General features: G+C 37.7%; 1 protein-coding gene across 1 annotated transcript; it reads right to left on the reverse strand.

The window, feature by feature from the left end:
- Window positions 1-40,772: 40,772 nt before the first annotated feature.
- Window positions 40,773-43,834, reverse strand: LOC143630266 (NAC domain-containing protein 37-like). Its single transcript, XM_077099326.1, has 3 exons — window positions 43,483-43,834; window positions 42,824-43,095; window positions 40,773-41,582 (listed from the first exon to the last, which is right to left on the reverse strand). The coding sequence occupies exons 1-3, from the start codon at window positions 43,649-43,651 to the stop codon at window positions 40,965-40,967; spliced, it is 1,059 nt and encodes a 352-aa protein (XP_076955441.1). The 5' UTR covers window positions 43,652-43,834; the 3' UTR covers window positions 40,773-40,964.
- Window positions 43,835-72,089: the final 28,255 nt, after the last annotated feature.

Below are 72,089 nucleotides of genomic sequence, written 5' to 3' on the forward strand. Positions count from 1 at the left end.
AAATGCCAGGGCGTGGACTGATTGTCACAGCTCGCAAGGTTACTATCACGCACAATTATAAATTTAAATATCTATTTATTTAATTCAAATAACACCATTATTCATTACAAAAGAAATCCAAGTAAATAAAACATCAAATAATTCAAATGAACATTTAAAGTTTCAAAATAAGCTCTTCTATCATAAGTCCTTAAACAATTCTTCTAAGTCCACACTTCACATCAAACGGTAACCTACATATGCGTGAAAATAATATAGTTTGTCAACACAAGGTTGAGTGAGCAACACACCAGTTCAGTTTACATATATAATAAAATACATAGCTGCAACGAGTCAAATGAGATTAACAAATCAACCAATGAGCAAATAAAATGAGGTGTCGAAAAGCACAAAGCTAAATCGACTAGCGTATGATCATACTATTTTATGAGATTATGTTGGACCTCTCCGAATGCGGTTCACATTGAGCACATAAACATATAGCAAGTATGGCATGAGATTAGTTAACACATAAGACAAACGATTGCAGTTTTGTGTATAGATAAATGTGAAAATATACTAAGTTACGCATATGTCCCAAAAACATTATGAAAACGAGTAAAAAGGGGGAATGTGGTACTCACCTCAAAGATGAACGAGGATGACTAAGATGACGAGAATCAGAAAAGAGGATCATGCGCGAACGTTAACGCCTAAAAGAGTAAATGATGTGATTAAAATAAGGATCTTATTTACGACGCTAGTTAATAAGATAACCAATATTATATTTATTTAGGGATTTAATATTTAAACTATTACTTTGATTTAAGAAAATATAAAATACTATTTTTAGTTTTCATGAATAAAGTTACTTGATTTATATATATATATATATATATATATATATATTAAAATGTTAGTTTTTGAGTATCTTTATATATACATATATATATTAAATGAAAACGAGTCTTAGAAAATATATATATGTGAACGAAAAACGAACATTAAAAAGTCGGTTTTTAGTGAAACAACATTGTTTAATTATTATTAAAATGAGTTATTTATAAAAAGGAATAAAAAGAAAATGTTTTTCAAAAATATGGGGTGGGGGAGGGTCGAACCCGAGACCTCCACCCCACACATCTACGTTTTACCAGCAGACCAGATTACACAAGTGCAAATATAACCAGATTCAAAAATATAAATAACTCGGCTGTTCTTCCCCAAATTGAATATACAAACCCTAGAATCGGGTTTGATAGATTTAGGTGAAATTGGTCAAATCATTTATGGGGTTAATGACGAACAGAGTATCGCGAATTAAACCAAACCTTTAATTACCTTCAATGGTGAACAGAAGAGGTAGAAAGACGAAGAACAGGGCCGGCTATTAAGGGTGATGAACGAGCAATTATGGGTCGAATGAATTCAATTATATATAGGGGTATTGTTGGCGATCGAACAAGGAATGAGTCCACGTAATTAATTGCAATATTATCAACGTTTACGCAGTCAATGGCTGTCAATGAGTGTCGGCTAGGTTTAAAAAGGAAAAAACGAGTCAAGATGGTGAAATTAACATAATTAATTCGTCAGTGAGGCCGCGCCTAACATATATAACCGATTCCCTGATTCATAACTTGATTACAAACAGATTTGGACAGTCAATTAATTGATTGATTGAATTCGGGTCACAAAGATCTTGAATATGGGTCGGGTTTTGGTGATGAATATCCATCTAGTAACATGGGTTAAAACATAATTTACAAACAGAACCTTCAAGTTTGGAGATGGACACAAAATGGTTGGAAGTTTATGTTTTGGGTTAAAAGCGTCAAAATTAAATAGTTTAAATATAATAATAATTTATAACTTGATAAATGCGGATATTGTTAATGATAAAACCCGGACCCGAAAGTGGGTCGGGTAACGGTTACAAATGATAAAGTGGAAAACTCGAAATGTTACAGTATCCCCTACTTTTGGGAATCTCGTCCCGAAATTAGAGAATCAGCAACGAAAAGATGAGGATACTTGAGTTTCATATGGTCCTCACGCTCCCACGTAAACTCGGTGCCTTGCTTAGAATTCCAACGAACTTTAACCAAAGGAATGCGGTTTCGCTTAGTAACTTTATCCATATGATCCATAATCTCAACAGGTTACTCAACGAAATGCATAGTCTCATCAATACTAACTTCATCGAGAGGGATGTGGAGATTACCCTCGGCAAGACACTTCTTGAGGTTAGAAACATGAAACAACCGGTGAATATTAGAGAGTTCAACAGGAAGTTTGAGACGATACGCAACAGGACCAACTCTATCGACAATCTCAAAAGGACCAACGAAACGAGGAGCTAGTTTCCCTTTCTTTCCAAAACGAACAACTCCCTTCCAAGGTGAAGCTTTGAGTAAAACAAAATCACCAACACTGAACTCTAGGGCTTTACGTCTCGTATCAGCATAACTCTTCTGACGACTACGAGCAGCAAGGAGATTTTGACAGATTTGAGCAATACGATCAATCGTTTCTTGGACTAGTTCAGGACCAGTGATTTGAGATCCACCAACTTCGTTCCAACAGATCGGAGATCGACATTTACGACCATAAAGCGCTTTAAAAGGTGCCATACCAATACTAGAGTGAAAACTATTATTATAAGAGAACTCGATAAGCGGTAGATGAATATCCCAATTTCCTCCAAAATCGAGGACACAAGAACGGAGCATATCCTCTAAGGTCTGAATCGTTCGCTCGGATTGACCGTCAGATTGCGGGTGATAAGCAGTGCTAAGATCCAATCGAGTACCCAAAGCGGATTGAAGCGACTTCCAGAAACGAGAAGTAAATCGACCATCGCGATCAGATATAATGGATAACGGAGTTCCATGATGACAAACAATCTTCTCAACGTAGATATACGCCAATTGATCAACAGAATAAGTTTCTTTGATGGGAATGAAATGAGCAGACTTGGTCAGACGATCAACAATTACCCAAATACTATCATGTTGCTTGCGGGTAGAAGGAAGCTTAGTGATAAAGTCCATGGCAATACCTTCCCATTTCCACTCGGGGACGGGAGGTTGCTCGAGTAGACCAAAAGGTCGATGATGCTTGCCTTTCACTTTGGAACAAGTGAGGCATTTAGAAATATACAAAGTGATATCTTTCTTCATACCAGGCCACCAATAGACATAACGAAGGTCGGCGTACATCTTATCCACACCAGGATGTATGGAATATCGTGACTTGTGAGCTTCGTCCATAATAAATGTGCGAAGATCATCACGATTGGGGATACATAAGCGGTTAAGAAAGTAAAGCAGACCATTGGGTTTAGTTCAAGTTGGGTTTCTGTAAGACCCTAACTCATTAAACAATGTATTTAAGCATAAACATACGCTTAATAGGACCCAAAAAAATAGAGGTAATTAAAACTTTACAATTAACGAACATTACACACTAATACTAAATTCAGTTATCAATTTATTTTGCAGAAGCTTGCTCGGTTCGGTTGTGTTCGGCTCTTCGGCAGCTTGATCTTCAATCCGCGACCCTTATTTAATTAAAAACCTGTCATGGGAAGAATCATAACAATTAGTCACATTTCACTTGACCTTTACTTATTCGATTAACACGAATGTATCCAACTCATTTGTTAATACTTCTATTATACTTTAATATCATTCAAGTAACTATATCTAATTCAAGACCTTTTTGTCATGGCCCGATCTTCATCCGGGGTCTAAAGTGCATAATTACATATCATACAATTTCATTCAAACGATTAGAAATCAAAGCATTTGAACATATATATATATATATATATATATATATATATATATATATATATATATATATATATAATTTATTTGTTTATTTACTTTTCTTTTTCTTCCTGACCCGGCCGTGTCAGTTTTCAACCCGGCCGGGTCAGCTGGGCATGCTTTCTCTCAAAACCTTTACCCGGCCGTGTCAGTTTTCAACCCGGCCGGGTCACCTGAGCATGCTTTCTTTTCACCCAGTTTGCATCCAAATCTATCCAAAACTCATCCAAACTCAATTTAATCACTAGAAAATAGTGTCTAACATATCTAAACCACAATCCATTAACCGGATTCAAATTTCTTAGTTTTTTTTACGCTCCCGTTACCCGGTTTGCGTTTGCGTTTATTTAACACGTTTTGACATTTAAGCATTATAACTTAAAGTGTCCGCAATCTTTTTATAGGTTTATTTCTCTACATTTACAACCCATTACTCGGGCTTATTAATCTCGTGTTCCACGCTTCCGTTACCCGGTTTGCGTTTACACTAATTGACCCGGTTTAAGTTCAAGTACTTAAACTTGATTCATTCATATTCTTTTAAAGAAACTATTTTTTTTCCAACTATAACCCATTATCCAGGTTAATTATTTTATGACCCACGCTCCCGTTACCCGGTTTGCGTTTATATTAATTACAACCAATTATCCGGGCTCATCGTCCTTATTAATCACGCTTCCGTTACCCGGTTTGCGTGCACATCTCAACTATAACCCATTATCCAAGTTAATTATTTTATGACCCACGCTCCCGTTACCCGGGTTGCGTTTATATGAATTACAACCCATTATCCGGGCTCATCGTTCTTATTAATCACGCTTCCGTTACCCGGTTTGCGTGTACATATCTTTGACTCGTTTGGTTTGCTTTTGGTGAATATTATCACTTATGAGCAAACCATTCACACTTATAAACATTTTTACGAAAAATCCTTTGAATTAACAAGATTAAATACTTGAAATAAATAACGAAGCATATAGCCACGTACCTTAATCGCTGACCTTGCGTGACTCCTTACCAGTTCCGCTTCCCGACGATTCATGTGATCTGTCTAAACATTTTCACATGGTTATTAGCATACATAGCATTCATGGCTCATATTTCATACAAAATTAAGAGCCACTAGTATGCCATCTTTTAACTAGGATTTTCATCAATTAACGAACCAACGTTCGTTTAAACACTAACTTAAACAATTTATGGGTATTACTCGCATAACTTATTATTGCTCGTTATACCCATGGTTACCAAACCATTTTGAATCACACAAGTTCATAACACTCACCTAGTCTAGCAATAATCTTACATTTAAAGCTAAACTAATCATTATTCACATGAGGATTGGACATGAGTTCTTCTCTCATGTCACCACCTACACCCCACATATGGGTTTTGTCTCTAAACATCAATTTCACTTCAATTCCTTCACAATTCATGTTCTAAATGGTGATTCTAACTCATTATCATCTTCAATTTCATGTTTCTATCATATACCCTTTTAACCCTAACTTTATAATATTAAGATTCGACACAAACCTCATGTTTAGATGGTGTTAGGAGCTAGGACATGCTTATTCCGTAGCCGGGACACCTTGATTGTGCCTTGATCCTTCCCAATTTGAAGACTTAGGGTTAGGGAGGGTTTCTCCCTTTCTCTTTCTCTGGCATCGACATACATACACACATACACTATGTGTGTGTGTTTTATTTATTTTCTTTTTATTATTTTAACTTTGGGTTTGCCCGGGTTTAGCCCCTATTGTTTCGTTACTTGACACTTGGCTCCAAACTTCTATACACAAGTATGTGTTTGTAAATAATAATGGTTAACTAACCAGGTTAAACCTTAGCCTAGATACTTATTTCGGGTTTAATATCCCAAAACCAAAATATTACATTTTAATATTTTTGGGGTGTTACAAGTCTACCCTCCTTAATAGGGTTTCGTCCCCGAAACTTGTTTTACGTAGTTCTTCGGGAAAAACTTTCGTTTCCCATACTCGATTGAGCGTTGCTCAACATTTAATCACTTGATCAGCTTAACCTTAGAAATGTGATACATCATTTTACAACATCTACCCTTCCAATTCGCTAGTTTTAGGTTAGTTTGACTTCCTAGAGTCAAACTTTTCATACTTACTCTCGACATCATTTACTTTTGGTCAATTTGACCTTTTAAGTCAAACTGTTTATTCAAACTTATCACAACCTTAGTCTAGTTTCAGTTTGACTTTCTATGTCAAACTGTTTATGCAAACTCATCACATCATTAGTATAGTGTCAGTTTGACTTTCTAAGTCAAACTGTTTATAACACGTTTATTTATTCGTTTTTATCTTTCTTTACATATCATAATACACATTTGACCATCTTCATTAACAAGTGCTTGATCTCGATTCTCGAGATTAACCCGGCTTGTTAACTCGGTTGTATTCCCGTCCCTTGGATCCCATTCCCGATCCCATTCTTATTTATTTTATGTTTGTTAAAATGTTATTAACAAACTCTCCTTTACATTCATATTTCTCTTTCTAGGTTTCATTAACTCTATTGTATTAAATTGACAAATGAAATGGTTTCTTTTACCATTTTCTTTTAAGAGAAGACTCATACCCGACTCTCGCTCCTTTTCGATTTATTTCATTATTTCCCTTTTATGTTGCCTGATGAATCATTAGGCAAAACTTTGAAATTTTATCGATATGTGGTATGAACCCATAGGTTCATCCTCTCTTATCTATGTCGCATGGGCCCCACTAGTCATATAGACCCTTATATTCGAAGGTTTTTGATGACCTCTATTGTCATCTTGTTTTCTATCTGTCTCGTTTTAGCATGTATGGTGTCATCGCACCCATGACATACCTTTAAATCAAATCATTTCCTTTTTATTTTCAAAGGTGTCTTTTACGATTTCGTGACCCATTCCTTTCTATTCCGCCTATTAGTGCATAAACGTGTTTCTTTTATAAAACACTTTCTGATTTATCGTTTTACTCCTTTTGTTTATCAAAATGTTAGTATTAATTAAAACCACGTTTTAATTAAACTTTTTCTCTTTAACTTACCTCAATTCCTTTCACTAAGTAATTGGCAATAAACAATTTGTTTTTTTTAGGTTCATTTCAATTAACCAACACACTTGTCTTAAGTCAGTTAGACTTCTGAAAGTCAAATGGCTCAAGTTAGGTATATATATCCATCTGCTTCCTTCTTTATTATACATGACCCGTGCTCATGTAAATTCTCCCGTTGTTTATACATCTGATGACCGTCGTTTGAGTCAATCAAAAACCTAATTATTCTAAATAGTTAGAGAAAGTAGGGTATCGTGTCACAAGGAGTATGTGGTCAATGCTATTCGTGTAACAGATTCAATATTATGAAGTACTGGTTTTAGTGCTGATCACACAAGCAATAGTTTAAATTAAGAGAACTAAGCAACAAACGAACAAGCGAGTTGTAAACATTTAAATTAACAAATCACACCCGGGAATTCAAGTAAGCAACCAAACAGTATCTCATGTAACCTACCTAATTATTCTAAATAGTTAGAGCAAGTAGGGTATCGTATCACAAGGAGTATGTGGTCAATGCTGTTCGTGTAACAGATTCAACATTATGAAGTACTGGTTTTAGTGCTGATCACACAAGCAATAGTTTAAATTAAGAGAACTAAGCAACAAACGAACAAGCGAGTTGTAAACAGTTAACAAAGCAAATCACACCCGGGAATTCAAGTAAGCAACCAAACAGTATCTCATGTAACCTAACAAATTGATTATCAACGATTAACTGAAAACTGATCAACCAGACAAAACCTTAGACTTCAACAATTACTTTACACACGACACTGGTTATCAAACGGTCCTTGCCAGTGTGACTCAGTTAAGGGTAATTGTACGTTTTATTGTATTCAATCTAACCAAACAGTTATATGACTAATTATCTACCGACTGGTAACAGATCGTTCAGACCAACGTAAACCTAAACCGACCAAACACACAGAAATACTAAACATCAATAATCATATATCAATCAACAATAATCAAAACATAAGTATTCTTAACCACAAGAGAAAAACTGTAAAGAGTTACAAACTATACATCCCGGGTGCGATTCTAGGCGATTAGCCGAGCCTAGACATAATCGAATCTTCAATATAGATGATATGGATCATATGTATGATCTTCACACGAGCTAGGATGGTGGAAATCGCCTATATGAACTGCTGGAATCGCCTCTTGGTCGTCAAAAACGAAGTTAGGGTTTCATGTTGATGAAAAACAAGTTATAAACTCAAAATCCCGCCTGCAGTCCCGTCACGGTACGCGACGGGTCTTCTATGGCCCATCGCGTACCGGGATTGACCAAAGTCAATAATTAATTTATCACCCATCGCGTGGAACAGCAAACTTCATTCTTTTCCTCGTTTTGCGTGCTGGACATCCCGGTTCTTCATTCCGTGTCACAACAGATCCATATTGAGTACTTTAACGCCTGTGACCTGAAATCCAATAACACACGTATGAAGCATCGATAGTTCTAGAATAAACAGTTAAAACTAAATAATAAACGAACTAAAGCATATACAAAATAACCGACCATCACATCCCCACACTTATCTTTTGCTTGCCCTCAAGCAAAACTCTAAAGCAAACATCGACCTCCATCATAGGTATGTTGATTATCGACATTAATACTAGTAAGGTTTAAGGTCATACCCAGTTTTCCAGACTGACACTTTTTTTAGATTGACATCTCACAAATATGATTAAATGCTATGATAAAAACAATAGAGCCGCCCAGACAGGTGTACTTTGTTTCTGCTTAAGGAACACATGCCCATAGCACTTGTAATATAACATCTCTCATCTCGGTTTAATATATGGACTAGCAAAAGATGTGCTAGTATCACTCAGCTCTCAATAGCACTCATAAGTACATATTAATCCATCAAGCTGCTTTGGCACAAATGCAAATCAAGAGACCTTTAAAAGGGTTGTAACGGGGCCAGGTGTAAGGGTATGTGTAACACCCCGTAACCGCAGCGGAAACATAAACGGGATGCAACAGACACATCTGATATCAACAGCATTGCTTATAAAGAAAACACCACTACATTAATTTACATCATATTACATTGTTCCCAAGTTTAGTTCCCGTCTAGGCGATAGCACATAAGTTTTACCAACATTACATTAACATATTTAATACAAAATGAACACTAAGCTTCCACTAAAAGCACGCATCAACAAGCATGTAGCAATTATTCCAGCTTGGGAGTACCTAGAAAGCACGCAAAGAAAACGGGTCAACTACGAATAGTTGGTGAGTTTCACTAATTTAAACAACAGTGACAAATCATTATAATAATCATATATTAGCGATGTAATTATGCTAAGCCCACAAGTGAAACCTCTGACTATCACACACAACCCCCGTGGCATATCCCCCGCCCACGGACCCGTGGCATATCCCTCGCCCACGGAACTGCCCCAAACCGCTATGTCTAACATTACATAGCAAAATAAATAACAACAAAATAGACATGTGCAACTGGCTGGGAAACATCAGCAAATCCATGCCTGACCAGTTGGGTTTGTCAGACCAATAGTACTATCCACACTCTACCGGCTTTCAGTTAATCACTCGTGTTCCGGGGCCTTAGAATGTTAGCAACTCAGACAATTACCATCTTAGTACATTTCCGTACGATTCCCGTACAATAAAATAAATATAAATCCACGCAAATCCATGCGTTCAGTATGTACTTAAACATTTCAGTAATAGCATGCTTTCCGCCCCGGGAAAATATTTAAAAACAATTCAGAAAAAGGGGCTCGTGAAACTCACCTTATCGCAAGCAGTTACACAGTACGTGAGCTATTAATCCGGATCTGTAATACGATCCCTAAATTCGTTACTATACATTCACTATTTATATAATTTTAATCGTGTTAACCGGTACATCTGGGGACACTGTTAACCCAGTACTGTACCCGTTCCGGGGGCAATGTTAACCCAGAAACACTTCTCAGGACTCAGATTATGATATCGTTTAGAGTTCACTAGTCAAAATTACTACTAGTCGTTTTCCCGTTTTGCGTGCCTAGCACGGTTATCCGTTTTTACGTTTCAAAAATGAGTTTGGTCACACACGACCCGAAAATAGTTGTTGATTGATAATTTAAGTAAAGTTGTGAATTCAGAGCTCGGTTTAGACGCCCCGATTGGCCGCGGGGCCCGTTTCCGTCTTTGGCGTACCGGAAACTGTTAAATCGTTTAAGATTACCCAAATCATCCGAATTATTTTCGGATGATTCATTTTTACTTGTTTAACGCAATTATATGAAAATGGTTCATTTTTAGGGTTTTTATACACCAGTCAGCTCGCTTAGGCGAACTTTACCAGTTTACGCGTTTTAAGCTTTAAAAGTTTGTTTTTATCTTCTTTTTAGCACAAATAAATATCCGTTTAATCTCGGATCTTGAAATTTTGTACAAATCACTTTTTGACAGTGGGGAATTTTATAAAAATATTTCCAGAATTAATTTTTATGTTTAAAATTTATTTATCTATTTTTAACACCATTTAAACACTAAATATGTCGTAAATACCAAACGATCTTAGAAAAATCCCAAATTTTTCCTGGATGACCCCTGTCATCTCCATAGTCCCCTGTAATTTTTCCAGAACCAAAATCTCATTTTACATGCCATTTTCACTAAAACTGAGCTAGAAAACCCTAGAACTCGATTAACCGAAAAGCCTACTTAGACTTCTCCAACTGACCTCAAATTTTGTGTGTGACTTTTACATGTTATAAAAAGCTTATCTGGAATTTTCCAGAATTTTTGATGATATTTAACTATTTTTCACTATTTTTGGCCAAAACCGAGCATTAAATTCACCAAATATTCATCTTTTGTCCAATAATTACCAAAAATTCACAGAACTCATATTTTCATATATCTAACACCTCTGTAAAATTTCATGACCTAACTCTACACGTATCATAATCTGTCCCAAAACACAACAACATACAAAAACCGAACTACCTTGAGTTTCTAGCTTCAAATCGCAAGAATCTCGCTTTCTAGCCTTTGCTATCAACTAGATATAACACCTACAAGCACAATAACACCACACCAAGCAAGTTACACCCACAATCAAGCCATTTCTTTCATGGTTTCGGTTATGCTTTAAAAATAAAGATTTAACCGTAAAAATTCGTTTTTGGTTCGTTTAACTCCTTTCTTGGACCAAGATCCCTTGTATAACCCGTATACATCACTTGATCATGCAAGAATTTGTTTTCATCTTTGAAACCTCATTTTCTTGCAAACAAACTCAAGAAACGAAGATGAACACGTATATAATACGATTTTTACCTCGGTTTTCTTGCTCAATTTCCGGTTTTTTGGATGTTAAAGTGGGAAGAATTGAAGGATGTTGAGGGATTTGATGAGAAAAAAGAAAATAAGGATGGAAATGAGACATTAAGTCCGATCGGCACTAAGGGAGGGGTGGGGTGGGACCCACCTCTCCATTTTTAACCACATATTCAGATTTCTGTAATCTGGATAATGTTTTGGATAATCTGGTTCAGTTCGTTTTTTGGTTAAACGTTTAATTCGGCTTAAAACGAGGCTAAAACGGTCGTTTTTCGGCTTAAAAATGAAGTTTATATAAAACCGATTTAAAAACTTTAAAAACTTAAACCATGACTTTCATGGACTTAAAACATCATATTATTAATAATTGCGCATCTTTTTCGGCTTGATCGATCGTCTCTTGCTCGGTTTGGTATTAAAGTTTTCGTTTAACGTACCGACGTACCATTAAATCGAAATTCTTTTCCTGTGCTTTAATTCACTTATCCCGAAGCTTTAATACTTCGTAAACATCACTAAATATCATATATCCCGTCTATAACGTAATCCTCGATTCGTTCGGGCTTCAATAACCGTTAATCGGTTAATCGTATTTCCAATGCGATTAACTGTATAATCGAGTATAATTCGTACTATGAATCATACATACTCGTATAAACGCATTATAATTCACATATTCATTATTAAATAACACATAAATAGTATATACCGGTTAGGGTATACCTGATTTCGCCGGAATCGTTACAGTATGGAAGGGAAATATTTAAGTAGCTCAAACGATTTGACCCGGCCTATTACAAAACATCTAAAAAATAAAAAAGAAACTAATGTACCACTAACTGACTGATTATATACATCTAAATAAACAAACTATCAACATACTGATTTCACATTTTTTTTAATAAACGAACATCAACGAACTACAGAATATATAACTGAATATAAACAGGCATCTTTTTGTCTTTTTCTCAATTTTGTTTTTTAAGTATAATAACGTGATGCTTAACAATGGAACAAATACAAAAACAAAAACAATTACAATTACAATTACAAATAAACCTAGTAAGCCAGATCGTCTCGTAACATAATGTCGGGGTTAAACAAACGAAAAAAATAAGCCCAAGAAATGTTTTCTAAGGAACCCAACCCCCCGCCCTTCACATTACCCACGCTCATATGTATAACGTATGAGGCCCAACCCACCAGTACCCACACTCTCGCTCATCCAGACGAGGCTTAACCTAATTGCCTCTATCACTTTTGCATTTTGCCAACTGCGATCCCGTAATCCAAGAACATCAGTGAAAGCACTCAAATGACGTGTGTGTACTATATAATATATGTGTATTATATATATTTGGGTCAACTCACACACGTACCGGAGGAATAGGGTTGATGACATAAACATGTGTACCTGTCCCCATGACTCGTTATCCCCGCCTAAACAACCCCATTTTCAACTTCTCGTAATAAAAACATTTGCGAGTAAGACTAATGAGACGCTGAGAAACCAACCATGACCAGAAACCTATGACTTGGCATTAATAGCAATAATTAACAATTAACAACTTTGGTTCCTGAACACTCTTCGAGGTACTATCGGGCTAAAATTTTTCAAATTTCCCCCTTCCCCACACTTGAGGTTTACATTGTCCTCAATGTTAAAATAGATATAATGATTAATAAACATTTAAGAGACAGGGTTGAAATTTAGTTTTTTGATTATTAAGAAATTTTAAAAATTCGGAGCTCATGTGACTGGAATTATACAATTATACAATTACACTTTTAACGTGTAAAATAATAAAACAATATTAAATTATGAAACTGAAATCACCTGATATCAACGTGACTGGAGAAGGACCAGTCGACTCGTGAACTCTCAAAAACACTCGTGTACTCTCGTCTCATCCAATTACCAAACTGACAATCGAACCTGAAAAATCTCGAGATGTGTAGAAGCAAGCTTCTCACAAGTGTAAGACATAGGTCTTTTAAGAGTTATGAAATGAATAATTGTTAATTTTATTATAACAATTACCGAGCCAAATTAATTCGTTTCATAATAAATTCTGTTAAATTAGTTAAAAACGTTAAAAGACCTAACTCACTTTCGTAGGAATCACGATTGCATTTAGCGTATGCAACAAGCCCTGTAAACCCCCGGTAGCCCGGGAGGACGAGTGGGGTCTCATGAGGGTTGATAGTGAACAACACCCACAAAGTTCGGTTACAACAAAATATACACGTACCTGGATTAACCAAAGCAAAAGGAACATGAAAACACTCTAGGTAGCTAAACGGACGCATCAAAATCCCAACTTTTCTCGTGGTGCGGTATCCCCACACTTAGCTTTTGCTATGATGGTACGCTTGAAATAAAATTAGTAAAAAAAAAAATTCAAAATTTAAACTAAAAATATACAAAATGTACAATTACCACCCTTTTGAAACTTTTATGGCATTCAAGGTGGGCGTCTGGCCCCCTCCCGTGCGACCTTCTCATTATAAGCACGCTTTTCTTCAATCATTTGTTGCCAGTCTTCCGATAGGCCATGATTTGGCCCGAACATCCTCAATCTCCACTCTCGATCATTTTGGTTGGATGGATGTCTAACCTTCTTCTTCCTTGGTCGGTTACCTTTCTCTTCACCTTCTCACTCTGTAGTTTCTCAAATCCCTTCTTATCTATCCTGTCAATCACAAAACATTCCTCTTTTCTACGATCCTTTTCCAAGGATACACTCTTGTCAACAAGAGGGTTAGTAGAATTTTCAAACAATAATAACCGTTTATCACGGTCTCCACACTTGATTCCCAAAACCCCCTTAGCACAATCAATTACCGCATGTGCTATGGCGAGGAATGGCCTACCCAATATGACTTGTGGTTGTGTATTATTCCCACGTTTAGCATAGTCAAGTACAAGAAAGTCAACTAGGTAGAAAAATTCCTCCACCTGAACCATTACATTAGTCACCATGCCCCGGGGAAGTGTATGAGTTTGGTCCGCCAACACCACGGTGGTGTTTACCATTTCTAATGGGCCAAATTCATACTGATCATATAAACTACCGGGCATGATACTAACACATGCTCCAAGATCTAGAAGTGCCCGATCAGTTTTAAATTTCCCGATTTGAATTGATAAAAGCGGCACTCCTGGGTCTTGGAGTTTACTTGAGGTGGTATTATTCTCCACCTCCTCATCTCTCATGTTGGTCAATTTACCAGTTAAACATTTTTCACATGTGCAATTTTCACAAAAAAGACATTTCATATGTTTTTGGTTCTGATTCATTTTGGAAAATTGATTCATTTTGACTGACATAATCACTCTCACCACTAATATATTCCACCACCTCCTCAACAAACTGTGGTGGTGAATCCACTTCAACACTAGAAATTTCAAAATGAGGTAAAAGACTTACAGTATTAATGTGCACATTGTTTCCCTTCTTGGAGCTTGAGCAGTAATGGTTCGGGTTGACTGTAGTATCACCTGGGAGTTGACTTGCACTCTTTTGCAACTTTGCCATATCTGCTGCGAGCTGACCAATTTGCTTTGACATTGCCCCTGCTGACTTATCATGTAACTCAAACTGTTTCTTCGTTTCAGCCTTATGATCTGTCATAAACTTCATCAATGCATCCAACTTTGAGTGCACCGACTCATCCGCATTTACCGAGGAACCCCTCTGCTGGTCCTGATTACCCGATGAATTTCCACCCCGGTTAACGTCTCTGTTATACCCCCGATTCTAATCAGACGAACCTTGTTGCTGCTGATAACCGCCCTGGCGGTAATTACCCTGCGACCTGTTCTGGCTCGATCCCTGAAAGTTCGGGTCAACTGTGTAGACGCGTTCCCGTAAGGAAAGTTCGGGTGATTCCTCATGCCCAGGTGATAGGTGTTTGAATTCAATCCTTGACCATTGGAATCCCCGAAAGTATAATTAACTTCCTCGGTGTCATCCTCCTCATCATCATAATACTCGGGGCAATTTTCTGCCTTATGCCCGAGTTCACCACAATCTTCACAAACCGGGAATTTAACACCAACTTTCCCGACCTCTCTTTTCTTACCCTTTTTCAATTCAGCCAATTCGCGTTCCAACTCAGTAATTCTTTCAGATTCACTCGTGACTGACTTAACTGACCTGGAGGAATTACCACGTCTTCGTCTTTCAGCTGTTGCTTCTGCCTTGAAATCTTCACACATAAATTCCAAAAAATCCCAATCATCTTCCTCAGCTGATTCAGCAACAGACCATTACACGAGGCCTTAAGATGCTTTCGGTCCTCGTATGTCAAACCATCAACAAAGCATTTAACCAGTTCCCATAGTTCTATCTGGTGATGTGGGCATTTCCTGATCATGTTTTTATACCGAGTAAAGGCTTCGTGAAATAACTCACCAGGTAACTGTGAAAAGTGACGAATGTCAGAACGGGCCTCGGTAGTCTTTGACTGCGAATAAAACTCGTTTAGAAACACCTGCTGCATCTCGGCCCAATTTCTGATACTGTGCATCGGCAGTGAATTAAACCAAAGTTTTGCTCTATCTTTTAGAGAAAACTGGAATAATTGCAACCGAACTTCATCCTGATCGAATGTACCATCACCAATAGACCCGCAAATAGCCGAGAAATCGGTCAAGTGTGAATACGGGTCTTCCGAAGCTAACCCGTTGAAATGAGGAACGATGTTAATGTAAGATGGCCGGGACTTAAAAGTTTGTTGTCCCAACACTCGTTCCTGTGGGACCAACGGGGATGCTCCGTCTGAGATAGCCGGTCTGAACCCGAATGTTAACACCATGAGCCGGGGCTATGTAATTTCTCCTCTGCCCCCCGGGGTTTCCCATACCGCCTCGGTTAACTGGAATACCACGAACTCTTTCGAGCCATTCCGCCCGATTAACCCTTTCTCGATCCTCTCCGTTTCTGTTAACGAGTTCAGCCCGTCTTCGATTTACCGGCTCTTCCACCTCATCTTGATAATTATTGTCACCCTCAATCTCTGGTTCACCAACCTCATTCTCGGGCTCAACCGCCCGATTCCTTCTAACCCATCGATCTACCTCATCATCAGCTGCCCGAAAACCTTCGTTTCTATTATTATCTTCCCCCTCATCCTCATCTTCAGTCGGAACACTCGATCGAACATCGTCAATATTTATCCGAACTCGGCGGTTGGGATTATTGTTTGGAGCAGATGGTCCGGCTTGGTCAAAGTTGAGGTTTAAGTTTCGGTTAAGGTTTCGGTTTCGGTTTTGATTTCGGGTTCTGGAGGCACGAGCTGAATTGTTTTGGTTATTTTGGTTATTGAAGTTTGGTGGGTCAGGTATGTTGTCTGGGTGAAACTTGTTGGTTTGTGGAAGTGGATCTTGGTTTTGGTTGTTCTGGTTTCTGTTTTGGTTTTGGTTTTGGTTTTGGTTTTGGTTTTGGTTTTGGTTTTGGTTCTGGTTCTGGTCTTCCATCTCAGAATTTCTGTTTTGTACTCGGTTCTGCCGAGCTAACCTCTCGATTTCGGGCTCGTAAATTAACGGAGACTGTCGGCCCGAATGGCGGGTGTGCATAAACCTGTAATCTGCACAACTAACACAACCAGCGTAAAATAAAGATAAATAAAATTTAAATTAAAATTTAAAAACAAAATTAAAACTACAATTAAAATTAAAAATAAACACAAAAATCAAATAACACGAAAAACACTAAGCGCACTAACTCCCCGGCAACGGCGCCATTTTGATGACCATCGTTTGAGTCAATCAAAAACCTAATTATTCTAAATAGTTAGAGCAAGTAGGGTATCGTATCACAAGGAGTATGTGGTCAATGCTATTCGTGTAACAGATTCAATATTATGAAGTACTGGTTTTAGTGCTGATCACACAAGCAATAGTTTAAATTAAGAGAACTAAGCAACAAACGAACAAGCGAGTTGTAAACAGTTAACAAAGCAAATCACACCCGGGAATTCAAGTAAACAACCAAATAGTATCTCATGTAACCTAACAAATTTATTATCAACGATTAACTGAAAACTGATCAACCAGACAAAACCTTAGACGTCAACAATTACTTTACACACGACACTGGTTATCAAACGGTCCTTGCCAGTGTGACTCAGTTAAGGGTAATTGTACGTTTTATTATATTCAATCTAACCATACAGTTATATGACTAATTATCTACCAACTGGTAACAGATCGTTCAGACCAACGTAAACCTAAACCGACCGAACACACAGAAATACTAAACATCAATAATCATATATCAATCAACAATAATCAAAACATAAGTATTCTTAACCACAAGAGAAAAACTGTAAAGAGTTACAAACTATACATCCCGGGTGCGATTCTAGGCGATTATCCGAGCCTGGACATAATCGAATCTTCAATATAGATGATATGGATCATATGTATGATCTTCACACGAGCTAGGATGGTGGAAATCGCCTATATGAACTGCTGGAATCGCCTCTTGGTCGCCAAAAACGAAGTTATGGTTTCATGTTGATGAAAAACAAGTTATAAACTCAAAATCCCGCCTGCAGTCCCGTCGCGGTATGCGACGGGGTCTTCTATTGCCCATCGCGTACCGCGATTGACCAAAGTCAGTAATTAATTTATCACCCATCGCGGTACGCGATGGGGACTTCATCAAACCCATCGCGTACCGCGATGGGACTCTTGTTGGTGCATAAATGTCAGTAGTTCATATGTCTAGTGTCTGTAATCGAGTCTGTAATATTGTTTATGTATTTGTTTGTTTAAAGCGAAGTTGTTGACAAGTTCGCTTAGGTGAACTTGTTAACCAAGCGAAGTTGTTAACAAGTTCGCCTAGGCGAAGTTGTTGAACGAGCGACGTTATGGAGGCGAAGTTGTCGTGTATTTATATAGGTTACGGATTATCGTTTTAGTGTTGGTTTTTAATGAGTTTTAAGTACGTGTAATTCAGTGAGTCAAGTGACGTGAGGTCGAGAGTCTGTAACTGTGATTATATCACGTGTTGAGTTATTAATATAACGTGAGTTATGTTCGTATAGTATTCGTGTGTTTGTGTGTTTGTGTTCTACGTCCGTAACGATCTACACAGGGATTCCGCACCTGTGTATATCGGGATATCTCGTGTGATCCGTCCAGGGAACCTACAATTGGTATCAGAGCTTTTGCTCGATTGTGTGGTTTGGGATATTCACGCGGGTGTAGAATTTGTCCCGTTTCGACTATTCACGGGACGAGTTTTTGGTGTTTTTGCTCATTCTAGCCTCCTACCAGTGTGTTCAAGCCCTTAAACCGTCAAAAACTTCGTTAAAATCCGATTTTCAGATCTGCAGAAAGTTTGAGTTCGTCAGGCGAAGTTGCTGTTCATCAGGCGAAGTTGCCGTCAGGATACGTAGGGTTTCGGCGAAGATATAAGGAGAAGCGAAGTTATTTACAACTTCGCCTACCTCCTCAACTTCGCCTAACTCAGTGAAGTTCTCATCAAGTTCGCTTAGTTCAGCGAATTTGTCTTCAAGTTCGCTTACTTTCTAAGTTCGCTTACCCTAAGCGAAGTTATTCTCAACTTCGCCCAGTCACGCGAATTTAAGAAAGATCCAGCGAAGTTATTACTTAAGCGAAGTTATCCTTAACTTCGCCTACAGTACTGTTCAGAGAAAATTTTTTAACTTCGCCTACTCAGAATTTTTCGGGTTTCTTAGTCTTCAAGAAGAATGTCGTCGATCAACATTTCGGAGCTTGTAAAGATGGAAGTTGAAGCGGGGTCAGCTACAAAGGCCCCAAGGTTGCTGAAGGGAACCGATTTTGTCGCGTGGAAGGATCGGTTCATACAATACGTTAAGTACCAGGATGCGAAAATGTGGGTATGCATCCAAGATGGATATATTCCACCAGTCATGGAGTATGAGGGTCGAGACCAAATCAAGAAATACAGTAAAATGGAAGAGGAGGAGAAAAAGATGTATGAAGCCGAAAGCAAGGCTCATGCTGCAATCACAATGGCTCTTCCACATGAGATCCTCCATACGTTCAGAAAGTATACATCAGCTAGAGAGCTTTGGGAAGCTCTTGAGAACAGATTTGAAGGGAATGTAGGTATTCGGGCTTCAAAGATAAAGTTGCTCAAAACTCAATTTTCAGTCTTTAAGTACTTGAAGAACGAATCTCTTGATGACATTATCACTCGATATTATCATCTAATGACTTAATTGAGTAACTACTCCATTTCCTACCGAGAAGAAGAGATTGTGGAAAAGCTTCTCGATGCCCTCCCACCAAAATGGGAGATGTATACTGTGCTGATGAGGGAAGACAAGGACTTTCCTACTTATGATCTTGAAACCACTGTCAACAAGCTCAGAACTTTTGAGCTTAATATGGTAAGAAAAGAAACATCTATGGATCAGGTTCAAGATCCAGGCATGTACGGTGCTAAAGTAAACTCCAATTCAAGTTCAAAGACTGATTCTGCCGCCTACTACTCGAAGGGCGAGTCGGGTGCCAAGTCTTCACAGGAGGGGTATGTGTCAGTAAACTCAAATGGGGATGTTTGCTTTGTTGCGGGTGGATCAAGTGGTACTCAACAGACAGCAAGCAAGAGTAGTGGATCTTCAAGTTCCTCAAGCAATAATTATTCTAAGATGCCAATGAGCGTCAAATCTGCTGAAGAGCAATTTGGCCTCTATGCTTCGTTTATTGCTTCATATGAAAACTATATTCAAGGAAAGGTTGTTGATCCAGCGATGCTGGATGAAGACTATGACCAGATCGATGCTGATGATCTGGAGGAAATGGATTTACAATGGCAGATGGCCATGATAGTGAGGAGAGTGAAGAAGTTTATGAGAAAGACGGGGAGAAAGTTTGTTGGTGGCAGGCCAGGGTTCGACAAGTCTAAGGTGAGGTGCTATAACTGTCAACAAAACGGGCACTTTGCCAAAGAGTGCAGAAACGAGCGAGTTGAACGTGGTCATGGCCGGTCTGCACAGCACACTGGGAGTAGTAAAGAAGTCAATGCCATGATGTCCAGAGAAGCAGGTGAATACAACTGGAACCTACACTCGAATGAAACTAGTGAGCAGGCAAATATGGCTAAGGTTGAGAATGAAGATTGTGAGAAGATTAACGGAGAAGAGAAAGCTACTGGTAAGGAAAAAGCTTTCATGGCAGATAACAATGATCAACTCTCCGAGGTAAGTTCTAAATCTATTTGTACTAAATGTGAGAATTTGTCTGAGCAACTTGCTACCATAACTGATCAGTATGTTCGTTTAGATGCTGAATTTAAAACTCTTAAAGAAGATCATCACTTTATGAAAGCAAGAGAAAACAGTTACAAAGTTAAAATAAAAGCGTGTGAAAAAGATGTTAAAAGCTTAAAAACAAAACTTGCTGAAAAAATTGAAGTAATTGATCTAAGTTATGAGGTTTTAGAAGAAAAGACTAAACTGATTGCTGAACGAGAAAAGCAGATTGCTGACCCCCAGGTGAAAGTGGTGGAACTGAATCGAAAACTTGAGCAGTTCAGAAATTCCTCAGCTATTCTTGATCACCTTGTTAGTGGTCAAGATTCCTCTGCGAAGAGGGGAGGAATTGGTTATCACGAGGTTCCACCACCTTATAACCACAATTACACTTTTAACCCTAGTGTTCAGAAATCTGTTGATTTTGAAGTTCCTCAGACAGTTCCAATCAAGGTTACGAGTAAAGAACCAAGTGTTAGTAGTGGCGAAACGAGTTCGCCTGTTTCAAGTGTGAAAATTTCTGTTACGAGTCCAGTCTCATCAGATTCGGATAAGTTGTCCGAATCGGGTAAGACAAAAGAGAAGGTAGTGTTACCCACTGGTGGAGAAAAAGATAAAACTTATAAAAAGAGTACTCCACTCAACCCGTACGTCCCACCTTATGTGAGACGAACGGCCGGTAACACAGCCTCTACATCCAAAACAACCTTTGAAAAGAAAATGGAGCATAGGTGTTGTTTTAGGTGTAATAAGTTAGGACATCTTGTTGCAGATTGCCCTCTGACGCCGAAATTCAGAGGTGTGAGGCCTATTAAAACTGAGCGTAAGCCTAATGGTAATTTTAATACTGCTAAAAATGAAAACCCTTCAAAGTTCCGAAATGTAACTAATTCAGGTTTTCACAGAAACAAACCTCAGTTTAACAATGCTAATAACCAAACCACAAGATATAATACTTTCAATATACATAGGTTTGGAAGGCCTCACACTCAATTTCCAAGGAGATTTCCTAATAGGACTGACAGGAATTATCCAGATGCTAACTTTGGAAAGCAGAAGTACGGGATGTATAGATCCAAGACCAATTGGTCTTGGGTCCCTAGATTCTAATCCTTTGCTTTATTGTACAGGAACAGTTGAACAGGGCTGCCCACAGTCTTTGGATTGTAGATAGCGGCTGTTCCCGGCACATGACGGGTAACAAATACTTGTTGAACAACTTAAAACCTGTTCAAGGAGCGAGAGTTAGCTTTGCCGGTGAAAGTGGAGGAAGAATTACTGGAAGAGGAACGGTGTCAAATGGAAAAATGACTCTTGAGAATGTGAACTTTGTAGAAGAGTTGAAGCACAATCTGCTGAGTGTGTCGCAGATTTGTGATAAGGAGTACACTGTTCATTTCACGAAGAATGAGGCGATCGTGTTGAAGCCTGGTTTTCAGATACCAGACGAGTGGATAGTGATGAAAGCTCCTCGTGATACAAATACTTATGTAATGGATATGAGGTCTACTGAAATGGCCACGGAAGAATCATGTTTAATAACGAAAGCAAGCGAATCGGAATCCGAACTGTGGCACAGGAGGATGGGGCACATTCATCTTCGGAAGATGAACCACATTGTCAGGAATGGACTTGTGATGGGCGTTCCCTTGAAAAGTTTTAACTTTGAAGACAAAATGTATTGCTTGCAAGAAGGGAAAGCAACACAAGAAATCCCATCTCACCAAGAAGGTCAACTCTATTGCCAGTACTCTAGAACTGCTTCACATGGATCTCTTCGGTCCCGTGAATGTAAAAAGTCTAGGATGTACCTCTTACTGCTTGGTGATCACTGATGACTACTCGCGATATTCGTGGGTATATTTTCTAAAATCGAAAGATGAGACGGCTCAAATGGTGAAGAATTTGATTACCAAAGTTGAGAACGTCATGGGTAAAACAGTGAAGTTCATCAGGAGTGACAATGGAACGGAGTTCAAGAATTTTGAAATGGAGATCTTCTGTCTTCAGAAAGGAATTGAACACCAATACAGCGCTCCGTATACTCCGCAACAGAATGGAGTGGCTGAAAGGAAGAACCGAACTTTAATTGAAGGATCCAGAACTATGCTGGCAGATTCGAAGCTTCCTGTGATGTTCTGGGCTGAAGCAGTTGCTACAGCCTGCTATGTTCCGAATAGAGTGTTAACCGTTAAGAGACTTGGTAAAACGTGTTACGAGCTTATGCATGGAAGGAAGCCCAACTTGAGTGGTCTTGAACCATTAGGGTCCCCTTGTTCGATCTTGAAGAAAAATTCTAAATTTGGCGAAGTAGCCGATGAAGGAATCTTAGTCGGTTATGTTGTTGGTACTCCCAACAGACGTGTCTTCAATACTTCGACCTGCAAGGTGGAGGTGGTGTGTAACACCGACATCACAGGTTACCAACCGCCAAAACCAAGCAATGGACCTGCTGAGCTTTTCGACTATGTTAAGCTTTTTAAGTCTTTTAACATACCGGAGTTGGAAATTTCTGAAGAAGAAGAAAGAGTTGCGACGAAGATGATACTCGATGAGGAAGAAAATCTATTGCAAAGACAGCTGATTGATAAATTTCAACCTTCCTCATCAAACACTATCGGTACCCCTGCTGCCTCAGCTGAAGAAGAATTTATCAATCCATTTCACTCTCAGCCAGAAACAACCATTGACGAGATCTCTTCTAATTTGGAAGATAATTTGCGTGTCGGTTCTGTTCCGACCACGAAAATTCATAAAGATCACCCTTTGGATAATGTGATTGGTGATGTGTCATCAGGTGTACAAACGAGAAGTAGCTTGAATGAGCACACCTGTGTTTATACAAGCATTAAGGAGACATGAATAATCAATGAATGCCTGTACACCTGCTTTATAAGCCAGATTGAACCGAAGAATTATCAAATGGCTTTAAAGGACAGCTCGTGGGTCGAAGCCATGCAAGAAGAGTTGGCTCAATTCGAGAAGATGGAAGTTTGGACTTTGGTTGAAAAACCAAAGAATGTGCATGCGATAGGCACAAAATGGGTGTTTAAGTGCAAGAGAGATGATAAGGGGATTATTATAAGAAACAAGGCGAGGCTAGTAGTTAAAGGTTTTAATCAACAAGAGGGGATTGATTATAACGAAGTGTTCGCTCCTGTCGCCAGGTTGGAAGCCATAAGATTGTTTTTAGCGTTTGCTGCTTATGAAAAGATGAAGGTGTTTCAGCTAGATGTGAAGAGTGCGTTTTTGAATGGGAAAGTTGATGAGGTTGTGTATGTTGAGCAACCTCCGGGTTTTCCTGACCCAGACTTTCCAGATCACGTGTACAGGTTGAGCAAGGCGTTGTATGGATTACATCAGGCACCTCGTGCCTGGTATTCAACTTTATCGGATTACTTGCTCGAGAATGGTTTTGAAAGAGGGAAAATTGATAGCACGTTGTTCTTCAAAAGAGATGGAAGCGACTTCCTGCTGGTACAAGTCTACGTGGATGACATTATATTTGCTGCGTCAAAAGTCTCCATGTGTCAGGAGTTTGAAGCCGTCATGAAGAAAAGGTTTGAAATGAGTGCTATGGGTGAACTAACTTTCTTTCTAGGATTGCAGGTTGATCAGAAGAAGGACGGGATGTTCATTCATCAGACGAAGTATGTTCATGATGTGCTCAAGCGCTTCAAAATGGAGGACAGTTCTCCATATGATACTCCAATCTGCGTCAATCATAAATTGGGTGCTGAAGTAGACGGTGATGCAGATGTGGACCCCAACTCAATATCGGGCAATAATAGGTTCTTTAATGTACTTAACTGCATCTAGGCCTGATATAATGTTTGCTGTTTGTCTTTGTGCACGTTTTCAGGCAAATCCAAAAGAATCTCATTTGAAAGGTGCAAAGAGGATACTGCGGTATCTCAAGGGCAAGCCGAAGCTGGGGTTGTGGTACCCTAGAGGAGGAGACTTGGAGCTGGTCGCTTACACAGATTCTGATTATGGAGGGTGCAATCAGAGTCGGAAGTCAACAACTGGAGGATGTCAGTTTCTTGGTGGCAGATTGGTGTCGTGGCAATGCAAGAAGCAGACTTCAGTCGCAATTTCAACCTGTGAGGCAGAATACATGGCAGCATCCAACTGCTGCTCTCAGGTTCTTTGGATTCAACAACAGTTGCGCGACTATGGTCTGAATTTCTTACTTACTCCTATTTGCATTGATAACACAGCTGCTATCTCAGTAACTAACAATCCCTTGAAACATAGTAAAACTAAACATATTGACATACGTCATCATTTTATACGGGATTGTGCTGAGAAGAAACTGATTGTGCTTGAAAAGGTGGATACGCTTGATAATTTCGCTGATTTATATACTAAAGCGTTTGACAAATCCAGATTTCAAAACCTTATTGAACTGAATGGGATGATCAATCCCGAGTAACCATGCTTTTCTTGTGATATTTAAAAAAAAAAAAAAAAACGTCACTAATCGCTTAAAAATATGTCGGTTACATCAGTTTGAAGGACTTGTCTTCGGATATGTTTTGGTCCTCATTTTCTACTTGTAGATTTTGAGGATAGCCATTAACCAGATTACTGATAGTGACCGGGGGCGGTTTATGATGAGTTTTTCATTCTTTTGCTTAAAATTAGTCGATCCTACTTAGTTAAAAGGACACATACTAGTATGTGGTCGGTCCAGCTGATTCATTGGATCTTCGGGATAGCCGTTTACCTGAAGACTTTGTTTTGGTCGGGGCGATTAATGTTAAAATTTTGAAAGAAATGGGAAATGAAATTATTTTTCAAGTCTGTTACTTCGTAAGAAGTTCGTTAGCTATGTTTAACAGAAAATTGATCCAACCTTGGAAAATGATAGATATACTAATTCTGTGTGCTTAACTAGTGAAGTTATTAGGCTTAAAAGGCTTTAGGACAGTCATTGTATGTCATGGTAACTTTTTATGGTGCGTAAAAGTAGACGTGATACAAACTAAATTTACTTGATTTTACGTGGAAACTCCTTAAGAGTTTTGCATGTCTTCATATATATCTTTCCGAATGATAGGCAGAAAAGCGATTACCCAGTCATACACGAGCCCGTAAGTGTTCTGATTCCCGAGAAGATAGAGTCTCAAGATACTGCAGTGATCCAGATTCGGGACTTGCAGTTAATTTCTATTTTGAAGTCTATGTTAGTTCATAAAAAGAAAATATATATATATATATATATATATATATATATATATATATATATATATATTTGGAGTTATTGAAACATATTAGAGATGACAAAATCAAGACTTCACAATCATTGAGTAAGAGAGAAGAACGGGAAGCAGATCAAGAATACTTACAACTTAATCAGACACTATGGGTCGAGGTCAATTCGGGGTGACTTGGGGAAAGCCAAATACGCTTTGAGGATAGATAGGAGGCATCAAAATCTCTGAGTTGTTACGCACTTAAATTTTGAGGCTTAATCGAACCTAACTCGTATCACAGAAACGATGAAAACCACTTTAAGTTATACCTGATTACAACCTGTCTCTATATGTCATAATACAGCTAAACACGGATCTATGTGACAGTCACGTCATTAGTATGATTTCTGTTCGTTTTTTTTTTCGACGTAACGTGGTAGTCCCTAACTAGACTGAAATTTGATCCCTTATACTTTAATTTTTTTTAAGTTTTTGTACTTAGATAGTTTTATAATTTTTTAACTGGTTACTTAGAATTGATCATGTCATTTATTTCTTAACGAGAAGTTTTAAAGAGTAAATTGAAAAATGTTCAAATTATAAGGGTTGATTTTGTAAATATAGGCGATGTTGTGAAACAGGCGAAGTTGTGAATAACTTCGCCTAGGCGAAGTTATCCGTAACTTCGCCTGTATAACCCAGACCCTATATAAGGATGTTCAACAGTCAAAACTGTTCATCACTTTTCAAAAACCAGCGAACTTATCCGGCGAACTTACTGTTTTTCCGGCGAACTTGTTGTTTATTTCGATTCCGTGTTATTTTTCCCAGATTTCATTAAGTTCAAGGTTCGAGATGTCGATTTATCATATATTCTATGTTCATTCATGCTTATGAGGGGTCGTTTGGAATGATTTCGAAACCTCGGATCATCGGATTTAAAAATCGTTTTTCAAATCTTGTTTTTACGTGTTAAGATCTACTTTGATCGTCTAGATAACCTTAAAACCATGTTTTTCGGGGTCCTTGATCTTCAAACTTAACAAAATCCGAGATTTTTCCGATGTTTGATTAACCTTACTGTCGCCGTTTCAGATTCAGGCGAAGTTAGGGTTTAGGTGAAGTTATCCGTAACTTCGCCTGAAGCTTAAGTTCGCCTGAGGCGAAGTTATCCGTAACTTCACCTGAAACTTAAATTCGCCTGAGGCGATGTTGTGTTGAGGCGAAGTTAACATTAACTTCGCCTAGATCATTTTTACTTAATATTAATTAGACGAACTTAAAGCTGAAGCGAAGTTGTTCCCAACTTCGCCTCATCTTTAACTTCGCCTATACAGAGTTTATCACAACTTCGCTCATGGTAACAAAGCAAACTTGTGCTATGTCTTTATGTTGTTCTAACTTGGTTCATTTGTTGCAGATATGGCTGCAGTAGCTGGTGCTGGAGGTGCAGGAGGAGACGATGGTGACAATCAGAGACAATTTTTCCCGGGTCACAATATGTACATCACTTTAGACCTGGAGGCGAGCGGTGTGGACGATTACCGCGAGATCATAACTTTCCTCCTACGCTCGAGGATTTTTCATGCTATCACGAACACTCTGCCGATATCCTTACCAAATATCGAAGACTTTTGGCAAACGGTAGAATACGATTGTCGTGTTGAGCCCCCGGTCATGCGAGCGACTGTGAACAATCAACAGGTTCAGTTCAATTCTGAACAGATTCGGGTGGCGTTACGGTTTGGAGAAGAGACAAGGGACGACCCAACTGAGTTTGTGGCTCCGTTTCGTGATGGAGCGTTTATCCGAATGGGCTATTCTGGTCCATTAGGCGATTCACAGAGAAGGAAGGGCTTTCTACTTGGTCAATGGCGCTTCCTTATGCACGTCATGATAGTTTGCATGTCAGGAAGGAAGGCGGGCACTGACGGTATGGGTGCGACCATGCAGTCCGCAATGACTGCACTGACTTACAATAAACGCTATAGTTTTAGTCAGATGGTCTTTTACGAGATTGACAGACAGAGAAGGGCAATGGCTCGGGAGCGGTTCATTATGTATCCACGTTTCATCCAGATGATATTGAACCATGTGGCTCCGAATCTACCTCCGAGACGACCGATCAGATACGTGGAATCTGTGAGCAAACGTATCTTTGCTCAATGCCGCACTTCGAGTGCGATGAGTAACCCTGAACGTCGTCCAAGGCATACTCCACTGTTTGGGTTTTTAATCAACCCAGAGTATGTTCCTGCTGGTGGGGACGAGTTCAGAGATCCTCAACCGCAACAGGCAAGAGCAACTCAAGCTGCATCTGCTGTGCCTGTTGTGTCGGCTGCAGAGGATATAGATCTTGATGCTGTCTTTGGAGGTCAATGTTATTTCAATATGGATCAAGTTGATACACATGTAGAGGTGCAGGTCTCTGCTGCACAGGGTTCGGGTGTGAGTGCTACTAGAGCAGCTACGTCGATGGCTGACTCAGATTTGGATGAGATCATGAATGAGGGGACACGGTTGATGGTGTCTCGAGAGAGAACGTTTGGGAAGAGAAAGAGAACGGAGGATGATGATGAGTCAGAAGAGGAAGAAGATATACATAAGCTGATACGACGTTCAAGACGGGAAAGGACAGGTGCAGGTATGGGAGCTGGAGAGACTTCAAGGATGGTACGTTTTGCTCCGGCCGCACTGTCTGGTATGTCTATCGTTCCTACTTCTGTACAGGTTACAAGTATAAGCGCTGCGGATGTTCCCGTGGTGGCTACATCATCTGCTAGCATTCCATCTACCACTACTATCCAGACGTCGACTCCGGAGATCGTGTCTCTACCACCTCCAACGTTTACTCAGTCGGTGGTAGCTGCATGATTTGTAGAGTCAACGGTCGTCACTACTGCAGGGTTATCAGGTATGGTACCACCTGCGGTTACGCCTGCTTCTGATGTCTCGCCTACGCCTATGTCAGACTCAGAGAGAATAGCTTCACTAGAGCGGATCGTGGCAGAGCAATCGAAGACTATTCAACGCCTAGTAGAAGCAAATCAACTACAGTCATCCCTCCTGGTTGAGCATGGGAAAATTATAGATGCCTTGAAGGAGTTCTTGGCATCTCAGGGGGAGATGAGCTGTAAGGGCGACGAGCTAAGGACGAAAAGAAGAAATGACCGAGACGATGATCCCAATGCATCGAAAGATGCAGGTGGTGAGCTGCCAAGAACTTCTCAAGCTCTTGGTACTTCCACAGCTGAGGGGGAGTCTACCGACGCGGCTGGTGGTGATGATGTGGTGTTGGTGGATGATGACGTGATTGATGCGTTGAGGGAACTTGACGATGATATGTTCAGCGATGATGTGTTGTTTGATGAGGATGTGCTGCCGAGTGATGTGATTGAGAAGATCGGTGAGCAGATTGAGATTGAGAATGAGATTGAGGAAGGAGAGATAGTAGAGGAAAATGTCGAACATGACATTCCAGAGGTTGAGAAGGCCGATATGGGTGATCAGACGGCAGTTGAAGATACTGAATGGGAAGAGCAGCCGAGGTGGAAGGAAGGATATGCTCAATGGTTCGTCAAAACAAAGAAACCGGCAGTCCCTACAATGTTCAAAAAGAGTTACAACATTAAGGGCTATGCTGAAGCAAAGAAAGGGATTATATGCTGGATTTATGATGAGCAGTTGCGGCTCTTCGTGATTAAACGATATGATGGAGTTCAGTACCTCAGAAGAATGTTGAGATCGTTAAACACACTGCCTGAGTGCGAGGTTAAAGACTTAACCAGATTGGGGTTGATCAATCGAAGTGACGATAATATGGCTAGAGTCATAGGGAAAATCGTATGGAAAGAGAGCATAAAGGAAAAGAAGTTTGAGCTGCTGAAACCACAGAAAGGGAAACTTGTTGAAGACAAGGATAGAGGTTTGAGAGCTGATGGAAAGCCTTGGATGGTTATGAAGTATAAACCAATCCGGTGCCTTAAAGAAGTACCGATGAAGCTTATGCCCAAGGATGTGCTCAAAGACCTAAAGTGGTGGTTCGTTGATTGTGAGACAGCTGAGGCAGTGATGGAAGATGAGGATGAACAAGAGATTCTTAGAGTTTACGATCCGATGCATCTTGTAAACTTATCGCAAGCTGATCTGAAGGTGCTTAACGAGAAGAAAATCTTTTATATTCCAGCTTGGAAGGACGAAGCAAGAAAGTATCAACGAGTTGTGTCGGTGTGTGTTAGAGAAGGAGTGCACGCGTGAAGATACAGGATTACGAGACAAGAGCTGAAAGATCAAGATATGAAGCTACTGCCAAGGGGGAGTCTGTTGGTGCATAAATGTCAGTAGTTCATATGTCTAGTGTCTGTAATCGAGTCTGTAATATTGTTTATGTATTTGTTTGTTTAAAGCGAAGTTGTTGACAAGTTCGCTTAGGCGAACTTGTTAACCAAGCGAAGTTGTTAACAAGTTCGCCTAGGCGAACTTGTTGAACGAGCGAAGTTATGGACAACTTCGCCTGAGGCGAAGTTGTCGTGTATTTATATAGGTTACGGATTATCGTTTTAGTGTTGGTTTTTAATGAGTTTTAAGTACGTGTAATTCAGTGAGTCAAGTGACGTGAGGTCGAGAGTCTGTAACTGTGATTATATCACGTGTTGAGTTATTAATATAACGTGAGTTTTGTTCGTATCGTATTCGTGTGTTTGTGTGTTTGTGTTCTACGTCCGTAACGATCTACACAGGGATTCCGCACCTGTGTATATCGGGATATCTCGTGTGATCCGTCCAGGGAACCTACAACTCTGGAACAGCAAACTTCATTATTTTCCTCGTTTTGCATGCTGGACATCCCGGGTCTTCATTCCGGGTCACAACAGGTTCATATTGAGTACTTTAGTGCCTGTGACCTGAAATCCAATAACACACGTATGAAGCAACGATAGTTCTAGAATAAACAGTTAAAACTAAATAATAAACGAACTAAAGCATATACAAAATAACCGACCATCAACATCCTTTCGTTTTATCTATTTTGATTATTGCGGGAATCATAACCGATTCCCGCACACTAGCCAATTCGTTGGTTAGCTACTTCTTTCACGTGTTTTTATCTTAAGGCGAGAACCTTAGGGTTCAACCCCTTTTTAAAAACCTCACATAATTGTGTTTTTGGTTTTATTTCCCCCTTTTTATTTCAAAATAGTGTCGTTTGTCATTAAAACCAAACCGAATAGTCTCATAACATTGAGTATTACCAGACTCATACCACCCAATTCCTTTGTTGTCTATTTTCACCTTAGGGGTTATCTCCCATTTTCCTCCAACCTCAACTTAAGTTAAGATTGGACATTTTTATTTCTTTCTTTTCTTTTACTTTTTCTCGGTGTCGTTTAGGGTAATTACCCAACTTGACCCGTTATTAATGAATTGAGTTTTATTACCCAATTCCCTTTAATATTATGTCAACTTTTCTCCGTGTTATCCAACCACAACCACAGTTCTGGTTGATATTATGGATGAAAGAGTCTAGGTCCATTAACCTAGTACTATCCTTCCAGCACGTCGTTCACACGTTAATTCATTTATTATATGGGAGGGTCTAATTTCAACAACTTAGTACTATCCTCCCTCACGTCCACATTTACGTTACTAACCCGCAGATCATAATGACCCATCAATTTCCAACAGCCCATGTCTGTTGTTCTTTCAACCACCAAACATGACCCAATTAGATCATGAATGACATTCATCTTTCCATTTATTTGGCAATACCTCCGCTTCTATGACCCTGCGGGTCATTTATACTTTGGTTTTACATGCCTTCTCTTCAATCATGGCCCTCTAGACCATTATGACTAACCTTTTACTTTCTTGGATCATTTATCCTTACGCGCGTCACACATCGTTCCTATGATTCCCACAAGAACCATTGTACGAGTGTGCCCGTAAGGTTTATGACTCAAAATATCTTTTTTTTACCCCATCTTTTCCATTTATTCGGCAATACCTCCGCTTCTATGACCCCGCGGGTCATTTATACTTTGGTTTTACATGCCTTCTCGTCAATCATGGCCCTCTAGACCATTATGACTAACCTTTTACTTTCTTGGATCATTTATCCTTACGCGCGTCACACATCATTCCTATGATTCCCACAAGAACCATTGTACGAGTGTGTCCGTAAGGTTTATGACTCCAAATATCTTTTTTTTTTACCCCCACTCACTTACTACTCGTTACATAGGATGTATATGTACTAGTTATTATCAACCCATCGTATCATATGCTGAACACTTACTTGGCCAGGGTAAGTAATCCGCACATGGTACACACGGACTTATTATAAGCAATACATTACCTCCTACGTAAACAGATGTTAAGTTCGTGTCCATTCCTTTTTATTTTATTTAGTAAATACCTTATCTTGTTATCTTTAACATTATTAGATCTTTCATCGTTTAAGAAGAACTATCCGTTTTCGTTTCATAGAACTCTTATGTAGTCACATTCGCTGACGTGGTCATTTTATACCCTTACATTCTTTTCTTTTAGGACATTACTTGGATAATTACCCATGCCACCGTTTCTGAGTTCCATTCTTTCTTTTTACATTTTCTATTAACTATTGTGACTAATGTACGTTATTAACATATTTTCTTTTGGAAATATCAACCTGAATGCTTATCTCATTCAGGATTTCCAAGCCTTATTTATTCGCAAGCAATTATCAATTGCCATGTGAATATCACATACAACTAACTATCACATAATTAGAACGCATACCAAGTCAATACTCGTTCCGGTTAACCTTATATTTGCTTTATCAGTGCCTTAAATCGTCACTTGGTTTAGATTTTCGTGAGCATGTTTTTTGTCTTGCGCCAGAATCGTCCACCATCTCATTAGGTGGGTCATTTATTCCCCTTCATCTTAGATATGGTAATAATATTACTGAAACATATCTCATGTAGTTAGTAACATTTCAATATATTGCAAGCTTGTCTTATAAAACAAGTCATTCTATAACACTAGTTAACACAAGTTACTTCTTTTCTAAACATATCTTTGGTTAAGCCTTTAGGCTACCATAACCATCTTTTACCAAACAGTTTGGGGCAATGTGTTTTCCATAATAGCCCCAATCATCCTTTAGAACAATCATGCCTCTATTTAAATTGCTCAATACAAATACTACTTACCGGATTCCACGATCAAGCCTCGAACCGAACATCCAACCGTTAACCTTTAGCTCTGATTACCACTTGTAAGACCCTAACTCATTAAACAATGTATTTAAGCATAAACATACGCTTAATAGGACCCAAAAAAACAGAGGTAATTAAAACTTTACAATTAACGAACATTACACACTAATACTAAATTCAGTTATCAATTTATTTTGCAGAAGCTTGATCGGTTCGGTTGTGTTCGGCTCTTCGGCAGCTTGATCTTCAATTCGCGACCCTTATTTAATTAAAAACTTGTCATGGGAAGAACCATAACAATTAGTCACATTTCACTTGACCTTTACTTATTCGATTAACACGAATGTATCCAACTCATTTGTTAATACTTCTGTTATCCTTTAATATCATTTAAGTAACTATATCTAATTCAAGACCTTCTTGTCATGGCCCGATCTTCATCCGGGTTCTAAAGTGCATAATTACATATCATACAATTTCATTCAAACGATTAGAAAACAAAGCATTTGAACAAATATATATATATATATAATTTATTTGTTTATTTACTTTTCTTTTTCTTCCTGACCCGGCCGTGTGAGTTTTCAACCCTTCCGGGTCACCTGGGCATGCTTTCTCTCAGAACCTTTACCCGGCCGTGCCAGTTTTCAACCCGGCCGGGTCACCTGAGCATGCTTTCTTTTCACCCAGTTTGCATCCAAATCTATCCTAAACTAATCCAAACTCAATTTGATCACTAGAAAATAGTGTCTAACATATCTAAACCATAATCCATTAACCGGATTCAAATTTCTTAGGTTTTTTTACGCTCCCGTTACCCGGTTTGTGTTTGCATCTCTTTGACCCCTTTGGTTTGCTTTTGGTGAATATTATCACTTATGAGCAAACCATTCACACTTATAAACATTTTTACAACAGATCCTTTGAATTAACAAGATTAAATACTTGAAATAAATAACGAAGCATATAGCCACGTACCTTAATCGCCGACCTTTGCGTGACTCCTTACCAGTTCCGCTTCCCGACGATTCATGTGATCTGTCTAAACATTTTCACATGGTTATTAGCATACATAGCATTCATGGCTCATATTTCATACAAAATTAAGAGCCACTAGTATGCCATCTTTTAACTAGGATTTTCATCAATTAACGAACCAAAGTTCGTTTAAACACTAACTTAAACAATTTATGGGTATTACTCGCATAACTTATTATTGCTCGTTATACCCATGGTTACCAAACCATTTTGAATCACACAAGTTCATAACACTCAGTTCACCTAGTCTAGCAATAATCTTACATTTAAAGCTAAACTAATCATTATTCACATGAGGATTGGACATGAGTTCTTCACTCATGTCACCACCCACACCCCACATATGGGTTTTGTCTCTAAACATCAATTTCACTCCAATTCCTTCACAATTCATGTTCTAAATGGTGATTCTAACTCATTATCATCTTCAATTTCATGTTTCTATCATATACCCTTTTAACCCCAACTTTATGATATTAAGATTCAACACAAACCTCATGTTTAGATGGTGTTAGGAGCTAGGACATGCTTATTCCGTAGCCGGGACACCTTGATTGTGCCTTGATCCTTCCCTATTTGAAGACTTAGGGTTAGGGAGGGTTTCTCCCTTTCTCTTTCTCTGGCATCGACATACATACACACATACACTATGTGTGTGTGTTTTATTTATTTTCTTTTTATTATTTTAACTTTGGGTTTGCCCGGGTTTAGCCCCTATTGTTTCGTTACTTGACACTTGGCTCCAAACTTCTATACACAAGTATGTGTTTGTAAATAATAATGGTTAACTAACCAGGTTAAACCTTAGCCTAGATACTTATTTCGGGTTTAATATCCCAAAACCGAAATATTACATTTTAATATTTTTGGGGTGTTACAGTTTCGGCACCACACGACATCTCGTCATACATATTGCCTTCGGTGACGGATTCGTGTTGAGCATCGAGAACACGCTTTTCGAGATCATTTTTAACAAGAACACAAGTAAGAAGTAAACATTTGAATGGTTTCTTATGACTGAGAGTGTCGGCCACGACATTCGCCTTTCCAGGATCATAGCGAATTTCGCATTCGTAGTCGCTAAGCAACTCGGCCCATCGACGTTGTCTCATATTGAGTTCTTTTTGGTCAAAAATGTGTTGGTGACTCTTGTGATCGGTAAACACCGCACACTTCGTACCATAGAGATAATGTCTCCAATTTTTCAAGGCAAATACGACAGCACCAAGTTCGAGATCATGCGTCGTATAATTTTTCTCGTGAACCTTTAGTTGTCTCGAAGCGTAAGCGATAACCTTGCGTCGTTGCATAAGAACGCAACCAAGACCTTGGTTAGAAGCGTCGCAGAAAACGATAAAATCTTCATTTCCTTCCGGAAGAGCAAGAATAGGAGCATTGCAAAGCATGTCCTTAAGAGTTTCAATGGCTTCTTCTTGCTTTGACCCCCACACAAAGGTTTTACATTTGTGCATTAAAGCGGTGAGGGGCAATGCGATCTTGGAAAAGTTATGAATGAAATGACGGTAATAACCCGCCAAACCGAGAAAAGAACAAACTTCAGTGGCAGTCGTAGGCGGCTTCCAATTCTTAACAGCTTCGATCTTTGCAGGATCAACATGAATACCCTTTTCGTTAACAATGTGACCCAAAAACTAAACTTCTTTCAACCAAAACTCGCACTTAGAAAACTTGGCATAAAAATGCTCCTTTCGAAGCAGATCAAGAATGGTATGGAGATGATTCTTGTGGTCGTTCTCGGATTTCGAATATATCAAAATGTCATCGATGAAAACAATAACGAACTTGTCCAAATAAGGTTTACAAACACGGTTCATGAGGTCCATAAACACCGCGGGTGCGTTTGTCAACCCAAAAGGCATAACACAGAACTCGTAATGACCGTAACGAGTTCGAAAGGCGGTCTTGGGGATGTGATCATCACTAACTAGGAGTTGATGATAACCCGAATGGAGATCTATCTTCGAGAAGCATGCGGCTCATTGAAGTTGATCGAAAAGGTCGTCGATTCGAGGGAGCGGATAACGATTCTTGACGGTAAGCTTGTTGAGTTCACGGTAGTCAATGCACATGCGGAATGAACCATCTTTTTGCTTAACAAATAGCACAGGTGCGCCCCAAGGAGAAGAACTCGAGCGAATAAAACCCTTGTCCGAAAGTTCTTGGAGTTGGCTCAGGATTTCTTTCATCTCGGAGGGTGCAAGACGGTAAGGGGCTTTAGCTACGGGGTTAGCTCCGGGTAGAAGATCAATTCGGAATTCGACTTGATGAACCGGAGGAAGACCAGTGACATCATCGGGAAAAACATCGGGAAAATCACGAACAACCGGGATATCAGATAACTTCTTCTCTTTTCGTTCTTTCTCCACCACGAGTGCTAGGAAGGTGACACATTTCTTGCGCAAATAACGTTGAGCTTGAAAGCACGACATGAGATTAATCTTAGACGTTGGAGTATCACCGAAAACCTTAAGAATACGACAGTTTTTGAGAGGTATACGAATGAACTTTTCGAAACAAACAACTTCCGCATGATTAAGAGTTAACCAATCCATCCCTACGATTACATCGAAACTACCCATTTGCATCGGAATGAGGTCAATTAAAAACTCGACTTTTTTAAGGACTATGACGCAATCCCTGACTACCGAGTCAATCATAATAGAATTTCCGTCGGCTACTTCTATGGAAAAAGGTCTAGACAACTTATCCCGAGGCTTATCAATAATATACGCAAAATCCAAAGATATGAAACTCTTATCGGCACCCGTATCAAACAAAACCGAAGCATGATGATTATCAATGAGGAACGTAGCATTCACCACATCGTTAGACCTCTGAGCTTGATTCACATTCATCATAAATGCACGACCATTGGACCCTTAAGGGGTTTGAGCAACTTGGTTCAAAGGAGGACCTTGAATATCGGGAGCTTGTGTTGATGCTGATAGAGGAGCCATGAGCTGAGGCACAGGAGGTGCATGGGTTTGGGGTGCATAGGCTTGGGGTTGGTAGGTTTGCACTTGGTAGGCTTGAGCAGTATAGTATGGTGCATGGTATACTTGGGCTTGTGGTGGATGGGTAACATAAGGAGGTGCTGGCATGACATGGGCTTGGTTAGCATGGGTGAGTAGTGGGCAGGCGTTACGGAAATGATTAGGGTCTCCGCAGTGGTAGCAAGCTCGGGTATTAGGAACACCGGGCTGAGCAGGGTTAGCAGCAGATCTAGCGGTAGGGGGTGTAGACCGGGTTTGGAAAACTTGAGAACCAGGCGGTGCATGACAAGTACTGGCAAGGTGGCCGTGACGGTTGCATTGAGTGCACAGCCGACAACGAGATTGAACTGGGTGGTGGCGGTTACACCTGGCACAAAGGGGATGTGGGCCAAAGTAAGCTTTCTTGTTGGGGGCATTAGGGTCATTTGGGGCTTGGTTGTTGGATTGGTTGACGGAGTAGTTTTGGTAGTTGGGCTTACGTTTTTGGTGGTTCTTGTTGAAGCGGTTGTTATTGTTGGATGGTTTGGCCTCAGCTTTGGCATCGGTAGAGGAGTCGGTCTTTGTCTTGTCGGGTGTGGGCTTGGAATCCTTGCAGGACAAGGCTCCATCCCCAACGTGACTATCAGTGAGGGAGGAAGCCAGGTCCATCGCCTCGCCGATTGTTAATGGGTTATGACTCATTACGGCATCACGGAAAACGAGTGGGAGACCGCGAATGTACTTCTGAATGCCGCAGGTCTCGGGAGTCACCAGATGTGGCACAATACGGCTCAGCTCGCGAAATCGGCTAGAATAAGTGGAGTTATCGCCACCGATTTGCTTAAGATCACAAAACTCCGCTTCCAACCTTTGCATTTCATGTTCTGGGCAAAATTCCTTTTTCATCGCCTCCTTCAGTTCCTCCCAAGGCATAGCCACGACCAAATCCGACCCTTGGTCGTTTCTCAGGGCATTCCACCATACTACAGCTCGATCGATAAAGCAGCTTGAAGCAAATTAGGTCCGTTTGACATACGAACATTCACAGTGGATAAAATGTTCTCCATTTCTTCAAACCAATGGAGCAAGGTTGTGGCATTTTCCTCCCCACGGAAACACGGAGGTTTGGTGGCTAAGAAGTTACGAAAATCATAGTTATTGGGTGCAGCCGAGGTGGCTGAACCATTAGAGTTGAGGCTCTGGATTTGGGCGACAATTTCAGGCATAGCAGCAGTAAACTCTTTCGCTATTCTAGCAGCCAGGCGGCGGACGCGTGAGCCAGATAAACGTTGATGACGACGGTGATTTCTGAGTGACGACATTCTACGGGAAAATAAGAGTAAAGGTTTATGAGTTGGGGGATCATATGTGTAAATATTTATGGGAAAAACAAAGTTAGTTGAAAACCTTAAGTTTCTGTTATGTTAGTTTCACAAAAATATAACGAAATGCATCTACGGACGTTGGCCTCCCATGAGCTTTCCATGGCAATTTGAATAGCCCAACAATAATTAACGAATAAACATTTGAGTTGGACAGCCCATGAGCGTTACATGGCAATTTGGTTGTCCCAACTAATTAACAAATTATCAATGCAATATAGTTTTTCAGCCCGATGAGCGTCTTTGGCCGACCAAACTAAATAGCGAACTATCGAAACAAGATATGGGTAGTCGGAGTATCCAACAAAATACGAAACAAGTTAACAGATGGATAGTCGGGATTCCCGACTAACCACTTGAAATAACGTAAAACCATAATCGGAAGGTTACCGAATTTAAGCCACGATCCACCGTGAATTCGGTTTTATAAGTATTATAAGGAATGCAACCACTAATGTGGTCACGGTTGACAGCTTAGGGTGTCGGTCATACGGCATTCATGGGTCTCGCTCGGGTCCATAGGGTTGAGTACTGTGGTCAGGTTATCACCAAGGTAAGGATTAGCGTCTTACCTTTGGTTCTCGGAACCGTTTTGCCAATGCCCAACTCACAGTTTCTCTCCCCTTTTTCTTATGATAGGGACATGCCATATAACCTAGCCCTAAGGAGAACGAGTGAAAACAACAGGTGGGAATTCTTAAGGAATTTCCCGCAATTAAAAAGCAATCTAATATTGATTTTAAATTTAAATAAAATTTTAAGTTTTGAGGCATAGCCTCGGAGAAGTGCGTGTGTGCATGACAATAATATAATAAGAAAATTATTAACTAAGGGAAAGCAGTAACAATCAAATAGAACACGTAAGATAAGCAGATAAGCACGTATAGGGATCCTAAACATGTGTCTAAGGCAATCTCTAACGACCTATCTTAAAGCTTCGGCTCTGATACCAATCTGTCACACCCCAACCTACGGCGGAAATGCCGGGGCATGGACTGATTGTCACAGCTCGCATGGTTAATATCATGCAGAATTATAAATTTAAATATCTATTTATTTAATTCAAATAACACCATTATTCATTACAAAAGAAATCCAAGTAAACAAAACATCAAATAATTCAAATGAACATTTAAAGTTTCAAAATAAGCTCTTCTATCATAAGTCCTTAAGCAATTCTTCTAAGTCCACACTTCACATCAAACGGTAACCTACATATGCGTGAAAATAATATAGTTTGTCAACATGAGGTTGAGTGAGCAATACACCAGTTCAGTTTACATATATAATAAAATACGTAGCTGCAACGAGTCAAATGAGATTAACAAATCAACCAATGAGTAAATAAAATGAGATGTCGAAAAGCACAAGGCTAAATCGACTAGCGTATATTCATACTAAAAGTTTTGTTACAAATAATAAAAACTTAAGGGATTACAAAATTGTCCATGAGCTAGCCCGCAGCACGGATGTCTTCTCACAAATGATTGCGGACAAATTCGAGTAACGCATACGTTTATGTCTCGTCTTTTAGTGTCACATTCCTCTCCATATATAGCTTCTTAATAAGGAATCTAAAAACTTAAACCAATAAATTTATTGGGATAAAACAAAATAAGATGCTCTCATCATCAACTTTACATACCGTTAATTTAAACGAATAAAATAAGACAGCCGCTACAAACTGTTGAGCTTAAACGACGAATGTTGAGCTTAAACGATGTATGATGGAAAATTTGAAAAAATGTTGAGCTTAAACGACGAATAAACTGCTTAAGAAAATTCTTGGAAAGAAAAGAGTTTTGATGAGACAAAAGAATTTCACCGACGAAAGAATTTGTCAGTGAAAGTTGATCCCGTCATTCACTTGTCGATCGGTGATAATTTCGTTTGGTAGAGTTCTAGAAAATTAAACACAATAGGGAATTATTCACGTTGAGTGCCCGTTAGTGATAATCCCTTTACATGGTTATGTTATCAATTGGGTAACCTGTCATTGGTAAGCGATGGATTACATATAGTTCTCTAAACTTTTCTTACTCTTCAGGTTTTTTATTGAATATATTTTGTCAGATCAGTTCATCGGTGGTTACAGAAGGATACCATCCGCCGATGATATTAACGAGACAATTAACCCTACATTTACCTGCATAAACTTTTAATCACCCCCAAGGTAACCAATCCTACCCACAATATATAAACAATATATAACCGATATTTGACTAAACAGCTAATAGGTGTTCGGGAGGAATATTTGGACTGCAAACACAAAAAGTGATCCGTGACAAAGTACCTTTGACCCCGGCAGCTTTAAGACTTTAATCAGTCAGTAGAGAACAAAAATCAACCAACTTTTCTAGTCAGTAAAATCTGTCGGACATGACATATTTTCATAAGTTATTCGGAAATCTTAAGGTATATTTATGTCTAACACTATTACATTTTCAAAAGTACTATAACAAACATATATATATATATATATATCATGAAAAACTTAAAACAAACATCTAAAACTTATACGAGGGTCAACTTATCTTAAAACTCTTCAAAATTACATATATAGTAATCATATATCTACACACACATATTATTATGTCTCAAGATTATATAGATCATATAAATGTATATATTAAAAATCGTTATTCTTTGTTCCATGCATAACTATGTATGCTTCAGTTCTTCAACTTCATAAATCATCAAATATGCAAATTCCAACATCAAAATGATCTGAGCTTGTTGAACTCATAAATCCATTCAACTTTTCGTCGCGGTCACAACCACCTTGATAAAACATATGACTCAAACCACCAGAATTATCATGCATGTTCTCTTCGAAGTTCGCCGAAAATCCTTGATCTCCCACACATGTTCTGGTCTCCTCCTCTTGGCTCAATTGAGAAGCTACAAATTTATCAAGATCTCTCCAATCCCGCACTTCTTCGTTACTCTTAATAATGTTGTTTGTGTTTCGTTTTCGGATTTGATTGTCTTCTTGATTGTGTCCATACATTGAGCTTAAGGGTCTCTTAATCGATTGGATGGACGGGCTTTCGAGCTGTGGAAGTTGTATAAACTGATCACGATGAACAAAGTTTGAATTCTCTGCTGCTTCTAACTCTTGCTTGCACATGAAGCTTTCGGTCAAACGAGTGTTAGAAGGCTGAACTGTGGTGTTATAATCCTCCATGCATGATGTAATAAGGCTTGATTGATCAAATACGTAATTCGATTCCCATGGTGTGGTTGTTCTTGTTTGTCCGGTTGCGCGTTTCTTGAACGCTCGACAAACTACCCATCCTTCTTCCTGTTTATTTACCATCATCTTATTTAAATTTAGATCCAAGTGTTAATTAGTTATATGTTTATCAAATTAATATCAAACTTAATTAAAAGGTGAAAGATAAGACTATATATTATCATTGATCAAATTAATAGTATTGAGTGTTATGTAATAGGTGGTAGTTTGATTATTAAAATTTTGAATTTGTAAATTGTTGTTAAATAATAATTATGTATATTATTGGGGCTTTTTGACCAGGAGGTGGTGAAAAAGTCAAATGCTTTCTTTACCACAGAAACACACTCGAATATTCTACACTAAAAGAATGGCCTATGAGCATATGAACACACTCAAATATTCAAAGATAGTGGAGAGCATGCATGTAAAAAGATGATTGAAAACCCAAAAACACACATTATAGAAAGGAAAATAAAAAACATTTCAACAAATTTATAATAATAACAATAACAATATTATTATAAAAATTATTATTATTACTATACTATTATTATTATTATTATAATTATTATAGATGCACATTATATATGTGGATTTAGAATATTCATTTGGTATGGGAAAATACCTAAAACCATAGAAGAAAATTTGAGTGATACACTACGTACGTACTCTAGGTACTAGACAATATGGTTTCCCAACAAGAAGTTTGTCTTTCTCCGTGGGTAGTAGTTACAGCTTTTTCTGTATCTATATCGCAATAAGCAACTATTTTTTGGGATCAGTAATAATATATACGGTGTTTATAGTAACCATAAATGTTCTTTAAGATCTTAAACCCATAATCCAGCAACTAGAATTTTTATCATCGATTGTGCATGAAAAGAAATGTGCAGAAAATACAGAAAGTTTATTAATAAAAATAGATCCAATAAATTAATGGTTTTAAAATTTTAGTACTAATAAATTCAATAGAAACCCTAAAAGAATAATGAAATCACAGAATACCAACCCATAGATTGGACGCATTAATAAATGTATGCTCTAAAACAATGAATTTACGTACGTTGATTCTTTGAATCCGGCAAGAAAACACACAAAGTGGAGAGCATGCAAGAAACAAAATTATTAATTTTCCAAAAAAAGAAAAGCAAAAGGAAAAATAAATGTGTAAGTAACGTAAACTGTATACTATTCTTCTTTTCATTTACCGAGTAAGATTAGTATTGACGGATCTCGTGAGTTTTTCAATTACAGGTACCAGATTAAATAAAACGAAATGAATCAAGATTCAAGAACAATATTATTACCTGAGGAGGGCCATTTTCTTCGGATTCAAGCCTGTACTCATGCATGATCCAATCGGTTTTCTGGCCATTTGGTGCTCTTCCTTTGTAGAAAACTAGGGTTTTCCTCATACCTATGAGCCTTAGTTTTTCGTACACCGCTTTGTCTCTACCGGTAGCCTTCCAAAAGCCAGCCAAGGTTGCTCTATTCGTCCTTGTCCCGGTCGGGTACTTTTTATCCTTGTGACTGAAGAAATACCACTCGTTTTGCTCCTCATATCCGATCCGACATCTCTCTGAGTACAAACACAGTTTTACGTTAGAATCATGAAATAATCACTATCTTCTTCGATCAAAAACCGATCCAGTAACTTAAAGCAAGCACATTGAACAACTCAATGAATCAATATATAAATCTAGCCTTTGATAACTAGCTAGCAAAGCTTGATCTATATATAGACGGTTAGTTAATTTTATTTTTAAAAATATAATAGGGTTTGAGTTGGAAATAGAAAACAAGTAAACAACCCTAATTAGGATTAAGAAAACTAAAAGCTTTAAGCAGATCCAAAACATGATACCCTAGTAAATAATATTTTCTCACTTCAAGATTCAAATCTAGAACATCTGGTTATATATATAACCAGATGATTACGGAGGATCGTTATCGATAGAGACGTTACCTATAAGATCCCATGGTTCGATTCGGTATAGATCGATGTCTCTAATAACATCAAGATCGATCTTCTGAGATGCAACTTTCTTCCGGAGATAGTAACCAACAAGTTCTTCATCTGTAGGATGAAACCGAAAGCCAGGAGGGACACATGATGATTGATTCATTGTGTCCATGATAATGAATGAAAAGAACCAAGTATAATATTTGTACAACTGTCTGATCAGTTAATTCTGCATTCACCGCCTTAGCTTTTATTCCCTTCTGTGTGTATCAGGCTTTATGACTCTTTAAAGTCACGAGTGTGTATACATGGATATTTATATAGCAATGCACATACATGAACATTATACTACTGTTGGTGGTATTTATGTAAGTACATAAAGTTACCTACGTTGGTAAAAGCGGATGTAAAACTTTATATTTTTTAACTTAAATATTCTGATTTTCTAAAACCGGACGACCCCATTCTGCGTTCGAATTTGTAACTTAGATATTACACTATTACGTAATAAATTATTAAAAGTATGTTACAAAAATATGATAATTTTTTTAACGACTAAATGTTACAAGAAAATTGAATGCCATCCTATCAAAGTGAAAATAAATATGAATATGAACGGCTAAATGTTTAAATTAATATGAATATGATATATTCTGAATCTTTCTATATATATATAAAATAGGAAAAAGCTACAGGGGGATATGAGAAAATCATTAGGCAAACGACTTAAAAAATGACAAGTGTTGTAGGCATAATCATCAACTCATTTGATAGTGAGCTACACTCAAAACCATGCTTATCCATCTCTAAAAAGACACACTATTATTGCATATGTATAAAGAATAGTAATTCTGTCATACTTTGAAGGTTTGTAAAGAATTTTTTAGTGGATGGTAATTAAGTTTTTTTTTTAACAGTTTAGCATGGTGGTTTAAAGTTTTTCTGATAACATTATTTAATTTCTATTAGGTGTTTTAATCCATTAATCCCATGTATATTTATAATTTTTAACATTTTATAATAAAGTGAGACAAATGAAATATACATAAACTTTTGTTACTAATCAATAATAACTTTTTTTAATTAACTTGAGATTTGAGTTAGAGTAAAGTGTCACTTTCATCTTTGTGGTTTGACAAATAATGCGAATTAAGTCTAAAAAGTTTATTTTTTACATATGAACCCTCCACGTTTTCCAGTTCTTGTCAATTACATCCAAATCATTTACCCCGTTAAATTTAATTCTTAAGTCAGAGGTATGCATGTCTTTTCACTATTTCTTTATTATAATATTTAATTATGTGAACTGCGGTTTTTGTCCTTGTGGTTTGTCCAAATATGCGGTTTTAGTCCAATAGTTTCAAGTTTGTAATTTTCATCCTTGTAGTGTCATTTCACTTAAGATTAAACCCGAATTTATTAACTTTGTTAAGTCTGGTCGTTAACCCATTTGCGTGCCTCTCACGTGACGACCGGTTTTGTTGTTTTTCTCCCCAAAGAAACCTCAGTCCTATTCGCACCTCAGTCCTATTCGCAAGCCCACTCACGTGAGGGGCTTGGGTGTATTTGGGGAAAAAGGAAAAAAATTACCCCTCATGTAAAGGGAACACTGATAGGTTTAACTACCAGACTTCACGAGATTACAAAATTCTGGTTTAGTTGTAAGTGAAATGAAATCATAGGGAAGAAAATTGCAAATTTTAAACTACTTGACTAAAACTGCGGATTTGGACAAACCAAATGGACGAAAACCGCAGTTCACTGAAATAAGTATTATAAAAAATAAATAGTGAAAAGACATATTTACCCATGACTTAACGATTAAATTTAATGGGGTTAGTGATTTGGATGTAACTGACAAGAACTGGGAAACATGGAGGGTCCATATGCAAAAAATAAACCTCTTGAACTAAATTCGCATTATTTGTCAAACCATAAAGACGAAAATGACACTTTACTCTTTGAGTTAATATCTATTTAAAGTTTATTAAATGGTGACCAAGTTTTATAAATATGTAGTTTAAACCAAACTATATATACACCAACATTCATATATGTTTAATTAGTTTTAACTTAACAGTTTTATTTTTAACATGTATAAAAGAAGTAACATGGAATTAGAATACTTAAGTAAAATTAAAGAGACAACAAGATACTTTGTATCTTTACCGGCTATGACACTTTGAAACTTAGTTACTATTATGAAAAGTTAAGACATTTATAACAACTGAAAATAACAAAATTGTCTAAAATAAACAAGCCACGAGCAATTTGAAATTTAAACTGCTCAATTTACCGTTTGATTTTGAAGGTATGATGTTTTAATAGTGCGGTCATGTTTGAAACCAGGAACGACTTTGTAAACTGGATTTGCTGTTTGACTTTTATTGTTTTGTATTTTAAGTTTTTACAATTTAACTTAAAAATTAATTTAAACAACAGAAACAAAAACGGTAAAATTAGCTAGTTCTGTTTGGCATTTCCCATAATCAAATTAACCTTCACTCTAAAATTTTCGTCAGAACTGAATCATATATATATATATATATATATATATATATATCTATCTTCCTATGGGCATGTTAAATAGAAAACCAATCTAATCAAATGATCACATAACACTTATACATAATGCATGAAAGATAATCACAGGAGAGTAGGAAATAAATAGTTAAATTAAGTTTTCTTATGTATAAGCCATTAGGAGTATGGATGAGTCGGTTTTAACTGGTTTTGAGCTTAAGCCGAACCAAAAAGTGAAAATTCGGTTTTTGTTTTCTAAAAACCGTTAGACTTTGTTTTTTAGTTTGGGTTTTTTATTTTCTATGTTTTTTCCTTTAAACTTAACGATTTTTTGGATGAGAAAACGTTGCCCAAAAAGTAATGAATTCCGACCTAAAACTGTGGGCCTAAATATTTCATTTGTTAATTTATAATTAAGTGTTTATATAAGTTGCGACCGGAATACTTTAGTTACATTATTTATTAAAATTTTATAAATTACGTACTTACATTTGAAATATAAAATAAAAATTAATAACTTTGGTTTGGTCGTTTTTAATTACATTCAAAACCAAAAACAAACACAAAAGTTGTTTTTTTTTATGTAAACATAAAAGTCTGAATCGACGGTGTTGGCTTGAATTCCTTTCTTTCAATAGGGTTATTTTAATTTTTTGATTACGAATCAGTTTGATTTCACGCATCTCTCTAAAAGCAGCTGGTGTACAGTTTTATATAGTTCTAGCAATTCGATCTCTATTAAGATTGGTTCCTTTATGTTCACAATTATATATAACATTAATTACTACGTTCTTTTATATATTTTTTGATGGTGTTTTTGGTTTTTTGATTTTGCTTTAAATGTTTCTTTTTGTCTTTTTTTTTCTAATATTTTAATTTACAAAATTATTTTGAGTTAAATTACGGAACCGTCACAAACCTAACAAATAACAATGAATTCGTGTCGACTTGTGCCGTTCTTGTTTTGAATATATTAGTCTGAGGAAATTACTTTTTTGGGTTTAGTTCCGGGATCATGGTGAACCTAATTAACCTATACTGACTAAATTTGCGTTTGTGCGCCAATTTTCGTTTTCTACTGATCGAATAAACGTTATTTTACATATGTAATACACTATATGAGTACCACTACAATTTTGGGCATAAACTAATGTATATTTTGGGGCTAAGTGCGGGTAACGTAACAAACCTAACCAATATCAATTGAATCCGTGTCATTTTAATCATTACTTGTACTTGTGCCGATATTGTTTTGAGCGTTTACATATTTGGTTTTTAAATTTAGTGCCGGTGCTGTAACGAAATTAACCGATACCAACTAAATTTTTGTCACTGCACGGGTGTTGCTCGTTATAAGATAAAAGAAAGTATTAACATTGAGATAAGTGATAAAACTATAATTTCAAATGTTAACATTTATTATTAATAGAAAGATGAATCGGAAGCAATGGGATGATATAAATCAAGTTTTGCTAAACTATATTAAGATTCAAGGTTATCTGTATAAATAAGTTGACATTGTAAGTTTGTGAAATATTAGTTCTTATCATCCGTTCAAGTAAATAACAGGTTTGTACCTCTAGGTATATATATAGATAGATAACTGGATCACGTAACAAGAAAATGATCTCTAGTATGTTTCTGTTTCTTCGGTTGATAAAACAGCTTTATGTCAAAGATCTTCACTGAAAATACACATCACTAGAGCAAGCACCATATATGTTGCTACAACAAAGATAAGAACAATGATAGTGAATGGACTGGTTAGCCTAACAAGCTTCAAGGGTTCAGGTTAACCTAACGCAGGTCGTGGTGTCCCTCTACGTTTGCAAAACGTAGAGAGAGGTTCACTAGTTTGTTGTTAGTTGTTATAGTTCACCGGAGATCCAACCGGGTGTTTGAGATCGGTTTTTGGATGAAGTTCTTGGTGAAGCTATGATGTTTGTGAAGTAAGAAAGAAATAAGCAAAGTGCTAATTTCTCAAGGAAGAAGAGAAGATCAGGGAGTATGTGTTAACTCTCCAGATCTGATGTCCTCTTGTTTATGGCTGGGTTCTCCTTTTATAGAGGGAGAGATGCAAACCTTTTATCCAGTGTATAAACTAGTTAATCTCCAGTTTGCTTAGAGAGTTGAGCTTTTATGGGCAGGAAATTTTTGACCGTTGGTCCATGATTATAATAATATTACCTTTTCTGAGCATGTCCCTTGTTCACAGAGAACAATGATGTGAACAGTGATTTGACGTTGTACTGTTGCACGTGCTTACTGTTCACGTACTTGTTTACATAAATTTGGGCGGAAACGAAGCTTTTAACCTTTTTAGCGTTAATATGTAAAAGCCATTTTATCAATTCCTTGGGCTACCCCCGTAATCAGCCCCCCAAGTCAGAGGTGTTTGAGAAGTAGGCTTAAGGGCTTCTGTCTTTTGCACACATTTTGTTATTGCTTAAAGGCTTCGAGGCTTCGAGGCTTTATTCAGTTTTGATTATTTTTAAATTTCTGACAAGACAGTTGATTGGATGGTTACTGCATGTTGCAGTTCCCAATAACTGCTCTTAATAGTGGTTATAACTGTTCACTTAGAATTTCTTTTAAACTTTCACAATACTCTCTCAAACATTCATCAAGTTTCTTTCAATTCTTCATCAGGTTAGTCAAAATCCTTCCTTTTTCTTTCGATTTTATGGGTGCTCGTAAGGATTTTTAGGTCAGTTTTTCACGATTAACCCAATAGGAGGTTAAATCTTTCTGCCTCGATTGGGGTATAGGTTTAGATCTAAAACCGGTCGCTCCGCCGGCCGATTCGTCAATCGATCGTTGTTCGGCGGGTTTCGTCGCTCTTTATTGTCGGCATTTTGAATTCTCGAATCTCTGGCATCCGTTTTCGATTTTTGTTTTGAATGTATTGGAGTATTATCGTGTGTCATTTGGTCAGATTCACCCCTTATGGCTTGCTAGGGTTTTACACTTTGAGGTTTTATGTAGAGCCTTAGGATATGATCCGTCACTCTTGGGTTTTCGCCATTTTTTTCTTTTGGCAAAAAATGGCGACTAGTACACTTTTGAACATACTCAGAATGATACGTGTTTAGTTTCCTCGACGGTTACGACCCTTGGTTCTTGGAAGGACCGTTTTTTCTTTGTTTCCGACTCCATCCTTCCTTTTAAATCCGTCTGGAGACAACCCAAGGCTGTTTTGAACGAACCAGAGCCGCCCGAATCGGAGTTGAATGATATGTTTCTGAAGTCGATTAAGAAGTGTCCATCGCATCTTCGTCCTCTTCCCGAACATCTTCTTGTGTTGTTAGGAATTAGCATATTATGGGATAAGCCTAATCGGGATCCCGTGCTTTTGAGGGATGATAAGGGTATGCAATCGCTTATCTTGTATGTGCTTTGTTTTCCTTGTATGCCTGTTGATAGGTTACTTTTGTGTTTGTAGTTATGTTGGCTTTGGATTTCTTGAAAAGTGACGATACTTCGGACGTTGGATTTACGGATGTTGCGATTACTCCTGGGGATGATGCTGTGGTTCGAGGGAAAGAGGGTACATTCGAAGGTTCAAGGTATGTTGGGGTTCCGAACGTTAAAGGCTTTACCAAGGCTGCTGCTCCTAAGGCTTCAACTCGTCGTTCCACACAGCGTTTGTTGAAGTCTGTTGGCCCATCATCTTCTCACGAACCTGTTGAAGTTAGTGATGATGTTCAAGTTGCCGAAGATCAGGGTCCGAGTGTGGAGGTGGAAAAAGAGCAGGGTTTGATTGTCTCTAAGAAGAAGAAGTCAGCTGGTAAGAAGGTTGCGATGGCGACGGTTCAAGGGTTGGATGGGAATGAAGTTTATGTGCCGGAGTGGAATGTGAAGGTTGGAGATAGCTTCAAAGATTCGGAAGTCTGTGCTGATGTGTTGGCTAACTTTGCTCCTCCAGGGGTTCATAACACTATTTCCGAGATGGAGGGTGATTCCATGTTGTCGAGGTTGATCTTGAGTTCTTGCAACCTTTCTGCCCTTTTGGCAGAGGGTGTGACTCGTTTTCGAAAGGGCATGCATGAGTATGACGATTTTTTGAAAAAGAAGGAAAAGATGAAGACCTCTATGACAGCTATGAAGAAATATGTTGATTGTTTTACAAAGAATGAAGAGGGTTATGTGAAGAAGATTGATGAGTTGTCCCGTGCACACGAGGTTGAGATAGAAGGGTTAAAGAAAGCAATGGAAGCTGATAGAGCTAAGTTGGATGCTGACAGGGAAGCCTTTGAGGTGTAAAGGAAAGCCTTTGAGATGGAGAAAGAAGGCTTGAAGGCTTCAGTCACCCAGACTACTAACGACAACCGGTGGCTAATTGAGCACGGGTTCCATCAGGTCGTGACTTACCTGCTTCATTCTTCTGAGTTTAACTCGGTGTTGGGCGACGTTTATACGAAGCTGCTGGGCTTTGGGAAGCATTTGGGCTTTGTTGCTGGCTTCAAACATCACAAAGCTGGTCAACCTATGGAGCAATCACCCATGTTCAACCGTGAAGCTTCCAAGCTCTTCTCAGACTCAGTTCGTGCAATGGAAAGGCTCACTTACCCTTATGTGGGTGAAGTTTCGTCATGCTATGGTAAGCCTCTTTCCGTTTTGCAGGGCTTAAAACCAGCCGGCCTTGATGAGAAAGTTTGCTCTGAAGTGCTTGAGTCCTTTTCTAAGAAGCGCTCCCGTTCTGGTGATAATGAAGAAACTTTATCCAGAGACATTGATAGGTTTCATGTGGCAAGACTCGAATGTTCGACCGTTGCTGGTGGTGGCCCAGAATTGAAGAAGTCCAAGAAAGGGAAAAGTGGTGAGGCTAGTACATCGAAGCCTGTTTCTGATGCTTAAAAAGTTTATTCGTAGCTTTCTTAGCATTATTAAACAATGTTATGTATCTTTGAACAATTTTAGGTTCAACATGAAACCCTTAGGGTTTCTGCTTTTATGGTTGTGTTTGGCCTTTTTGGCCCTTTGAACATTTTCATGGGAATCCTTGTGATTTCCTTTGCTTAGCCTGAATGGCTTGTCATGATGTTGCTAATTATGGCCTTAAAAGGCCCTGTTTATGAATTGTAATGTTCTATGTATTGTGTTTTGGTTTGCTTGTCTTGTTAGTTTGATGTGTTTTTAGCTAACTTTCTTTAAGAAGTTTTAGTGCTGCAGTCACTTTAGCTTCAAGGCTTCATTATGTAAAAAGCACATGTTGGCTATCCTTTATACTATTACTTGGTGTATATTTGTATCGTAAACTTTTTCAAAGCTTAAGGAACGAATTGATGTAGGCTGTTCAGACCCATCTATGAGACAAGTTTTGTTTGAAAAAATTTTCTAAGTCCCATGGAGTTGGATTGATATAGGAACTCACCCCTTATATAGGTTCATTTAACCCTTGAACCTACTGAGCGATGTGGCCTGGGAGCTCATCCCCTTACATGGCCCTTGCCATGGAGTTTCTTGCTAGGTTCTCAACCTGATTATAGGATAGTTAAGACAAGTGATGATAAAGACTTCATCATTCATTCAAGAGGTATTTTTTTTACAAAAAAGGAGAGTTATACATCTCTTGAAATACATTCTAGGATCTTGACTAGGCATGGAACCTTTTAAGGGTTTTGCCGTTCCAGTTCCTTGGAAGCTTTTTGCCTTCTGCGTCGGCCAGCTTGTAGGATCCACCCTGGTGAGCTTCAAGGATTGTGTATGGTCCTTCCCACTTTGGGCCCAGTTTTCCTTGATTTTCTTTCTTTCTGGCCTCATTGTTTCAGAGTACAAGGTCTCCCGGCCTGAAACGTTCATGTTTCACTCTTTCATTGTAATAAGCTTCCATTTTTTGCTTATACTTAGCCTCTTGTATTGCGGCTTGATCACGAAGTTCTTCAAGGAGTTGTAAATTCAACATGGTCTCATTGTTGTTTGATTCGAGATCCATGTTGAGTGTTCTTTGAGTCACAACTCCGACTTCTGCTGGGATTACAGCTTCCGATCCAAACGCTAGGATGTAAGGTGTTCGTTTGTGGCTTGTTTTTTCGGTTGTTCTTATTGCCCATAGAAAATTTGGGAGTTCTTCAAGCCAATTGTTGTTATGTCTTCCCAGCTTTGCTTTGATACCTTCCACAATGGTTCTGTTTGTTCTTTCAACTTGGCCATTGGATTGTCGGTATGCAACTGAGTTGAACACTTGGGTGATTCTGAATTCTTTGCACCATGTGCTAAAAGGCTTCTCGGCAAATTGCTTCCCATTATCCATGACCAACACTCCTGGCAGCCCATAGCGACAAATGATGCTTTCCCATACAAAGTCGATGACTTGTTTGCCCGTTATTTTTGCAAGTGGTTTGACCTCAGGCCACTTGGTGAAGTAGTCCACGGCTACTAACAAAAATTTTACCCCACCCTTGACTGGTGGGAATGGACCAACGATATCCATTCCCCACTTGTGGAATGGCCAAGCCGAAGAGATGGGAACCAGAGCATGTTTAGGGCTTTTGGGAACCGGTGCATGAATTTGACAAGCTTCACATTTCTTGAGCTGTTCGGTTGCATCGCGGTGCATCGTGGGCCAGATATCCAAAGTTCATCAGCTTTGCAACCACCGTTCTTGGCCCAAAATGAGCTCCACATATTCCCTCGTGAACCTCTTTGATCAGATATTAACTTTGCTCAGGGCCCACACATCTTAGTAGTGGTGCAAGGTAAGCCTTTTTATAAAGGTTTTCCCCTTGTAACACATACTGTCGGGACTTGATTTGAACCCTTTCAGCCTCTGTCTGATCCAAAGGTAACTCACCATTTTTGAGAAACTTTTATATGGGAGTCATCCTATTGGGAACTTCTTCAGTGATTACATCTTGAACCTCCAATTCTTGGATTTAAGGAGTTTTTAACACTTCAACCAAAACTTTCTTGGTGAGGTGTGCAAATGTGAGGGATGCTAGTTTGCTCAGGGCATCGACTCTTTTGTTTTGTGATCTTGGAACTTGCATGATAGTGCACTCTTGAAACATGGTCATCAAACATTTTGCCTTTTCACGATACTTCTTCATGTTGGGCTCTTTTGCTACATAGCTATCATTAACTTGACTTGAAACAAGCAACGAGTCTGTGAAGACTTGTAGCTTTTGGATCTTCATATCTTTGGCAATCTTCAGACTGGCGATCAATGCTTCATATTCAGCTTCGTTGTTGGTGGTCTGAAATTCAAGTCGTAGAGCATATGTAAATTCTAACCCTTCGGGGTTGATTAAAATGAGCTCGGCTCCTGACCCTTCGATACTGGAATATCCGTCGGTAAAAAGCTTCTAGGCTTCATGGTCAAAAGGTTCAGTGGCAGTTGTATGTATTTTAGGAGTGACTTGCTTTGGGATTTCTATAATGAAATCTGCCAAGACTTGGGCCTTGATAGCTTTTCTTGGTACATTGGTGATGTTATGTTCACCTAGCTCTACAGCCCATTTGGCCAATCGGCCTAAATTTTCTGGTTTTTCAAGCACGCTCTTGATGGGTTGGTCAGTGACCACTTGTATAGGGTGTGCTTGAAAGTACCTTCGAAGCCTTCTGGCCGTTTGAATTAAGGCCAGGGCAAGTTTTTCCAAAGGAGGATATTTGATATCTGCCAGTTTTAATGTTTTACTAAGGAAATAAACGAGTACCTGAACTTTGTCTCGTTCGATGGTTAGGACCGCGCTTAGTGCTTCTTCAGCGACTGAGAGATAGACAGAGATCAGTTCTCCCGTTTCGGGAGCTGCAATTAGGGGTGTTCAACGAATCGAATTTCAAATATTAGAATGTATTCGAATCGAATTATTCGAATTTTGAAATTTTGAAGCTAGATTCGAATTCAAAATAGATTCGGAAAATTCGATTCGATTCGAATTCAGAATAACTAATTCGAAATTCGATTCGATTCGAAAATGAAGTTCGAATCAATTCGAATTCAGTTAAAAAATATATTTCAATTTCAAAACCACTATAAATGTGAGCTTTTTAATAACAAAAAATACAATTCTATAAAATAAATAAATCATTTAAAGTTATTAGTGTCCAGTTACATTATTAATTAACCAAAATTATGACTTTCTATTTTTAATCTCTATAACTCAATAGATCTATATACTTTATCTTTTCATAAGTATGTATATATATAATAAAAATACAAATGTATAATTTGAATTCGAATTTCGAATCGAATACGAATTTATAATCATAAATTCGTATTTTCGAAATTCGATTACTTAAATCGAGTTCGAACCGAATCGAATTCGAATGAATTAAAATCGAATTCGAACCATCAAATTCGAATGCGAGCCGAATCGAATTTCGAATTATTCGAGTCCGATTCGGATACTGAACACCCCTAGCTGCAATAGCTGGAAGTGAAGCCAAGTGTTGCTTCATTTGGTTGAAGGCTTCTTCTGCTTCTTCCGTCCACCTGAAGTCTTTTTTGTTGGTGCAACCCTTTAATGTCTTGAAGAAGGGTAGAGATTTTTCAGCGAGCTTGGAGGTAAAACGCTTCAAGGCTGCAAGCCTTTCATTCAGACTTTCACTTCTTTTTTGCTTTGTGGAGATTTAGTTTCAAGAACAGCCCTGACTTTGTTGGGATTGGCTTTTATGCTTTATTTGTCCCAAAAACTTGCCTTCTTCGAACCCAAATGAGCATTTTCTAGGGTTGAGTTTTATGTTGATCTTCCTCAGGTTTCGGAACGTTTCTTCTATGTCATCAAGCATTTGATGCTCGGTTTTGCTTTTGATTACCAAATCATCGACATAAGCTTCCAGGTTAACGCTAATTTGGCTGGCAAACGCTTTATCGATCAAACGTTGATAGGTTGCCCCGGCATTTCGTAGGCCAAAGGGCATCTTTCGATAACAAAATATACCCTTGTCCGTGTGGAATGCGGTTTTTTCTTCATCTTCCACTTTCATGAGAATTTGATGATAACCCTTGTAAGCATCAAGAAAACACTTAAAAGGATGGTCGGTTAAAGAGTCAACCTTGAGGTCCATCTCGGGTAAAGGATAGCAATCCTTTGGACATGCTTTGTTCAAGTCCTTGTAGTCGATGCACATCCTCCAAGGCTTTTCAGGCTTTTGAACCATGACTGGGGTAGCCACCCAAGATTGATATTTGACCTCACGTAGGATCCCAGCTAGGACAAGCTTTTCAACCTCTTGGCATGCTGCCAAGCTTCGTTCAAGAGCCAAGCTCCGTTTCTTTTGGACAAAAGGCTTGACATCAGGTGGTATTTTTAGCTCGTGCTCTGTAATGCTTCGAGGGATGCCGGTCATGTCTTCCGGGCACCAAGCAAAGACATCGTTATAGCATATCAACAGCTTCTCAAGGTGTGAGAGAGTTTCTTTAGAAAGGCTTGTGTTTACCCGTACCTTTTGTTCAGGATACTTTGGGTTTATGATCAAGCCTTGTTCCTCGTTTTCATTTTTTGAACTTTAACCTTCAACCATGTAAACCTCTTGGGTAGGTTGAAGGGTTGCAATTCCCATATCGGTGGGAAACTTTACGGCACCTTAACCAACCGAGACAGCCATGTTGAACGCACATTATCCTGGCCTTCCTATGAATACATCATAGTTGGAAGGTATGCTGATAACCACAAAAGTGAGTCGTTTGGTTTTCTTCATCTTGCCTTCACTAAAACAGACATCAAGGGTTAGTTGGCCTAAAGGCTTCAAGGGTATATCGGCGATACCTTTTATAGAAGACCCGGAGGGTTGAAGCCTTGAACGTTCTTCCTTGCCTAGTTGATTGAAGAACCTTTCATACATGATCTCTGTGGCCGCCCCTGTGTCAATGTAGGCTTTTCTTGTTTTGGGTGTTCCCACGTTCGCTTCTACCACTAAAGGGTTTGAGAGTAAGTCACCTTGAGGTGGAGGGAAGCAGACGCATTGAAGCTCCCAGGCCTCCAAGCGTTGTCGTTTGTGGAGAACACCTTGGTCTATATTCACCATATTCACTTCTTTGCTTTTTCTTTCGGTCATCTTGTCCTTGACCCCCTTTACCAAATGAGCCAATTCTCCGGACTTGACAGCTTCCTCAATTCTTCTCTTGAGTTGAAAGCAATCGTTGGTGTGGTGACCTTTTTCTTCGTGGAACTCACAGAACTGAGTGGAGTTTTCGTTTTTCTTACTTTTGGGCATGGGTCGAGGAGGTCGGAGGTTGTGTTTCACTTCTTCAGGGGCAAGGATTTCCTGAGGGGTTTTGGTTAGAGCTGTGAAGTTCACAGTTTTCTCCCTACTTGGAAGGTTCCGGCCTTCAGACCTTCATTGATCTGAGCTCCTTGGGTAGTTATCATAGGGATTATAGTTCCCTTTCTTTCGGTTGAGGCTGTTGCCCCGCCAACTATGAGCTCTTTTTCTTTGCTCTTTGAAATCAACTGCCTCTTCGTCTCGAATATGAGCTTCAGCTCGTTCGAGAGCTTCTTCAAGGGTTTTAGGCAGGCACTTGTTAAAGTCCCTTGTGAGGTACTTGGAGGTGATGGCGTTCATGAAGCCTGCCACCCTCATTTTTTTCGTTGGCCCCTACATATGTCAACCCTTCTTTCTTGTACCTTTCGATGAAATCTCGAAGGTTCTCATAATCATTTTGGTTTATCTGAAAAATTACCGTGGCATCCTTGACATACGTCTTTTGTTGTGAAAAGTTGGCCAAGAATCCTTTGCTCAGATCATCGAAGCTTCGAACGCTTTGGGCAGGAAGGTCGTTGAACCATATCCTGGCTGATCCGACAAGTGTTTGCATGAACATTAAACAACATTCAGCGTGGGACCACTTTTCGATTCTGGCAGCACCGGTAAATACCTGGAGGTGGTCTTCGGGATCCTCGGTCCCATCATATATTTTTATATGGGGTGGCATCTTGATTTTCGTTTGAGAGTCATAATTGGCGATTTGTTGGGAGAAGCATGACAGGTTACCGGGCTTATAGGGCTTTGCAAGGTCTTCTTCTACCCTTGTAGCATGATTATGACTCGTTGCCCCTTGGTGAGTGCTAAGAGCTTGGTTGATGAGTTGGGTCCAAGGGAAGTGTGCTATCATTTGAGCCATCATCTAAGGCATGAGGTTAAATCCTTGAAGGCTTTCAGGGGTTGCTGTTGTTTGGTTTGTTCCCATGGGGGTGCTCATTGTTGCGCTCCGAGCCAAGGGCAAGACCGACATGGCCTGCTCCCACATAGTGGCTGTAGGAGGAACACTTGAAGCTGGTGACTGTCATATTTGGTCGAGAGTGGTCTCGTGCCCAAGGGGTTGTGAGGTGAACAAAGGGAAAGCCGTTGGGCTTGGTCTCCCATAAGTATAAGGAGAGGGGTTAAAAGGTTGGCAGGTTACACTAGGACCAGCTTCTAAATGAGAAGCAGCCGGTCGTGAGCTGGTCAGAGGGGAAGGTGGACGTCCGAGTGATAGTGAGGGCTCCGGATCGTCATACTCCAGCCTTAATCTTATCCCCTTTTCTATTTCTTGGCTCACGTGTTGGCTAAGAAGATGCCTTAGTTGCAAAAAAAATGTCGTGATACCCCTTCCATCGTCAAGTCAACACGCTCCGGGGTGTTCGTTACTCCTGCATGAGGAGAAGGAACTCCGGATCGTGAAGGGGTCGGAGTTCGGAAAGGTGAAAACTCGAGAAACAAAGGTTCCGTCGGAGTTCCTCCCGGGGTGGAAAAAGATGTGGTAGCCGCCGGATTTTCCTGGCCAGCACTTGGTGTCGGTGTTCTTGACACTTGGTTGACTTCGTCGGGAGATCCACCTTCCGACATGGTGATTCTGATGAAAATGGAGCTACACTACTGGTCTTTAAGATAAAGTAAGCGGCGTAGCCCCACGGTGGGCGCCAACTTGTTGCTACAACAAAGATAAGACCAATGATAGTGAATGGACTGGTTAGGCTAACAAGCTTCAAGGGTTCAGGTTAACCTAACGCAGGTCGTGGTGTCCCTCTACGTTTGCAAAACGTAGAGAGAGGTTCACTAGTTTGTTGTTAGTTGTTATAGTTCACCGGAGATCCAAGACCGAGGTGTTTGAGATCGGTTTTTGGATGAAGTTCTTGGTGAAGCTATGATGTTTGTGAAGTAAGAAAGAAATAAGCAAAATGCTAATTTCTCAAGAAAGAAGAGAAGATCAGGGAGTATGTGTTAACTCTCCAAATCTGATGTCCTCTTGTTTATGGCTAGGTTCTCCTTTTATAGAGGGAGAGATGCAAGCATTTTATCCAGTGTATAAACTAGTTAACCTCCAGTTTGCTTTGAGAGTTGAGCTTTTATGGGCGGGAACCTTTTGACCGTTGGTCCATGATTATAATAATATTACTTTTTCTGAGCATGTCCCTTGTTCAGAGGGAACAGTGATGTGAACAGTGATTTAACGTTGTACTGTTGCACGTGCTTACTGTTCACGTACTTGTTTACATAAATTTGGGCGGGAAACGAAGCTTTTAACCTTTTAACCTTTTTAGCGTTAATATGTGAAAGTCATTTTATCAATTTCTTGGACTACCCCATCATCAATATCCAATATACAATAGTCTTATCATCGTCTCAATTTGTGCTATTCTTCGGATAGAGACCTTTTCGAGACACTACAGTTTTTAAGTCTTCAATTTGTAGTCCATAATGGGAGCCTATAAATGTACTCGGTAATTCAAACTTACACCAAACTTTTATTAATATTAATTTTATAAAAATAAAACAATGTTTGAATGCAAAATTAGTAGGGTGATCAAATTTGAAAGGTTAAGTGTTAATTTCATTTGTATTTTCTTCTAGTTTGTTGCCGAAGGTTTTCTATTTTAATTCAATCTCCTATAATAATAATAATAATAATATATGTGGAAAAAGAACATGGTGTGGGTGATGGGGGCTGGACCCTTGGGCATTGGGTTTTGTGGGTAAATGATAATGATGTTGTCTTGTGGACAAATGTGAAAATGATGCATCAAGAATATAGGTTTCTCCATCTAAAAGTTAATTCTATACAGATATTGGCTAATCGGTTCACTCGTAGTGAGAGCCTACTTTTCTCTAAACAATAAAATTTCATTTTTATCTTTTAAGAGTATTCCCAACCAATTCTCTATATTATTGTGAGGAAAATTTGTAAATTATAGGGTGAGTTTTTGAATAGTTTTTATTGTAATTATAGGGTAGAGAGAGAAAAGGTAGTGATTTTTTATAGATTTGAGGAAACTTTGTTTGTCCCTATTTTTTTTTTAATATTTGTTAAATTAGTTGTGAGTAGAGGAGAGAGAAAACAGTAATGATAAAGGTATAAAGTAATATTATTTAATTGAACAGGAAAGAGAAATATAGTGTTTCGTATTGTAATTATAAAGATGGGGATGGAGATCCGGATAAGAATGCTCTAATACAACGATGTAAAATGGGGAAATTTCCTAAAATGTCCCCTTTTAGATATATATTCTATATTGTCCATTTACTAAAATGTCATTGTATCTACGTTAGGAGTTCGAAATGACATGTTTGTTAACTAGTTGTCTCCCTGCCATGTTAGCTCAAAACACATATCGTCTCACCGTTACGTTAGCTCAATACTCATCTTCTAATAATCTTGTTATTTAAACAATGGGATATTGGTTTTTAAAACTCCAAACTTTCACTCATTGGTAGATTAAACTCCCAAGTAACGTTTTGTCTCTCACCACTCCCAAATTATAATTTATTTTCTCCTGTCACTTCCCAACCTAACGGACCCTAGCTCCGTTTTATATTTGCTGACATGGCACCTTTTAATTGACGTGGTATAATTGTAGTTTCAACCACTTATTATAACATACTATTAATTAAATTAAAATGCCTAAAAAATAATAACTAGAGTCTCAAGTCAACAACCATTACCACCGCATCTCCGCAACCACCGTCGAAACCCCTACCCATCACCACGTTCATCTCCTTCAACCACCGCCGGGATCCATAGCCACAACGATTATCTTCTTTGTCGACCACGATAACTTTTAGCATGCTCACCTAGAACACCTCCTCCACCCATTCCTCTCTCTATTTTCTTCATTGAAATTATTCAAAAGCTTCAAGATTTTGGAAGAACCTAACAATCAGTTGAAATGATGGGTGGGCTAGGCTCAGATCTCGTACCAGCCGTCAGGCATGACATCACTGGAGCATCAATTTTCTCGCCGATTTTTGGATTGTGTCCCTAACAGAGGGTACCACGATTCCCATTTATCCAATTACATGTGATTCCAGTTCAGATTTGAATGATTCGTTTCTAATAGCTATATTCGTTCATCGAATAACGTATGAACGACCGTAGACATTGGTCGGAGAAGTGGTGTGAGGTGACGTTGGCTGTAGATGGGCTGGGCGAGAGGCGTTGATGAGTAGGTAACAGTGGTTTGTAAAATATATGATGCTTTATTATAATATTAGTTTAATAATATGTTTTAAAATATTATTTATTGATTTTTAATAAATAGCATGCCACGTCAGTTAAAATGTGCCATGTCAGCTAAAAAACTAACGAAGTTATGGTCCGTTAGGTTGGAGAGTGACAGGAGAAAATAAGTTACAAGTTAGAAGTGGTGAGAGATAAAACGTTACTTGGGAATGTTATCTACCAATGACTCAAAGTTGAAAGTATTAAATACCAATATCCCTTTAAACAATTATATCTAAACAAGGTACACATAAAATGATTTTGATGGTATGCATGAGTTTTTTTAGTTGTATTATTATCCAAAATCCAATATACAATAATTTAAAAACCAATAAAATTAAAAGTATTTAAAATTTTTTAAACCAATTTAGGATCAATTTTGTAGTAAAGATAAGGTAGATTTTTTTAGCTAACATGGTGGGGAGACGAAGAGTTTTGAGCTAACATGGCGGTGAGACGACGATTTTGAAGCTAACATGACGGTGAGACGGCAAGTTTTGAGCTAACATGATGGTGAGACGACGAGTTTTGAGCTAACATGGCAGGGATGCGACGTCTTAAAAAACATGTTGTCTCAAACTCCTAACGTAGAAACGACGGCATGTTAGTAAAAGAATAAACATGGAATTTAATTTTTTATGTGACATATTTAAAATCTATCTCTAATAAAGGCATATTTTGAAAAACTACCAGAGTTTCATAACCTTGCAAGTTGACCCCTCAACTTGAAAAATAATCTTAGCCTATGATTTTTTTTGTCATATACATGTTGGCCGTCAACTTAGTAATTAAGCTTTAGTCTCCTTTAAGGCAACGTGTATGAGGCAATTAAAGAGGCGACAAAATGAAGAAACACCACCCACCCCCCCCCCCCGGCGATATTGGGGTGGGGGCGGATTGTTTTTATCGTCGGAAAGAAAGAAAAAATATTATTATTTTATTTTGTTTGTGTGTTGGGTATGTATATATATACCATCTCATTTGCTTGATTTTTAAAGTCGTCAGATTTGCTTGATTTTTAAATGGAGGTGTCTCATGCATTTGACCCAAATTTATGGGTATAGGTCTTATCAAACCCAGATATTTCTTAAACGGGTTATAACATCTCATTAAATTAAAAACCAATCTCACCAAATATTTAATACAAAAATCCTATAAAGTAGGAATATACTAAAAATTAATATCTGATTTATTTAAAAAAAAGATATATGTTATTTATAATTAAAAAACCAATTTTATAGTAAAAAAAAATAAACGAATCTTGTGTCCTATCAAACTCATATAGCTTTTAAATCGGGTTATAACATCTCATTTTATTTGTGAATGTCAAACCATAAGTATATTATTAACTTTCATATAATAAAAAAAATCAAAAATAGATAAATATTAAAAACAAATAATATAAAACGACTCCCGTAATATTATATATAGGGGAGAGATATTTTAATAACTTGATAAGTTGCAAGAAACTTTAAAAATTTAATGTGAACCACGCATTTAATTAAATAAGTATGGAATATGTGGCTAAAAATAAGTTTGATTAAAAAATTAACAATGAGAGAGAATAATTTTTTTTGATAATTACACAAGTGTAAATGTTAGATACACATATAAGTCGATTTGGTGTGTAAAAAAATACTGTAATTTTTTTTACGTTACTTACACTTACGTATTACATATGTGTAAAAAAAATTAAAAAAAAATTGTTACGTTGAGTTATTTCGAGTTCTTAAAACTCAAAGTGGTTCTCAAAATAAATCAATCCTATATATATATATATATATATATATATATATAGGATTGATTTATTTTGAGAACCACTTTGAGTTTTAAGAACTCGAAATAACTCAACGTAACAAATTTTTTTTTCGAATTTTTTTTATACATGTGTAATACTTACGTATAAGTGATGTACAAAAAAATACTGTATTTTTTTACACACCGAATTGACTTTTTACACATGTGTAACTAACGTTTAAACTTGTGTAATTATCAAAAATACTTATTCTCTCTTCTGCTTTAGTTTTTAATTAATTTAATCCCAACCACATATTTCATATCATTTAATTAAATGTGTGGTTCAAAATTGAGTTTTTAAAGTTCTTAAAACTCACCATAGGTCTCAAAATAACCATCCTCTATATATATATATATATATATATATATATATATATATATATATATATATATATGCTTTAGTTATGGCTATTAAAAAATATATATGGTCTATTAGTGATATATAACAGGTTCCTTTGTGTTTTTTTAATTGATGAAGTTAGTGGATATGTCATATAAGGTCTCTTGAAAGAAGATTTTATCTATAAGTCTATAACTAGGGTTTTAGTCGGCGCGTTGCGTAAGACAGGTTTATAAAACTCAAGTATTGTTGGTCTCGGGCATTGAGGAGATAAGTCGGCACGAATTCGATCAGTTTTGGTTTCTTGTGTTATGATATCGTAACATAAAACCAAAAATAATACAAAAATTATATATAAATTGAGGTGGACTAATGGGTGGCGTCGGTCAGTAAAACACGTACGTTGGGAAGGCACGAGCGTTGTTGATTATGGGCGTTGAGACGGTACCTGTACGCAAATTCGACCGATTTACGTCACGTATGTTACGTTACCGTGGCTAAAACAAAAAAAAAACATTGGCATTCAGTTGGTTTTCGTCACGTTTGTTACGGTTTTAGACTTAAAACAAAATGCGGTCTACATAAAGAAAGTCGGGTTCTGTCACGTTTGTTAGGATACCATAATTAAAAAAATGCATTCAGTCAGTTTTTGTTACGGTACCATAGTGAGAAAACGGATAATATAAAATTGAGGTGCACGAAAGGGTTAATCTCTGTCAATATACTCGGGCTTGGTAAAATTCGAACGTTGTCGGTTCTGGATGTTGAGGCGATGAGTTTAGGTGGAATCAGTCAGTTTCTATCACGTTTCTTACGATATCGTACGTCAAATAAGCAACAAAACCACAAAATTGACGTTTGATCGGCTTACGTTATTTCGTTACGATATTAGAATTAAAACAAAATAAACAATAAAAAAACAAAATACAATTGACAAATATGATGCCGCCAAGTAACCCAATCAAAGGGCACCAAACTTATCAATTGTATTATATAGTAATTAATGAGTTTAGAAAAAAAAAATTGAAGCTGACTGTTTATCATCTGCCTTACAATTGACAAAATGAGGCCTCTCATGCATTAGACCCGAATTCACATGTATGGGTCTCATCAAACCCATATATTTCTTAAACGGGTTATAACATCTCATTAAATTAATAACTAATCTCACCAAATATTTGATATGAAAATCCTATAAAATAGAGATATATTAAAAATTAATATTTAATTTTTTAAAAGATATATATTATTTATAATTAAAAAACCAATTTTACAGTAAAAAAATAAACGGGTCTCGAGTCTCATTAAACTCATATAGCTTTTAAACCGGGTTATAACATCTCATTTATTTGTGAAACAATATCAAACCATAAGTATATTATTTACTTTCATACGATAAAAAAAATAAAAATTCAAAAAGTAAATAAATATTAGAAACAAATAATATTAAACAACCCCCTTAATACGGGGGATAAAAACTAGTGTGTGTGTGTGTATATATATTATACTACTATTTGTAGCCCCACACCATTACACCCCAAAAAACAAATTCTCACCCCTTGCTGACTGGGCGCCACGTGTCACAATTCGCCCATTTGTAGCCTATCCACAACGCATAGCCTAAGCTTTTGCAATTAACATGTTGGCCCAATGACTTTGGTAAATATACTTTTGGTCTCCTTTTAACTATTAACACCGATGCTTCACACGTTATCTTTTAACCCCTCAACTTTTGTAACATAAACTTTTTTCTTAAAATTATTAGTTTTTAAAAATATAGCCACAAACTCTTTTACAATAAAACTTATAAACTTTTAAATTTGGTCACAAAACTTTTAGATTTTCAACTTTCGTCACAAAACTTTTACTATAATGGGTCAAACAGCCGATCGAGTTCCCATCACGTCTCCGCCACAACATGATAGCTTTCGAACATGTAATGTGCTTCACGCGGTAAAAATATTTGTTTGTAATAAACATCAATAGTGTAACAAATTACATCTGGTTCTTTTAAAATAACTAAACTAGTTTCTTCAACTATAAATGCTATATAAAAACAAATGCTTACTACTCGTGAATACATAATGTATTTGTCACACCCTCAAAATCCACTAACGGAGTTTTACCGTCAGAGGGTGTGAACTAACAGGATCGGAATCATTAGTTATAATCAAACCATAAGTAAAGTTTTCAAACCATGAAAACATTTAAGTGTAAATAAGTGCGGAAGCGTAAAATCATAAACAAAGTGTTGCGTCACTCAGGACGACTTAAAACCCAATTAATAACAGTTTAAAAATAAGTTTGCAAAAACGATAGAGTTCAATGATGCATGATCCAATACCGCGCGCCCCGCCTCGGCTACCTGAGAATAACATACTAAAAGTGTCAACACGGGGTTGGTGAGTTCACAAGTTTATATAAAATAAAGCGTTTGTGTTTAAGTTTTTCGTTTTGCGTTTGCGTTACCAGATAGTGTTAAATCAATTATATATCTATAGGTAGCTAGCCTATAAAGCAAGTATTACTAAGTGTTCGACACCGAAGCTGACTGTTTATCATCTGCCTTACCACCAGGTCTATCCCGACCATGGTAATGTGTTACCCAAGATTATACCCACTCGACCTCCAGTCGAGTTTAGCGTTGGGTGGGGTTTGTCAAACCCAGTAGTACTACTCAACAGTGACTCGCTATTATCCAATACTAAACGGTTCGATGTTATGAAGGACTTTAGTTGTTTCGTTTGCCACTTAGCCTTTACAAGTGATATATAACTAAATAACAAAATCTAAAGCGTTTTGGAGTATGTATTCTCCCCCAAGTGAAAAGCTTTTAAAAGAGTTAAAAGGGGAACGTGAAACTCACTGTTCGCGAAGAATTCAAAAACAAGTCACCCAAGTGATGCGCGTCACAGAAAATCCTCACTAGCATTCTAAAACAACAAATGAGATTTTCTAAGTGTTGGAACTACAATCGAGTCTCTAGACTCGGCACATAACACCTATGCATAATATACGTTTCGTGTTTTGTTTGTGAATTGTGTGTGTCTCAACAAACACATTGGTGATACGTTACATGTGTGAACAACTACTTACGTGTCAAGTATTAATAGTGTACATTACTAGCAATTATTCCCCACAAGGGCAATTTAGTCAAAAATATGAAATTTTCTAGCAACAAGCACGTTTCATGTATTTTCACATAGTTCAGCAGCTAGTTTTATCAAGACAGAATCCTACTTGAAAGATTACTATATTCAATAGATCACAACATGTCAAATAATTCACCAAAAATCGTCACAAAAGTATACATGAGTTAGGTTTCCAGAACTATTTTTATTGTATTTTTATTCCACATAGTTTACTCACAATGATCAAAAGATTACAGTAAACTCACAGCAGTAAAAATCATGCGCAACAGAATGTTATTTGTTATTCCCGTTAAATGAAAATCCAATTAATGCAAGACCAATTGGTTAGGTTCTTAACTCAACATGTTAACCTCCAAAAGTGGAACCAACCCATTTGGTCTTGTAGTTCATGAGATATGATAATTACAAAACAGCCTAACAGCAGGTCTCACAATTCAGATTTGTACTTCAGTTTTTTAAAATAATAAAAGTTAACCTTTACTCGTCCAAAAATTACAAACTTGGACTTTATAGAAACTAGACTCAACCTAGTACACGTTAGTGTTAACAATCTCGACCAATTACCACATTAACATTTAGTTACTGTTGTCTAAACATAACTTACAATCTGTCCAGTACTAGTTTTGACCTTTAATCACATTTAAATCGTTTGAGCAACCAAAACACTTCCAAATCAGGCGTGGTTGGGTTTTCTGAAAACTAGACTCAGAGCACTACCTTTTAGACTCATAATTAATCCAGTTTGGTTTTATATTTAACAAGTTACACCTCGTTCAAGTTTAGTTATCTCTGCTGTCAAAACTCAGCAAGCACATACAATTGTCTAGCATGCATCCTAAGCATACAACATATCTCCAAACATGCAATAAACATAATTATCCATAAAATCAGTAGTAAACCCTCTAGGGTTTACAAACAATCGATGACCTAACAATCTTTCACTGTTCAAAATCACATATGATCATCTAAATCAATAACCAAAGCAAAATCAATCATCATCTAATCCATACAAAGCATAAGAACACTTAATACATGATTTACAAAGTTAGGGTTTCATGTTTATACCTTAAAAATGCAGAAACACGCAAGAGGAAGGTGAGAGATGCTTAGAAACAAGTGCGGGATGCTCCGATTATGAAGAACCAAGCCAAAACAAAGGTGATTTGGTGGTAGTGTTGGCTGCCGTCGCAAGAGGGGGGGGGGGGTGAGGCCGATCGGGTTAGAGGGAGAGAGGGAGGGGTTAGGGTTTTTAATATTATTAATAATAATATGTTACACCAAGGCCCCTCAACTTCTAATTATTACTTTTCTAGCATAAAATAGCTTGTTTGCATCTTGAGTTAGTGTTCCATACAATATTATCAAATAGCACATAAGCCTAACACATAATTATCAAATAATTATTGTTTGGATGTTTTTCGTGTATTCACCAATAGTTTGTGTCAACTCGTTTGCGTTTCGGTGCAATCCCGAAAGACTACACATGTAGTAATTGTCAAGCGTCATTTAAAACCCTAGTTTAAATGTAATGAGATGTGCGTTATAGGTCAAGTGATCTTAAGTTTGAATTGACGGAGTTTGGATTAACGGAGTTAACCTGAAATTGACGAGTGTCACAGTATTATAAAAGTTAAAAATATATATAACCAGAATTTAATTAAATCAATATATAAATTTAGTAATTGCAACATGGTTCTAGGCCTCCACCCTATTCAGGTTTTTGGTTGTTTGGGGATGAAGAAATTCAAAAATTGTCTCTTTGTCTACAATTCAAATGGCATCATCTCTGCAAATTAGCCTTTTTGTGGGACTTCTGACCCCATCCTTCATTATTCCCATACACAAGAGTATCTATACATTTTCCTAAAGCCGTAGTGATTTTAAAATAAGAAACTAGAAAGGTGTTAAACAAATACAAAGCACAATTTAAAGGGAAAATTCTCAAAATAAACGTTTATTAAAACGTTTTTCAGGTTTTATGTGTCATTTGCAATAAATTCTTAAAATATGTATTATAAACTAGTCGTGACGAGTAATTTATGATTACACACGAGCAGGTTGTAGAACCAGTTAAAACTTGACGCGTGCCCTTAAACTAACAGTAACGAACACGTTCACTAATCATTTTCTCGTCACGACCAAATAAGTTTCACGCCTCGTAATCAACGTCCACGAGTAATTTATAAGTAATTTAGTCGCGACGACTAGTTTACCCGGTTTACATAGGACTAGAAAGGTATATAAATTTAGTAAATTCATGAAAATATTTACTTTTGTTAAGGATATTAACAAAATAAACTTGATCGTTAGATATTATAAATATAGTTATTTTAATATTAAAGAAAATCGTTTTTTTTAATTGTGAGACTTCTAGCACAATCATAGCTATTGTAACCCATATTTTAGGGAAAATTACCAAAATGTCTCTTTTTAAAGATAGATTCTAAATATGTTCTCTAACAAATTAAATTCTATATGTGTCACTTTACTAGCATGCCGCCGTCTCTATGTTAGGAGTTCGAGATGACATGTTTATTAACTCGTCGCCTCCCTGCCATGTTAGCTCAAAACTCATCGTCTCATCATCATGTTAACTCAGAAATCGTAGTCCAACCATCATATTAGCTCAAAACTCGTCGTGCCACCGTCTTGTTAGCTCAAAACTCGTTGCTTCCCCACCATGTTAGCTCAAAACTTTACGTCTCCCCACCATGTTAGTTAAAAATATTCTACCTTATATTTACTACAAAATTGATCCTAAACTTATTTAAAAAATATTTAAATATTTTTTATTTTATTGGTTTTTAAATTCTTGTATATTGGATTTTGGATAATAATACAAATAAAAAAACTCATGCATACCATCAAAATCATTTTATGTGCACCTTGTTTAGATATAATTGTTTAAATAACAAGATCAATTAAATTTAATTTTTAAGCTAACATGACGGTGTGACGATAAGTTTTGAGCTAACATGACGGTGAGACGACGAGTTTTGAGCTAACATGACGGTGAGACGACGGGTTTTGAGCTAACATGGCTGGGAGGCGACGAATTAAGAAACATATCGTCTCAAACTCCTAACGTAGAGACAACGGCATGTTATTAAATGGACAAATATGGAATTCAATTTTTAGGGGATATATATAAAATATATCTTTATAAGGGGGACATTATAAGAATTTTCCCCAAATTTTAACTTGAAGTTAAAAGTTTGGATCCATGCATGCATGGAGAAGAAAAGTGGCTTTAAACAGAGATCGTAAAGCTGCACACAAGCGTTTGGTGCGTGACTACTTTTCAAGAATGTCGAATATAACGACAAGCTATTCAGACCTCAATCCTGAATAAGCAAACAATTAACCAACCTATAGTTAATGATTTGGATGGAGAGATAGGTAAGTGAAGCTTTATTGCTTTCTAAAAGTGCACAACCACACTTCGTTAAACGACATACTTCACCACCCTTGACTCATGGGAAGAGTTTTAAAGATATTTGTGACAACTGCCTAAGAAAGTATATATAAGATTAGTAAAGTTGTCACTGATATTTAAGACAAAAAGTATCTGCGTAAGACGATGTGGAATGACATTTAACAAGTATATATGAGGCGCATGAATCAAAATATGGCTTTCTCAAAATGCTTGATAGCATTGATTGTAATATTAGGGGTGGCAATATTGTTCGATTGGGTGCAAGGTAAATAAATGCAAGGTGGTTATCCACACCCAGCGATGGTGCTGGAAGCAAAGGTATCACATGATCCTCGGTTTTCGCATTCATTATTCTGTGTTTACGATTTCAATGTATTTGTCAAATTATTCACATGTCCACAAGATGAAAAACGAAAAAGAAATGTTCAAAGTTGCACAACAAGTAGCAATGAAGGATGTGGAAAGGGCATTCGATGTCCTCAAACAACTTTGACGCACAATGCATAATCTGACACAAACATGGTCACCTAAAAGAATATAAGAAACATATTTACTTCAACTACCTATTGATGATGAAACTAGTTGTATTATATATTTTGTATTTTTCGTTTATGCTTTTACGGTTTGAAGTGATTCATTTTTCATTAATACTATCTTTATTTTCTTTTTCTACTAAAAAATAAAGAAACTACTGGTGAGTGATCTTATATACTATGATAGAAGATACGATGAAAGATGAGGAGATACACTGATGTAATGCTAAGATGAGACTAAAAATAGTATACAAGCACTTAAGTTAATGGAAAATAATATAAGTTCCGTGTTGTTCATAATACATTATTTCTTTAATATAATAAGACATGGTTTTAAGAGTTAAGATTAGCACATAGTAGTAACCCACAACCCTAGCTTGGTCTAGTGATAAATATTGAATGGTTACAACCAAATAATTATAGGTTTTAGTCTCAGTTGAGACATATAATAAAATAGGTGGAAAAAGAACTTTAGCTGGTAAAAAAATATAAAAAACACAACATAATATCAATCAATCGATCATACCCAGTGAAGTCCCATTAACCAGGGGAGACTCGGAGGGTGTGCGAGCCGCACCATCGGCCGTGGCACATAAATTTCGGGGGCACACACTTTTTTTATACATATTACTTATATATGTTTTTTGGTGTTAAAAATAAGGTTATTTAAAATGGTTTATGAGATAATTACATGCTCAGAATAGTTTCTGTTTATCATAAATCGGTAGATAAAACTTTTATCCATATACGCTAGCGAATAAAATTTTTTGTTAAGGCCTATGGGCCTTTTTATTTTGGCTCGGTCGAGGTATTTAAATTCTCGGAGAGACGGAGACGGCCCTGCCATCAACAGCAAAGCTATAAGCAGTGACGGATGTAGAAATTTTTTCTAGTTGGTTCACTGTTCGGTTCGGTTCAACGATTCGGGTCGGTTCAACGGTTCGGATAACGTTTATCACATAATAAACAAAACTCAGTTAAATATGAGAAAATGTATTAACCTACAAATAACCCTAAAATCACGAACTTTAATGTGTGAAATAGATATATAGCAACATGACAAAGGAAACAGGAGCTCTTGGAGTAGAAACGTGCAAGTAAAAAACTGAACTCTTGAATTCTTTATACAGTCCTTAAAGTTTATAAAAACCATCGCCAAAGATTCAATTTTTATAAGAAATTCATCACACCCATATAATAGAGATTTAATATTTGTGACAAATAAAGAAAACCGATTTGCTAAAATCAATCAAACAACTATGAATTTGGTGTTTGTGAAGGAAGAACATAGTACAAATATGTTGTTATTTGACCTCCGTTAAAGGAGAATTTGAAGATAACTTGTGGATCAAATAATAATAACAGGAAAGAAACAAATTAGGAAAAGATGGCTTCTACTGGGTGATGTTTTCCAAAAATTATATGAAGCAACTAACCAGTTTATAAAAAGAACCAAAAAAAGAAGAAAAACCCCCGCTAATACAGGGAATCGACCATGGGTCCTCAAAGTAGGAAGAAGGGATGTTTACCACTATACCATAGATCAATTTGTATATATGTTCACTCATAATTTATATGTGGGTTCACTCTCATATTTTACATAAGCGTTCTATATATAATCCGAAACTCATTGGGTTCCCGTGAACCCGCTCTCATATACGTAAATCCGCCCATGGCTATAAGTAGGGTCTGGGGAGGGTGGGATATAAGCACACCGCACCTCTATCCAAATGAATTGAGAGGTGGCTTCTAAAGAGACCCTTAACTCTAAAGTACATATGTATAAAGCAATACAAATGAAATCAAAGTTCAACACTAATATAAAATAATAATAATAATAATAATATACCATTCTGGTGTGTGACCAAAATAAGGAAAATAGAAGCCCTAAGGTATTTATTTCTCTCTAAAAATCCTTATCTTTAATTCTACTCTCCAAGAATTCTTATCCTCATGTCCTCGGAGAGGTTTAGGTCTATCAAATCATGCATAATCCTCTAGTCCCAAGTCAATTTAGGTCGTCCTCTACTCCTCCTCCCCTCTATAGTAATGCTTTATACGGATCTAACAGGATTCGTCGTCTGTCTCATCTTCACATGTCCAAACCATCTCAATCTCCACTCTCTTATCTTGTCTGCTATGTTCGCTACCCTTAATATCTCCCGAAACGCAACGTTTGTTATTCGGTCTAACCTTGTGTGCCAAACATCCAACGTAGTATTCTCATTTCTGCTACCTCCATCTTCCGCACTTGTGCCTTCTTGATGGCCCAGCAATCTGTTCCATATAGCATTGCAGGTCTAACTGTACCTATAAAATTTTTCCTTTAGTTTAGTTGGGAAACTTTTGTCACGCAATATACCCGTGACTGCTTTCCGTCTACACCATCCTACCTGAACTCGATGGGTCA

Source organism: Bidens hawaiensis, unplaced genomic scaffold (genome assembly GCF_021521415.1).
Source record: "Bidens hawaiensis isolate Kalapana, Puna unplaced genomic scaffold, B.hawaiensis_p1.1 tig00005637_1, whole genome shotgun sequence".
NCBI classification, from domain to species: domain Eukaryota; kingdom Viridiplantae; phylum Streptophyta; class Magnoliopsida; order Asterales; family Asteraceae; genus Bidens; species Bidens hawaiensis.

Excerpts from the sequence above, each read along its gene's own strand:
- LOC143630266 (XM_077099326.1), bottom strand. The coding sequence starts at position 43,651 with ATGGACACAATGAATCAATCATCATGTGTCCCTCCTGGCTTTCGGTTT. Across the intron at positions 43,096-43,482 it reads CGAACCATGGGATCTTATAG|AGAGATGTCGGATCGGATAT; the intron begins GTAACGTCTCTA and ends GTTTGTACTCAG. Across the intron at positions 41,583-42,823 it reads AAGAAAATGGCCCTCCTCAG|GAAGAAGGATGGGTAGTTTG; the intron begins GTAATAATATTG and ends GTAAATAAACAG.